At 42.8% G+C, this 72,089-nt stretch overlaps 1 pseudogene; it reads left to right on the top strand.

Annotated features, from left to right (window-relative positions):
- The first annotated feature begins 21,809 nt into the window (after nt 1-21,809).
- LOC132390119 (NACHT, LRR and PYD domains-containing protein 3-like) lies at nt 21,810-47,831 on the top strand (annotated as a pseudogene).
- Nucleotides 47,832-72,089: the final 24,258 nt, after the last annotated feature.

Here is a 72,089-nt window from a genome sequence, read left to right on the forward strand (position 1 = left end):
CCAGGATTATTAATTTATAGTCTGCAGGGTCGAGAGGTATTCTGTTGAAGAATAGACTGTGTATACACCCCGCTAGCAATTCTGTTATAGATTTGGATTCAGAATGAAAACCATGATTAATTGTGTTATACCGCTGAAATTATAAGGGATATCTATTAAGGTGTATTAAAACACAAGCTCTTCCCCCCTCGTGACGTCACAACGGCACTCACACGCGCCTGACGTCATGTACACGGACTCCCATAATCGGGATCTGTTACGTCTGCCGCCGTCACATGCGCCCACACACGCGCTAAGACGGTTTAACTGCTGAGCAAACGATCACCTGACACCCCCGGGGGTCACCAGTGGATTTCGAATCTACGCTATTCCCATTGGCCCGAGGCGATGTCAGTCACTGGTTATATCCAATAGCTGAGCCAGACCAGCCGACAGGGCGTTATCTCCGTTGATGTTTCTTCTGCCCTTGAGCTGAACGCTCCACAAACCCGAACAAATCCCAAGGTAAATGTCTGATTTATTTCCATTTTCCTGTGAGGAAAGTTGGGGGCGTTTGAGAAGTGTCTCCTGTGATCAAATTCTGATGTATCACAGAGAGGTGGGACAGACCGCTCGGCCCATCGGCTTGATTCTGGATTCCCGGGGACGGAGGGATCCCGGCAGACGAAAGAGTTAAAGGGGGGGGGGGGATTTTATTGAAAGCACAAAGATGGCATGAGAGGGGGCGGACAGAATGTGTGTCCCGGTCGGGACAGGAGGGTCTCATCTGTGAAAATGTCTAAGCCAACGGTGATGGCAAGCAGAGGGATTTACCACATTGTGGGGCAAACACCGGCAGACTGTTGACCTGCTACAATGGTCATGGCAAAGTGGGGATAAGAGGGGTGTTGGGGGTCAACGATGGACAGGCCTGGATCCTTATTGAATGACAGGACGGGCTGGAGGGGCCCAGTGGCCTGTTCTTGTTCCTGGTGTCTGTGTGTTTACCGAGAAGGGATAACCAGATCCTTCCCAGGCCTGCACGATGACCAATTCGGTGTTGTCAGGACCGGGGCTTGGAGCCCACTGTTTCCCAAACTGAATCAACCATTTGGCTGAAATACAGAGAAACATAGAAAATCTACAGTACAATACAGGCCCTTCAGCCCACAAAGTTGTGCCAAACATGTCCCTACCTTAGAAATTACCTAACTTTACCCAGCATTACCCATGGGCCTCTATTATTCTAAGCTCTATATACCTATCCTGGAGTCTCTTAAAAGACCCTATTGTATTCTCCTCCACCATTGTTGCTGAAAGACCATTCCACGCACTCAGCACTCTCTCCATAAAAAACCTTACCCCTGACATCTCCTCTGTACCAGTACATTTCTGAGTCTGTTGTTGACAGACAATTTATATTTATATGGCAAAATGATGGAAAATTCATTTTTTTTTTCATTTTGTGTATCACAGATCTGTACAATTTATCTGGTCTACATTTAAAAGTACAAGTTCAAAGTAAATTTATTATCAGAGTACGTATACGCTGCCTTATACAAAGCTGAAATTCATCGTCTTGCGGGCATGCGCAGTCAATCCAAGAGACACAATGGAAAGCCAACACACAACGGACTGACACGATGTAAAAGAGAGAACACACTGTGCAAATAAAAAAAAATAATTATCGTATATGAATAATGCAGCAAAAATGCCAGAAATGTCAGGTGAAAGGTCTTTGAAGGTGGCTCCATGGATTGTGGAAACGGGTCAGTGATGGGGTGAGTGAAGTTATCTCCTTTGCTTCAAGTGTCCGATGGTTTGGGGGCAATAACAAGTCTGTGGTGCTGCTGCAAGTGAGTGTTTCACTGTGCCTGTGCCACCCTGTACTTGTGCACTTGGCAATTAAACTCACCTGAAAGTGAGAAAACCCCCTGAGGTTTGAGTAGTGATTATATCGTCAAGAGGCTTCAGGGTGACAAAGGGAAACGGAGTGAATGGGGACAGGTCAGCTGGCAAGGAGAGGTCACCTTGCAGGAGGCACAGAAACACTGAGTGTGTTTAAATGGTGAGGGACTGGTGTGCAGTGGTTGGGAGGGAGGTCAAAGTTATTTACTGGAGGAGTTACTGGGTATACAAGGGGTGATTGATAAGTTTATGGCCTAAGGCAGAAGGAGTCAATTTTTGAAAACCTATTACAATTATTTTTCAACATTGTCCCCAACCTACATTTACACCCTTAGTCCAGTGGTCTTGGAGCATACGGATCTTGGACCTCCAGAAAGTGTCCACAGATGGGTGATTGATAAGTTCATGGCCCAGGGTAGAATGAGAAGAGTTATTAACTTCAAACTCTCTGCCTAACACTCAAGGAGTTGACCTGCATGAGCTTGTAACAAGAGCTATATATCTCCTTCTACCTTAGGCCACAAACTTATCAATCACCCATCTGTGGACACTTTCTGGAGGTCCAAGATCTGTACGCTCCACGACCGCTGGACTAAGTGTGCAAATGTAGGAGGGGACTCTGTTGAAAAATAAATGAGATTGGTTTTCTGAAATTAACTCCTTCTACCTAGGCCACAAACTTATTAATCACCCCTCATAAGTGAAAATATCCTCACATTCTGTGAGCTTTGTTGGGATTGCACCTACAGTACTGTGTAAAATCCTGCTCTCTTTACTCAGAGGTTATTTGTGCAAAGAATGAACTACTGGAGCACCTCAGGCAACACGTGCAAAGCACTGGAGGAAATCAGCAGGGCCAGGCAGAATCTACAGATAAGGATAAGGAGTCAACATTCTGGGCTGAGGCCCTTCATCAGGACTGGACCTCAGTCACAAAGGCAGCATCTAGTGACAGAAATGGCCAGTCCAGGTTTTGGATCGATGACCTCGCTCTGGACTGTAAGCGGAGTGGAGATGACCAGAGAAAAAGGGCTGAGGTTTGGGCATTTGAAATGAACAATAGAGCGATAGCTGGGTCCAGTAGAGGGGAAGTGAGAAGTTGGAAGTAGTGGCAGGGTAATGGAGGTGACACACAGAGTCACACAGGGCTGGCACAGATGGAAATTAATTACACAGTAGTTTAAAAACAGGTTAGATAATATTTGTTATAGAGTGCAGAATGAAGACTCTGCACAGTGATCTCAGAGTGTTGTGGTCATCCCAGATGAAAGATGAAATGTGAGAACTGTTCCTTTTAGAGAATCGAGGACTGAAAGGTGAAAGGATTGAATGCACAACATCATGAATGGTTGAAACAGGAGCCAGAGTCTCAGAAAAAGGGGTGGACTGTTCATGACTGGGAGGAGGAAAAATGTCTTCCGTCAGAGCATAGTGAATCACGAGACTCAAATGGCAGTGAAGACTCAGTCAGCCTCCTCACATTAAGCATAGGTCAGCACATCTGCAGAGTCTGCAGGAAGCACAAAATTGAGGATCAGGCAAAAATCTCACGCTGCATCTGTGGAGCGAAATGAACAGCTGGCATTTCAGGCTGAGACTGAGAGTCAGGGGACGGTGATAAGTACAGTGAGGGGAAGGGGTGGGGGCAAAGCTGGGAAGATTTAGGGAAGTGTGAGATAGATCCGGGTGTGGAGCGTGATGAAAGATGGAGAAGAGAAGGGTGGAGGTAGTGATTGTGTCCGGGAGATCAGTAAACAAATTTACTTTGAAGTATGAAATGAAATGACACACAGGTCACAATATACAACGCTGAGAGTTGTTTCCTTGTGGGCATACACATTAAATTGAAGAGCCAGAATAGAATCAATGAAGGACCGTCCCCAACAAGGTGGAGAAGCAAACACTGTGCTAAAGACAATTGTGCAAATAAAAATGTGAAAATAAAATATTAATAATGATGATAATAATAAAGACAAAAATGAGCAAAAATATCATCAGATAAAGAGTTCTTGAAAGTGAGTCAATAGATTCTGGTAACATTTCAGTGATGGCATGAGTGAAACTCATGAAGTTATCTCCTTTGATTCATTATCCTGATGGGTGAGAGGCAATAACTGTTCCTGAACCTGGTGGTGTGAGTCATGAGGGTCTTGTACCTTTTTCCTGATAGCAGGAGAGAGAGGAGAACACGAGCTGGGTTGTGGGGTCCATGATGTTGGATGCTGCTTTCCTGTGACATCTGTCTGTGTAGAGAGCTCAATAGTGGGGAAGGTTTTACTCGTAATGGACTGGGTTGTATCCACAATTCTTTGTAAGACTTTCCCTTAAAGGGCATTGGTGTTTCCCTCTCAGGCCATGATTCAGCCAGTCTATATACTCTCCACCACACATCTATAGAAATTTGTCAAAGTTTTACATGCCGAAGAATCTTCACAAACACCTCAGGGTGCACTTCTTCATAATTGCACGCACTTGCTGGGCCCATGCCAGGTCCTCTGAAATAATAAGAATTTAAAAGTGCCTGACCCTCTCCACCTCTGATCCCCCGATGAGGACTGGCTCATGGATGTCTGGGTTCCTCCTTCTGAAGTCAATAATCAGCTCCTGGTCTTGCCGACGTTGAGTGAGAAGTTGTTATTGTAGCAACACTTGGACAGGTTTTCAATTTCCTTCCTAAATGCAGATGTGTCACCTACAGCAGTGCTGTTGTCAGCAAACTTGAATATTTAATTGGAGCTCCGCTTAGCCACACAGTTAGAGGTGTAAAGCAGGGGGTTAAACACACAGTCTCATAGTGACCTGTGCTGATGAGGTTGTGGAGGAGATGTTGTTGCCAATCTGAACTGACTGGGAACAAACTTTTGTGGATCTGCACCATAATGAGCGGGTCCCCACCACAAGTAGGAGCAGAGGATTCCAGAGATTCAGGACTCCTTTGAGAGAAGAGACTTCTGCACACCTCGATTTTAACTGATTTGCCCCTTAATTTTAAAATGTCTCTCTCACTACTGAAACCATCTCAGAACATATGTTCTAAAGGACCCCTACATGATCAGTTACTTTTCGATAACTGAAATCGTGCAATGATTAACTAATAGCAATAACAATCGATATAAAACTGACTGGCGTCTGCAACGCAACAGCCGGAGTGTCCAGTTGCTGAAGGGGATATTGAGACCAAGTTTGAAACGTATTGTGGAGTACAAGTCTCTGGAGGCATTCAAGAGAGTTAGATAGAGCTCTTATAGATAGCGGGATCAAGGGATATGGGGAGAGGGCAGGAACGGGGTACTGATTGTGTATGATCAGCCATGATCGCAGTGAATGGCGGTGCTGGCTAGAAGAGCCGAATGGCCTACTCCCGCACCTATTGTCTATTGATTAGGTTTGAGGGGATGGTAGCATTGAATGCTGAGCTGCCGTCGATAAAGAGCATCCTGATGTTTGTACCTTTGCTGTCCAGATGCTCCACGGTTGAGTGAAGAGCCAGTGAAACCGCATCTGTTGCGCCGAGAAGCAGATTATCGCAGGTTTCATGTTGCGCATGCGCTTATCGCCGGTGGGCGGAGTTTCCTTCCGTCCGGAGTTTGGGGAAAGTTTTCACCAGTCGAGAGAGGCTCCCGGCTCACCGGTGAGTATTTGCGACTGTCGCGGAGTGTTGCTGGTCTGATATCGGGCAGTGTCCCCAGTTCAATTCACCGAACGGAAAGAGCACTTTAAAACGGAGAAATTGTACTTTCCGGGCGCAGCTCCACTTGCAGGAGTTTCTGCCTTGGGCCGTTTCGGCAAGGCAATGAGGCACAGATCCGACAGATCTGTGTGGACCGTCCGGTAGGAGGAGAAGCTATTTCCAATCGGCACGAACAGTGGTCTCCCAGTGAGGAAGTCAATCATCCAGTTTCAGAGAGAGGAACAAGAGATCAGGTTTTTGCAGCTTGTCGATTAGAACTGAGTGAATGTTTGTGTTGAACGTGAAGCTGTAATCGTCAAAAAAGCAGTCTGATGTAGGGTTTACTCTTGTAGTTCCGTCTGGCCAACGTCTCCCTCCTCTTCATACAAGGACGTTAATCTCAGATTCACTATCCTCCACTCATTCTGTTTGACTACACATGGACACCCAGGTGTGAACGGTCACATTATATACAGACACACGTAAAATTTACTTCAGAGTACACCGTTTCCAGCCCTTGGAAGACTCAAGCCTGCTGTTGATACGCAATATGCATGTCCCACCAATGCATATGGCATAAAGACTTAATTATTCACAGACGAAACAGAAAATAAACAATTCTCATTAGTATTGAACCTGCAAGTGTTCACATGTCACTTGACAACAATGTCAATCCTTTTCAAAGGGCAGGTTACATTATTCCCCTGTTGTAGAGTGTGGAACTCCGCAGCAACATGAAACCTCTCTTTACCATCACCATCCGTACCCAGTGTACTATTGGTTAGTTAGTTAAAAAGGTAAAGTCTGTCCCGAGCCATTTAGGCTCATCAGGCCGGTGATAATGCCGGTTTCTGTGGCATGAAGTAACTGAGAGTACGTGACTTCCCGCCCGAGAGGACGCCAGTCTACTGCGAGGTTAACCCCAGCATTTTGCTGGTACCCATTTTCAGTTGGCTAGACTGCAGCAAAGTGTGGTTAAGTGCCTTGCTGAAGGAAACAACACACTGCCTCGGCTGGGGATCAAACTCATGACCTTCAGATCACTAGTCCAACGCCTTAGCCATTTGGCCGCATGCCATGCATTATGGGTTAGTGTAAGACTTGTAATGTGACATAAGGGTACCTTGTCTTCAAGCCATTCTTTTATCTGCCTGCCTGTGTTACGTATTCAGGCAACAATAAATATATGAGTTCGACAAGGGTTTCTTATAACAAACAACACGTTTATTAAACACAGAAAACAAACCCCCCAAAAGTAAACAAACACTACCGTAACCGGAAACCGCTGCTGAGCGGCTGTTCAAACAGTTCGTAAAGTGATATTCCAAAACAGTTCTTAAAGTGATATTCCAAAACAGTTCTTAAAGTGATATTGCCAAAAGTTCGATATGCTCACAGTCCATTTAAAAGGAGAGACTTTACAGGACGATTTAAGTTCTCTTTCACGTCGCTTGCTTCGATCCCCGACGTCGAAATTCCCACGAAGAATTTACGAAACAGAACGGCTTAAAGGCACTGACCTTTCCTTCTCCACTACCTTCAATCCTTTCTAGGTAAACCTAGGGATTAACACGAAGATAGTCAACGAAATCCTTCCAAATAAGGATCAAACAAAGGTCGCCCCCGTTTCACCGTAGAAAGCGATTCTCCTCGATCTTTAACTTCCAACCTTGAATCTTCACTCTCCTTTAATTCTCAAACTAACAGAATCATAAAGAACCTGTTGACATTAACCTTTTAAACTTTAGGCATTAAATAAAAACTTCATCCTTCAACTAAACTGCGTCATCACTTCAAACACGCAGTGGCATGAAGTCAACTTGGCAAATCCAGCCACGAACTGCCCCTCCTCACAGGGTGGGGTCTACCTTTTATAATCTGTTAAAAAAAACCCGTCACATGATCTCTACTGGCGGGAAAATGACGTCATTCCACCATCACAAGACCATCACCTCAAGTCCAGTACAGCTTCAACCCCAGTCACATGACAAGGGCTCCACTGTCATGTGTCACGAGTACGTAACACCTCCCTCCAAAAAAACATTTTTGGTCTGACAAGAACAAAAATTTTTAACAATTGCTTACAAGAAAAACAAAGGTATAAATTTTATAACATACACAATACACAACACCATCATATAACAGCTTATAAGTCACAATACAGTAGGAGTGTTACAATTGAAAAAAAAACCACTCCATAAAAAAAATTACAATGTACATTCAACATCGAGATAGACAATCAGCAACCACATTATCTTCACCTTTAATATGAGTTATCACAATATTGTACTCTTGTAACATCAAACTCCAATTTAATAACCTTCTGTTTTTGTTTTTCATCTTACTCAGAAAAACTAACGGATTATGATCAGTGTAAACAATAAGTGGTTTCTGAGTTGTACTAACATATACCTCAAAATATTCCAAAGCTAAAACAAGAGATAACAATTCTTTCTCTATTGTCGAATAATTTCTTTGATGCTTATTAAATTTCTTAGAAAAGTAAGCTACTGGATGATCAAGCTCATTCCCCTCATTCCTTTGCATTAATACTGCTCCTGCAGCCTCATCACTAGCATCCACAGCCAATGAAAAAGGTTTTCCAAAGTCAGGTGCCTTAAGCACAGGTTGTTGACATATCATTGTTTTCAATTTTTCAAATGCTTCTTGACAAGGCACCGTCCATACAAACTTCTCATTCTTCCGCAGAAGGTTAGTTAATGGAAGGGCAACATTAGCAAAATTCTTACAAAATTTCCGATAATATCCTACCATTCCCAAAAACCTTCTGAGAGTCTTTTTCCCCGTTGGAGTGGGAATCTCTAAAATTGCCTGAACTTTTGCCTGAACAGGAGCTACCTTACCTTGACCCACAACATAACCAAGGTAAGTCACAGTGGCATGTCCAAATTCACTCTTAGCTAAATTAATAGTTAAGTTAGCTTTTGAAAGCCTTTCAAACAATTTCTCCATCGCAATAATGTGTGCTTCCCAAGTATCATTTCCTGTCACTAAATCATCAATATAAGCATCAGTATCTTTCAATCCCTGAATCACAAAGTTAATCATCCTCTGGAAAGTACCTGGGGCATTCTTCATCCCAAATGGAAGAACATTATACTCATATAACCCAGATGGAGTTACAAATGCAGAAATCTCTCTACCTCTGTCCGTTAATGGAACACACCAATACCCTTTCAATAAATCAATCTTTGTAAGGAACTTTGCCTTTCCAACTTTATCTACACAATCATCTACTCTGGGAATTGGATATGCATCTGTTTTCGTTACAGCATTCACCTTCCTATAATCCGTACAAAACCTAATACTACCATCTGGCTTTGGCACCATAACACATGGCGAACTCCAATTCGAGTTAGAATGTCTAATGATATTATTCTCTAACATATATTCAATTTCTTTCTCAGCAAGTTCACATTTTTCCATGTTCATCCTATATGGATGTTGTTTAATAGGTTTGGCATCCCCAACATCTACATCATGTGAAGCTATAGAAGTCCTTCTCGGAACATCTGGAAACAACTCCCTATATTTAAAAATCAACTCCTTCATCTGTTGTCTCTGCTCTAACTGTAAATGTGCTAATTTTTCATCAATATTTTCCAGAATGGTTGAATTTGGTAACCTAACAGAAACAATGTTGGATTTAGAATGAAAGTCAGATGAATCATCTATCATGTTCCTAGTTAAATCAAACTCATTCTCACTAACCACAACAGTCACAGTATCAGATTGTTTCTCAAAATATGGTTTCAACATATTTATATGGCAAAGTTGTGTTGACCTTCTACGATCTGGAGTTTTTACCACGTAATCCACATCATTAATTTTAGACACAATTTCATAAGGACCATGAAATCTAGCTTGTAAAGGATTTGTCTGCACTGGGAAAAGAACCAACACCTTATCTCCAGGCTTAAACATCCTCATCCTAGCGTCTTTATCAATTTCACTATCTAGTAAAACCTGCTCTTTTAATTTTATAATCTCAGAATCTCTATTCTGCTCTGCTATCATCTCCTTCCGAGACAAAGATAAATCTTTATAGTCAGACTTACTCCCAGAATCTTGTTCAAACAACGAAGATAAGAAAGTCTCTGACACATCCTCAAAACTCGAATCCTGAGTTGAACAGTCCTGAATAACAACCTCATTCTGCGCATCAATCTTTTTAGCCATAGCTCTAGTCACAACACAGGAAGAATCTGTGTTAGAATTCAACTCTGGTTCCTCTGACTCCATTGTCAAATGCACTTCAGGAAAAACTTGTCCACCTGCCAAGTCATTACCTAACAATAAAGAAATACCCTTCACAGGTAAGCTATGCTGTAATCCTACTTTAACAAATCCAGTAACTAACCCTGATTTTAAATTTACTTTATGTAAATGTACAGGCATAAAATCACTTCCAACACCTCTTATGTAATTTACCTCACCAGTATCAAACTCTTCATTAAACTTCAACACACTGTCTAACATCAGTGACTGAGAAGCACCAGTATCCCTAAGGATTTTTATTGGCACCAGAGTAGATCCTTCCTTCAAGGATACAAACCCTTCAGTTACAAAATGATCATATCCCTTTCTAACTTGGTCAGACTCTAACAAAGCCTCATTTGTTTTTATCAAACCCTGTAACTTTACAGGTTCTTCAGTATGTTGCACACAAGCATCTGGAACTGCTTCCTTCTCTTTCTTTTTCAATTTGAAACAGTTAGCTATTACATGGCCAGGCTTCTTACAATAGTTACAAGTAAGACCAAACTGTCTTTCCTTCACAGGCTTTCCTTTCTCATTAACTTTCTCATTAACCTCCGATTTAATTTCAGATTTACCTGGAGTCTCCATGTTATTTTTCCTCTTAAAAATTCTGCCCTGAGGAAATTTGTTCTTGTGGATCAAAACATACTCATCAGCTAATCTAGCACAGTCCTGCAATTTATCAGTATCCTTCTCATTTAAGTAGATCCTTACTTCAACAGGAATGCTTCTTTTAAATTCCTCCATTAAAATCAGCTCTCTCAATGTATCATAGTCCCCATTTACATTTTTAGAAGAAACCCATCTCTCAAAACACATAGCTTTATCATAGGCAAATTCCACATAAGTTTTTTCCACAGACTTTTTCAAACTTCTGAATCTTTCCCTATATGTTTCTGGGACTAACTCATATGCGTTTAAAATATGACTCTTTACAATATCATAATCAAGAGCTTGTGCAGCTGTTAAAGCTGTGTAAACTTGTTGTGCTTTGCCTTTAATTACACTCTGTAACAACACTGACCATTTATCTTTCGGCCACTCTGACATCAGAGCAATAGTTTCAAAATGTTGAAAATACCTTTCCACTTCTGTTTCACTAAATGGAGGGACCAATTTAATTTCTTGACTAGCAACAAACGTTTTTTTAGAACCAGAAGACTGATTTCCAGTCCTTAATTCCTCCATTGCATATGCAAATTCTCTCTTCTTTTGTTCTGCCTCCAATTTACACCTCTCCAATTTCATTTGTTCGATTTGCAACTGCATCTCCAGATTACTTATTTGAAACGACTCTAAAATCGATTCATCAAAAACACCCGAATCCACATAGTGTGACGCAATTTTCCTCTGTATCACAGCCTTAGAAGTAGTCTGCAAAATACCTTTAAGTCGCAATCTACTAGCTATCTCAAACACCTCAGTTTTTCTCGCCTTCGCCAACACCTCCGCAGCTGGCGAAGCCAGAAACTCATCAATATTCATTGCTGCCGAATACCACAACAAGCCAAACAAAAGAACCGAGTAATCCCCGTTTCCAAAACACCGATTTAAAAGTTAGCAAGCATGTAAACTCAAAAAATTCAATCCCGACGCAGCCCCCATATTTAATGTTACGTATTCAGGCAACAATAAATATATGAGTTCGACAAGGGTTTCTTATAACAAACAACACGTTTATTAAACACAGAAAACAAACCCCCCAAAAGTAAACAAACACTACCGTAACCGGAAACCGCTGCTGAGCGGCTGTTCAAACAGTTCGTAAAGTGATATTCCAAAACAGTTCTTAAAGTGATATTCCAAAACAGTTCTTAAAGTGATATTGCCAAAAGTTCAATATGCTCACAGTCCATTTAAAAGGAGAGACTTTACAGGACGATTTAAGTTCTCTTTCACGTCGCTTGCTTCGATTCCCGACGTCGAAATTCCCACGAAGAATTTACGAAACAGAACGGCTTAAAGGCACTGACCTTTCCTTCTCCACTACCTTCAATCCTTTCTAGGTAAACCTAGGGATTAACACGAAGATAGTCAACGAAATCCTTCCAAATAAGGATCAAACAAAGGTCGCCCCCGTTTCACCGTAGAAAGCGATTCTCCTCGATCTTTAACTTCCAACCTTGAATCTTCACTCTCCTTTAATTCTCAAACTAACAGAATCATAAAGAACCTGTTGACATTAACCTTTTAAACTTTAGGCATTAAATAAAAACTTCATCCTTCAACTAAACTGCGTCATCACTTCAAACACGCAGTGGCATGAAGTCAACTTGGCAAATCCAGCCACGAACTGCCCCTCCTCACAGGGTGGGGTCTACCTTTTATAATCTGTTAAAAAAAACCCGTCACATGATCTCTACTGGCGGGAAAATGACGTCATTCCACCATCACAAGACCATCACCTCAAGTCCAGTACAGCTTCAACCCCAGTCACATGACAAGGGCTCCACTGTCATGTGTCACGAGTACGTAACACCTGATACCCAGTTTGATACTTGATATGGATCAAGTTGTAATAAATCTGCTATTAATCATGCAGACTGTGTGGCAGAAATCTCAGTCTTCTGTGTTTCCTTTATAGTTGAGTCTGTATGGTCAATAATCAGGTATGTTCTAGCTTGAAGGGGCTTCACTGCATCTAGAGTCACCTGGGATACATCACAAAAATTTGATTAATCTGGTAACCTTCTCCAGTAATATCCTGTATTTTCTACTGAACAGACTGTATCTAGCTCTAAAATTCGGCTATACTTAAGGTATTGACAGTGAGTATACCTGAGTGATAACCTGATCCCACTCATTCTAATAGTCCCCGTTTCCTTCTATCTTGGACAGTTTTAAAATCTGTCCTCCTTTGTTGCCTTCCAAGAAGGTGAGTAAATAACTGTCTCATTGTAGGCGAGCACCATTATTTTGGTTTGATTTTAAAACTACCTGTAGGAGCTGGTATCCTGTACCAAAGTGACAAATTAGCTCACATCTTCTAACACTAATCCCAACCCCTCTGTGTTACCCTGGACTCTGGTATCATTTCACTTACCTCAGGGTAACATAGAAACATAGAAAATAGGTGCACGAGTAGGCCATTCGGCCCTTCGAGTCTGCACCGCCATTCAGTATAATCATGGCTGATCATCCAACTCAGAACCCTGTACCTGCTTTCTCTCCATACCCCGATCCCTTTAGCCACAAGGATCATATTTAACACCCTCTTAAATATTGCCAATGAGCTGGCCTCAACAGTTTCCTGTGGCAGAGAATTCCACATATTCACAACTCTCTGTGTGAAGAAGTTTTTCCACATCTCCTCGGTCCTAAAAGGCTTCCCCTTTATCCTTAAACTGTGACTCCTCATTCTGGACTCCCCCAACATTGGAAAGAATCTTCCTGCATCTAGCCTGTCCAATCCCTTTAGAATTTTATACGTTTCAATAAGATCCCCCCTCAATTTTCTAAATTCCAGTGAGTATAAGCCTAGTTGATCCAGTCTTTCTTCATATAAAATTCCTGCCATCCCAGGAATCAATCTGGTGAACCTTCCTTGTACTCCCTCTATGGCAAGAATATAGTTCCTCAGATTAGGGGACCAAAATTGCACACAATACTCCAGCTGTGGTCTCACCAAGGCCCTGTATGCTGGCTTTTGGTATGCTGGCCTTTATAAATCAGAGCATTGAGTATAGGAGTTGGGATGCAATGTTAAAGTTGTACAAGGCATTGGTAAGACCGAATTTAGAGTATTGTGTACAGTTCTGGTCACTGAATTAAAGGACGGATGTCAACAAAATAGAGAGAGTACAGAGAAGATTTACTAGAATGTTACCTGGGTTTCAGCACCTAAGTTACAGGGCAAGATTGAACAAGTTAGATCTTTATTCTTGAGAGCGTAGAAGTTTGAGGGGGTACTTGAGAGAGGTATTTAAAATTTATGAGGGGGATAGATAGAGTTGAAGTGGATAGTCTTTTTCCATTCAGAGTAGGGGAGATTCAAACAAGAGGGCATGAGTTGAGAGTAGGGGCAAAAGTTTAAGGGTAACTCGAGGGGGAATTTCTTTACTCAGAGAGTGGTAGCTGTGTAGAACGAGCTTCCAGTAGAAGTTCAGTATTGTCATTTAAAGTCAAATTGGATAGGTATATGGACAGGAAAGAAATGGAGGGTTATGGGCTGAGTGCGGACCAGTGGGACTCGGTGAGAGTAAGCGTTTGGCACGGGCTAGAAGGGCAGAAATGGTCTGTTTCTGTGCTGTAATTGTTAAATGGTTATATGGTTAAAAATCACTACATCTGAAGTCCTGAGTAACATATTTTATGTTCTGTAAAAAGAAGGCAGTCTTGTGAGTAAAAGCAGCTTTTAAGATTGCTCCCCAAAATTACACTCTTCCCGATTATTTTCTTAAAATTCCTTATTTAACTGTCTACCCATGAGCAATTCCCCTCTGAAATGAGGGCATCTGATATCTGGAATAGAGGTGTATAAATTTCCATTACTTTAACCTGGTTTCCACATGGCCAGTGTGGAATCTGGGTCTCTCTGTGCAACTGTTTCATGGAAAAACGCATAAAGAAACACTGAACAAAAAGAAAGATAGGACAGAACAAAAATCCATGCTTGTAATTTTCTTCTTTCAATACCTTCGTAACTAACTGCAACCATTAGAATGAACAGTTAATTCCCACCGTGGAAAACCTCAACATTTCTTTTGGCACCATGTCGGTGTGTATCGGCATTCCTAGGTCCCTTTGTTCTATCGCAGACCTCAGTCCCCTAACACTCACTGTGTAAGTTTTAGCCTGGCTTGTCTTGTCAAAATGCCGCACCTTGCAATTGTCTATGTGAAACTCCACTAGTTATTTTTATGCCCATTTTCCCAGCTGGTTCAGATCAGTTTACAAGCCTTGGTTGGTTTCTGCACTGTCCACTCCACCCATAATCTTGATGTCATCCGCAGGTTTTTGATTCTGTTTGCCCTGTTACTATTTCATCATTCAAATAGGTGCTAAACAACAACAGACCCAGCACCGATGCCTGCAGAACATGGGACTAATGACTGGCACTATTTGCTGGCTCTTCCCACTAAGCCCACATTGAATCCAGTGGACTGCTTCATCCTGAATGCCAAATAACGTATCCCTTTTGGGCCAACTTCCATGGAGTATTTTGTCGTAGATCATACAGACAACTTTCAGCTTCTCCTTCATCAAACTGCTTGGTAACAGCTTCAAAAACACCTATAAAATTCACTGGATGTGATCTGCTACAGGCAAAGCCATGTTGAGTATCCCCAATTAGTCCCTGTTTCCCCAAACACTTATATATGATGTCCATTATAGTACCTTCCAATAAACAAGAAAAATACTGGATTCCAGTCAGTCTATGTATGTCTATTAAATAGTTCAGTTGATAAATCTGTAGCTTAAAAAAAAACAAATTAAAATGTAGTGAGGCTCAGTGCCATTCGGGAATTGGATAGTAGAAGGGAAGAACATGTACAAACAAGCTGGGTGAACTCAGCAGGTCGGGCAGCATCGATTGAAATGAGCAGTCAACATTTTGGGCCGAGACCCTTCGTCAGGAGGGGGCAGGGGCCCTATAAAGAAGGTGAGGGGAGTATGGGAGGAGCCAGGTGTAAAACCAATCAGAAGAAAGATCGAGGGGGTGGTGGAGGGGATAGGCAGAGGGGAAGAAACTGTTCCTGAATCACTGAATGTGTGCCTTCAGAATCAGTACTTTCTTCCTGATGACAAGAATGTGAAAGAGACAGGTCCTGGGTGACAAGTTTCCTTAATACTATGGAGGCTAGTGCCCATGATAGAGCTGATTAAACTTACAAGTATCTGCAACTTATTTTCATCCTGTGCAGTGTACCCACCCCCCCCCCCCCCCCCCCCATAGCAGCCAGTGGTGCAGCATGCTCTTCACGGTGCATTTGTAGAAGTTTTCGTGTGTTTTGGGTGATAAACCAAATTTCAAGCTCTGAATGAAATATAGCCACTGACTTGCCTTCTCTGTAGCTGCATCGATATGTTGCATCCAGATTCGAATATGTGGTTCTTTTTTAAAGACAGGATACTTACACTGAATGATGTAGACCAAGCTATTTCACTAGGAACAAGGAAACAGAAAAACAATCAACTTGCCTCATCAAAGGGGACTGTGTTGTGGGATGATGCCACTCATGTTCTTTACATTCATTTATCTTGAACAGCAAATACTTGTTCGAATTTTCAGAGTTTATAAAAAATAAACATCTTCAACGAGTTGAGAGATTTGTAAAACAATAACGAAATCTAATGCATCATCAAGGAAAGAACTAGCACTGAGATACACAAACTGAAATGTGAACATTACTCTTGTCAGCTAGAGGACAGATTTAGCCTGTTGTAGAACTGCAGTTGTTACCTTGAAGTTTGTCTCAGGAGAGCAAGTTCATGGGCCTGCTGAACAACATTCCTTAAATGGAATAATCAGGAGCAGACTTGCTTCATCACGTTCTTGTTGCCAAGTTCAGCACAGATACAAAGTAAACATGTACAATCACTATCTGTGGAAAATAACAAGAGAAAAACAATTGAATACTTAGCAAGCAGTGCGTGTTATATTAGTGTCTGGCGGCCAGTGATGTTACAGAAACTCCTGCCCCTATCAACTGGAGTTTGCTGTGGGTAATAAACGAGCTGTGTTGTGTCGTATAATGTGACTGAGGCTTAATATCGTATCGGGCCTGAGCTCGCTGCACTTCCTCTGAAGCACAGATAGAAGGGCCAAGCGAAACATAGTCAGTGTTACTGGACATGGACATAAGAAAAGTGAACACATACAAACTTGCTGGATGAACTCAGCAGGTCGGGCAGTATCCGTTGAAATGAGCAGACAATGTTTCGGGCCGAGACCCTTCGTCAGGACTGAAGAAGGAGGGAGCAGGGGCCCCATAAAGAAGGTGGGAGGAGGGTGGAAAACCAATCAGAGGAAAGATCAAGGGGTGGGGGAGGGGAAGCTGGGAAGGGATCGGATAGGAAATGTTGACAGCTCATTTCAACAGATGCTGCCTGTCCTGCTGAGTTCATCCAACTTGTTTGTACGTGTTGATTTGACCACAGCATCTGCAGTGTACTTTGTGTTTAGAAAAGTGAGTAAATTGCAAAATTTACTTCAAAAGTCCAAGTTGCAGTGAACAGCTTGATTCCAAGCAATCACTGAGCCTAGGAGGTAGATGTGAGCTTGGTTAATGTTTATCAAACGGAACTGAAATTTCCTCAGTGCTTGCTAATTTACCTCTGCAACCATAATGTTGACTTTCTGGGTTCAGAATCAGGAGGGTACACACCAAGTAATATACTGACAGAAGTCATCCACCGTGTTCATCTCAATCACTGTCCACTCACACTATCAAGACACTGAACAGTAATTGAACAATAATGCTCAGAAATTACTAAATTATCAAATGGACAATGGATATGTGACATATTGATTCTTAACTGAATTAGCAGTGTTCTTCCACGATTATAATTAACAAAGCTGCTTAGTATATATTCCTCCCGCACCCACTGCTGTTGGGAAGATTAATGAAATTGTCCCCCTTCCATTGCAGTTCTGAACATTGAGCCAGAGATACAGATTTTTAAGGACAGTGCAGCCCAGACCATCTCCACACACCTGTGCTTCCAGTGGCAGGAGGTTGGTTCACCCCTCTGCACTGATCTCAGTTTCTGAGATTACTGAGACCGGGGCCCAGGAGGGTGGCAGCAGCCGGGAATTTGTTTCATTTATACATTTGTGCAATGTGGCATTGTGTGCAAGATCAGCCTCATTTCCTGTTTCTAAATACCCTTGTATTAAATGTAAAACTAAGCCATTTCTCGGAGGACCATATAAATCATCTCCAATGCCGGGGTTTCTTGATGGATATTTGGAGAGGAGGTTCCCTTCTTGAAAGGACAGCCGCCAGCATATTATTTAATTACTTGTCCTTCATTATCACCAGTATAGGGAGGGTACATGACAATGCTATGTATCGTTACCTGCACTGTGGTCAAGATTAGCTCTGTCAAGGCACATAGTTACTGTTCCATCATAATCCTCATACAGTGAGCATAATATACGTAAGCACAATGATGTGGCCATTTGACCATTTGATGCTCCATTGGAGTATGGTGGGTCTACCTGACTGGCAGATGGCAGTTTCTGCAGCTTGAGAGCTGTGATTCAGACGTGGCTATGAGCAGCACTGTGCCCCACGGGGGACTATATTGGACTATCCTGTTTACCCTGTACCTAGCTCAGACCTTACATACAACACTGAGCCATGTCATCTGCAGACATTCTCTGATGTCTCAGCAATAGGTGGATAAAGGGAAGATGGTAGGATGAGTACAGGGCCCTGGTGGAGGACTTTGTCAAATGGTGCAAGCTGTATCATCAGTAAAACAAAGGAAATGGTGATAGACTTCAGGAAGACTAAGCCTGCACTGCTCCCTGTTACTGTTGGTGGTGAGGACGTGGATGTGGTGAGGATCTACCACTACCTGGGGTGCACCTGAATGACAGACTTGAGTGGATCACCAACACAGAGGCTGAGTACGAGGAGAGCTAGAGACACCTCTCCTTCCTCTGGAGACTGAGGTCCTTTGGAGTGTGCAGGTCCCTCCTTCACATATTCTATCAGTCTGGTGTTGACAGTACAGTTTTCTATGTGGTGATGTGCTGAGGCAATGGCATGAAACAGGCTCAATGAGCTGATTCGAAAGTCTGGCTCTGTTATATGAGTCCAAGTGGACAAACTGGAAGTTGAGATAGGAAGGCAGACTGAAATTCCTCCTGAATTGTGGGGTGATCAACCGAACAGTAACATTTGGGTCCGATTTTTGAATTCCCTAACAAGTCAGAGGACAAGTGTTTCTTTGCCGATAGACACTGCTCCAAGAGGCAATGTTGTCTCCATGGGTCCAGGATAGTGAGCGGCTGCAGGACATTCAGAAGCTGCGATTGCAGTCCAAATGGTTACCTAGGACATAAATGGATAGAGCAGTGAAAACCTGCTGGTGTAACCTAGAGAACACGGAATGATGTTATAAAATGCCAGTTCAAAGTGACTACTCTCTGATTTACCGACCATGTTGTACATGGTTGTGTAGGGAAGTGGGAAGTTGGAGCAGATTACTGAGTGGCTGTAGAATAAGGGTGTTGAGAATTATCTACCACAAACTGCTGTAGAGTTGGAGTCATTGAATAATTTCAAGGTGGAAGGCTTGAAATACCGAAGAATCTGGTGGTGCCGGGGAGAATTATATGTGGTCATCAGTGTTTTGGATTATCATGGATTGTATTGACATCATTGCAGACATGGTGCTCTGCTCCCAAACATGGTTCTGCCTTATGTCTGAGAGTAGCAAATCTAACGACATTCCAATTTAAAAGGTTGGGAATGAGACAATTAACAATATGGTAAAGCAACAGCATGAGAATGCTGTGACACGGACCTGTGAAGGTGAAGCACTCATTGTATTTCCTCACGTTCTCAAAGTGGTGACGTGGACTTCCAGCTGGTAATTGATTCTAACTTCTTCCGGAAATCCATGGGTAGGTTGATGTTTCACCACCGGTTGCTACATTGCTGTTAGGCATTGGTAGTCACGACGAGCTGCTGCAAGGACTGTGGTTTTCTCTGTTGTAATTAAATATAATGGGATGTAATCTGAGTGACTAAAATCTTGACTGACACTGACCTCCCAGTACCTTTGGTGTGATCTTTTCACATTCTTCATTTGGGTTTACACATTCTCCATATGTCTTCCCAAAACATGTTGGTTGTTTAATTTTTCACCACAATTGCTACAGTGCCATTAGGTATTGGGACATCATCTGAGTGAGCAAAATCTTGATTGACAGGAAGACAATTGAGGAACAGAACTTTTGAATGCTTATTGAAATGGCAAAGGACCAGGTAACGATCTTGCCAGAATGGACCTGAGTGTTCCAGTGCACACAACACTTGCAAATACTGCAGGCAATGAGGGTTCAATCATAGAGAGCTTTCAATCAGATCACATCTCAAGTGTGGAGTGAATTCTGATATTATTTTCTCAAAAAGACAATACCCTGCAGATCAGAAGATGATGTAATGAAAAAATTGGAGTTTAATTACCGGAAGTCGCGTCAGTGTATTGTGAGAGATTAAATGGGCTGAATGTTTAGAAGCTGGAAGGGGCCTCATTAAAATGTTTATACATTTTGAAGTCCCGCACTGGAGCACATCTGCTGAATGCTTCGCTGGGCAGTCCAGTTGCAAGTCAGACACTGAACAGCCTGTGAGCGTTTTAGCAACAAAATGAGGAGAAATTTCTTCACTCAGATGATAGAGATACTGTGGAGCTATCTTCCGTGGCAGGTACGCAAAGGCTCAGGCATAGATCTCATTTAAAACAATGACATTTTTTGGGGGAAGTAAAATATCCCAGTTTGTAGCAAGGGTGAGGAAACATAGAGGAAGCCTGACCCAAAAGAAGGGCAGCAGAGACGATTAGCGGTGAATTATAACTTTAATACTAGAGTGTAACATAACAAGCCACACAGCCACAAAACAAGAGGGAACAGAAACTGAACAGAGCAGGCTGCAGGATAAACTTTAGGGAAGGAGAGTGAAAACTCAGGCAGCCAGTTGAGATCGGCTGGATAGATGAGTTGTTAACAATTGTGGGGTTACATAGGCAGAATAACACTATCATCCGGGTTGAGACAGGGACGTGCCTGCACGTCTCCAGAGGAAAGTGTAGACCTGATGGGAAGAAATGGGAAAACAAGTTGTGGAGGGAAATTCCATACAAGCTTTCTGAAGGTTGTGTGGGTGAATGATGCGGATTAACTTACCACTGCCTCAGTGTTTTTACATTTATACTCCAATGCATGACGAGGTGGGGGGAGCGGGGAGGCAATCGCTGAAATAGGTTACATTTTAAAAACAACAAGTATGAAAGGTGATGTATTTGAATTGTTTACATACTATAGGAGCCGTTGAGATCAGGAGCTGGGCCTATGATTCTTTCTGCATGATGTGAGGAGAATATTCCTCTGGAGACTTGCATGGGCTCTGGGATGGGAGGGGTGTGGGTGAGGTCAGACAATCTGTGATCAGCTAGATTGTGATCCAGAAAGGATGGATCCCAGGAGATTGGACAGTGTGTAGCCCACTAGGGCTGTGCTCCAGGGGATTTGAAAGTGTTTGAATGGGCAAAGAGTAGATGAAATGAGCGTAGGAGTTTTCAGGACAATGCTTTTCTTCTCATAATAATTTCCTTATCATCCTCTTAATATTCCATCCATTACAGAGCACCCGGAATTGGAACGCTGATCTCCATCATGGATGATGTTGCAAAGATGAGAGAGGATCTTGAGATATCAACAAGGACGGAGAAGGGTGTGTTACTAATGTTTTGCAAATATTATTGTGCCTCCTGACAACTGAGCAGCATCTGGCTTGCAAAAACGCATTTTTACAGTGAAGATAAATAACCTGAACTGAGGGAAGGGTAGAGCACAATTACAGCTACAGGGGGAACAGGAACATTTGAGTAGTTGTCATTAGCTGGTCTGTCTAATTTTTGAAAAGATATGAGGAGAAGGCAGGAGATTGGAGCTGAGGGAAAATAGATCAGCCATAATGAAATGCCAGAGCAGAGCTGATGGGCCAAATGCTCCAATATCTTATTGTTTTATTAAAACAGGAGACCACTCAGAATGAAATGGCTGTGAATGGCAGGTTAGACACGTTAGTTGGAGCATGAGAGCAATGAGATTAGCTGGAAGAATCGGCCAGTTAGTCTGACGTTAGAGTTTGGGACGATGTTGGAGTTGATTGTTAAGCTTGAGGTCTCAGGGTACTAGGAGGCATATGATAAAATAGGCTGTAGTCAGCCTGGTTTCCTTAAGGGAAAATCGTGACTGGTGGAATTCTTTGAAGTAATAAAAAGCAGGATGGAGAAAGTAGTTGATGTTGTGTTGGATTTTCAGAAGGCCTTTGACAAGGTGCCACAAAAGAGGTTGCTTATAAGCCACGAGCCCATGTTATTGCAGTTAAAGATTCTGGCATGTATAACGCAGTGGCTGATTGTCAGGTGGCAAAATGTTGGATTACAGGGTGGTTTTTCTCGTCTGCTGCCGATGACTAGTGGTGTAACACAGGGTTATGTGTTGGGACTGTTTTTTTGTGTTATATGTCATTGGTTTTGATGATGTGCACTTGCAACACTGTGTGTAAGACAGAGCAATCAGCAGCACTGGGGCTCCACAGTGGACTGTCCTGTCTCCCTTTCTCTTCACCATCTACACCTCGGACTTCAACTACTGCACAGAGTCTTGCCATCTTCTGAAGTTTTCTGATGACTCTGCAGACATTATGAAGATAGGTGGAGGGGTACGCAGTTTTCAGATAGTAGAGAAGCTTCACAACGACAGTCAGATTTGCAGAATGGGCAAAGAAATCACGATGGAATATAGTGTCAGGAAAAGATACAGGGAAAACCCAGGAGTTTGGAACTGAGAGAAATAAACTGGATGAGCCATGAATAGAATGCAGAGGACTCGATGGACATCATTACGCATGATGTAATTTTGCTCCTGTATCTTACGGTCCTATGTCTGCTCCGGGGAGAAATGAAAAGACCAGCAGTTGAAACCAATTCTAAAAATGGAAGCTGGTGGGAAAGTAAGTGTTAGTGTTTAGTGTGAAAAACAACTGAGGTGGAATGTCCTGCTCCTCTGCTCAGTCTATGGACAGAATTATCTATTTTTAAAACAGATATTTAGTTATTCTGATAGATGTGAGTTTCTGAGGAATAGTTATTAATGGTGGTATTGGTAATTGAGCATTGTAAGTACTAAATCTAATTTATCAGATGTCAGTGGCGCAAGTAAGGCAGTTATTGTCTGTGTAATTGTAACATTGATAACTTCTGATCAGATGGTCAGATGTGATCCCGTATCCAAAGGAGGAAGCCCAGTATCCATAGGGACGGGCTTGGAAGGATGAGAAAATGACAGACAGACAGACGTACTTTATTGATCCTGAGGGAAATTTGGTTTTGTTACAATCGCACCAATCAAGAACAGTGTAAAAATATTGCAATTTAAAACCATAAATAATTAAATAATAAGTAAATTATGCCAAGTGGTAATAAGTCCAGGACCAGCCTATTGGCTCAGGGTGTCTGACACTCAGAGGGAGGAGTTGTAAAGTTTGATGGCCACAGGCAGGAATGATTTCCTTTGACGATCAGTGTTGCATCTCGGTGGAATGAGTCTCTTGGCTGAATGTACTCCTGTGCCTAACCAGTGCATTATGGAGTGGATGGGAGACATTGTCCAAGATGGCATGCAACTTGGACAGCATCCTCTTTTCAGACTCCACCGTCAGAGAGTCCAGTTCCACCACCACAACATCACTGGGCTTACGAATAAGTTTGTTGATTCTGTTGATGTCTGCTACACTCAGCCTGCTGCCCCAGCACACAACAGCAAACATGATAGCACTGGCCACCACAGACTCGCAGAACATCCTCAGCATCATCCAGCAGATGTTAAAGGGCCTCAGTCTCCTCAGGAAGTGGAGACGGTTCTGATCCTTCTTGTAGACAGTCTCAGTGTTCTTTGACCAGTCCAGCTTATTGCCAATTCATATCCCCAGGTATTTGTAATCCTCCACCATGTCCACACTGACCCCTTGGATGGAAACAGGGGTCACCGGTACGTTAGCCCTCCTCAGATCCACCACCAGCTCCTTAGTCTTTTTCACATTAAGCTGCAGATGATTCTGCTCACACCATGTGACGAAGTTTCCCACCGTAGCCCTGTACTCAGCCTCATCTCCCTTGCTGATGCATCAAACTATGGCAGAGTCATCAGAAAACTTCTGAAGATGGCAAGACTCTGTGCAGTAGTTGAAGTCCGAGGTGTAGATGGTGAAGAGAAAGGGAGACAGGACAGTCCACTGTGGAGCCCCAGTGCTGCTGATTGCTCTGTCTGACACACAGTGTTGCAAGCATACGTACTGTGGTCTGCCAGTCAGGTAATCCATAATCAATGACACCAGGGAAGTATCCAACTGCATCACTGTCAGCTTCTCACCCAGCACAGCAGAGATGGGGAGGCTGGGCCGGTGATATCGGAGAGTTGGCATGTGAGAACGAGCAATATTGTGTCAGCTCTGAGTCTGGGGTGCAGTGGCATCAATGGAGGGAGAAGTAGAATAATTTATTTGGTCTTTGCTGCATCTTTGGATTCAGAACTAGACTGTGAGCTGAGATTTTGGTGAGCAGTCTCCGGAGTGGCCAATGTTAACGAATGCCAACTGGGCCGGCTATGTGGTGCTCATGTCGAGGGAACAGTCATGGCTCTTGTTTTAATTCACCCTTTGTATTCACAGGTCCTATGACTACAATCTCTAAGCACACCTCACAGTGGAATGAGGAACAACTATTTCACCTGTCAAAATTCTACCGGGAAAGACTGAAACAGGCAATTGAAGAACGTGTGGAAGAACTCACTGAAATGCTGAGACTGGAAGGACACATCAGTGATCAAGAGCAGGAGGTGAGCGGGAAAAATGTGGTGATGTCTGCTGGTTCTAACATCACGGAACTGAAGGTATCCAATGGGAAAAAAAAAACAAATTGTCTCTTCTCCCAGGTCTGCAGCTGTTTGATGTCATATTAACACTGATCTCTGAACATTGTTTTGACAGATCTGGCATCAGCACTGGAAACTTTGAGCTGGGCTGCTGGGAACTGGCTTCTGGCTGATCTTTCATTATCATGTTATAGTCAGGGTTTTATAGCTTTGTTAAATATGCAGAAAAGGGAATCTCAGGTAGTATGTGATGAGATATATGTGCTCTGATTATAAACTTTCCTTTGAACTGTAGAGTTAGGGAAACCCATTCTTTCCAAACATAACATGCTTATCACAGTGGCAAGTGAGCAGTGGGAATGTATTATGCCTGGTGAACAGCTGAGTTAAAAATTAGATCCAATCGTTCTACAAAGCTGCTGTTTAAGTTCAGTCAGTCAACTCAACCTCAATAAAAGATAGACCTTGCAGATGGTGACTCAAGACAGGTTGAATCACGGCCGTCTTTTCCCAGTTAACTAAAATTGACGATCATCCCAGCCCTGACCATCGCCGTATCAGTTCCTCCTGTAGTGTGAGAGGCACGAGCTTCTCCAGATGCTTAATCAGTGATCGTTCTGCCATCAGGGGCTCCAGGTGGGGTGTCTGGGTGGGGGTGATGATGGCTGTCTATTAAACAAAGTTCTGTTTATGACTCGTCTGCACATGTGGCAAGATATAAACAGCCCTCAGCCCGGGCTGTGCGCAAATGCATTGTTAGCGGTGACAATTTGCAATAAACAAGGGTGTGTTCACATTCCCTTGACATGCCATGACCTCAGCTCACCATTAGCACCCTGGAAGACAGAATTTGCAGTTAATAGCACCAGTTTACCTTGTTCACTGTATGAACCCATTCCACCTGATTCCATCTGAAAATTTCAGTGGAATGATCCAACCTCCCCACAACAAAAACCACATCAACCGTAATACCGTAAGCAAAGGATTTAGTTACATCTTTAAAAATACTCAATTAGTATAGTCATACAAAGATAAAGAAGGGAGGAAGAGAAAAGAGAGGAGATTACAGGCCAGTTAGATTTACCTCAGTAGTTGGGAAAGTGTTGGAGTCCATTATTAAGGATGAGGTTTCGAGGGACTTGGAGACAAATGATTAAAAACAAAGTCATATGGTTTCTGTAAAGGACAATTTTGCCTGAAAATTCTTTCAGGATTCTTCAAGGAAGTATGAAGCACCGTGGACAAAGGGGAGGCAGTAGATGTCACTGGCTTAGAGTTTCAGAAGGCATTTGATAAGGTGTTACAAGAAATATACTGGCATGGATAGAGGAATGGCTAACAGCCAGGAGGCAGCAAGTGGAAATGAAAGGGACATTTTCGAGTTGGCTGACAGTGACTAGTGGTGTTCATCGGGGGTCAGTATTGGGACTGCTGCTTTTCACATTGTTTGTCAGTGATTTAGTGGAATTGATGGCTTGTGGCAAAGTTTATGGATGATCTGAAGATACGTGAAGGGGCAGGTAGTGCTGAGGAAGCAATGCATTTACAACAAGACTTAGACAAATTGGAAGAATGGGCAACAAATGGCAGATGGAATACAGTGTTGGAAAATGTATGATCATCTATTTTGGTAAAAGTAACAACAGTTATTATTATCTAAAACGGGAGAAGATTCAAACATGAGAATTACAAAGGGACTTAGGGGCCCTCGTGCAAGACTCCCAGAAGGTTAATTTACAGGTTGAGGCTGTGGTAAAGAAGGCAAATACAATGTTTGCATTTATCTGAAGGGGATTAGAATATAGTAAACAAGGAGAAAATGCTGAATCCTTATAAGACACCAATCAGGCGGCACGGAGTATTGTCAACTGTTTTGAGCCCCTTATCACAGAAGGGATGTATTGCCATTGGAGAGAGGCCAGAGCAGGTTCACGAGGATGATTCCAGGGATAAAGAGGTTAAAGTATCAGGAGAATTTGGCAGCACTGGTCTTGTACTCACTGGAATTTAGAAGAATGCATCGGGATCTCATTGGAACCTACAGAACTTCGGAAGTACTGGATAAAGTGGATGTGGAGAGAATGTTTTCTGTGGTGCAGAATCCAGAACGAGATTTGAGGTGTGACCTGTTAAAACAGAAGTAAGGAGGAATGTTTTTACCCAAAGAGTGCTGCATCTGTGGATTGCTCTGCCAGTGTCTGCGCTGGAGGCCGTCCATGGGTATATTGAAATTGGAAGTTGATAGATTCCTGATTGGTTGGGGCATCGGAGGATCTGGTGGGAAGGCAGGTGTATGGGATTGAGTGGGATCTGGGGTCAGCCATGATGGAATGGTCTAATTCAGCTCCTATGTATTATGGTCTTATGGACAAGTGTAAGCACAACGGGCCCACAGATGCTGGAAATCCAGAGCAACACAAAGAGAATACTGAAGGAAGTCTGGAAGAGAATGCACATTTGTGGCTTTGGGCCGAGATATCATCAGGATGGGAAACAGACGGACATACTTTAGTGATCCTGAGGGAAATGAGGAAAAGGAAGTGTGAAGAAGCCATCAAAAGAAGATTGTGCTGGGGTGAAGTCATAAACTGTGGTGGATGATAGCTGAAACAAGTTTGTGGGGAGGTTGGTGGGGAGGTGATAGGTGGTAAAGACAAATGGCAGAAGATGGAAGCTGATAGGAGAGGGGCCGTGTGAGAAAGGGAAGGACGAGGAGCAGCAGATGGAAGTGATGGACAGTCGAGGAGAAGAGAATAAGTGATTGAGGATCCATAATCAGGACTAATTAAAAAGGAGAAAGGGGGAGGAGAAGAAATTACTGGAGGTTAGAGAAGTGAATTTTCTGCCATCAGGGTAGAGGCTACACAGACAAGATATGAGGTGTTGCTCCCAAAACCTGAGCGTGGCCTCATGGTGGCAGTAGAGGAGGGCTTGGTCCCCAGTTTCTCATGCTGGCTTCTCATCCCTTCCTTTCCAGTCCTGATGAAGGATCTCGGCCCCAAATGTCATTTGTTAATTTCCCTCCGGAGATCCTGCAGTACCTGCTGAGGTCATCCAGCATTTTGCCATGTTGCTCATGAACCAGTTCATGTTGGCTCTACTTGATCACGAACTGTCTTTCCAAATGAAGATTAATCCTGCTTCTCTCATCAGTTTCTAATAATCACCAAGCCAGTGAGATTAGTCAAGAGGCATATAATCACATGTTTTATCTCTGCTCTCCTAGAATAACGTGAAAAAAGGGGTTTTCTGTTTTTCAGTTACATAATGGCTGGCTAATGAAAGTTTCATTCACCAGATATCAGAATCAAATTTCAGGTTTCATATCGGTTTGCACATGTCGTGAAATTTGTTAAATTTACAACAGCAGTACAATGCAATGTTTCTAAACAGTTATTGAACACATACCTCACTGCAATTTTCATATTTTGCACTACCCATTTCAACTTAGTAGTGCAAAGAAAAGAAAAATTGCAGTGAGGTAGTTTACAGGTTCAATATCCATTTAGAAATGAGATGACAGAGGAAAAGAAGCTGTTCCTGAAGTGCTGAATCTGTGCCTTCTGACTTCTGTACCTCCTTCCTGATGGTAGAAATGAGAACAGGTCATACTTTCTGAGTATGGAGTTTAGTAATGATGGATGCTGACTTCTTGAGGCACTGTTGCTTAAAGATGTCTTGGATACTACAGAGGCTAGTGCCCATGATGGAGGTGACTAATTTTACAAGTTTCTGCAACTTACTTCGATCATATGCAATAGCCCACTCACCTCCCCCAGCCCCACATCCGTTGTCTCATTCGAGAGACTGCTGCCGCCAATCAGAATGTTTCATGCTACTTTGTGAAAGTTTTTGAGTATCTTGGAAGATAATGGAGATAATGAAGATAATGGCTGATTAATATCCTTCCTCATGTCAAATAGCAGCCCAGTTTAATTCACATCACTGAGGTACGTCTAATCTGTCCAATTTCGCCTTGTTTGAAGAACCTTCTGAGGCATCCTCCCTCGGTTTTGCAGTGAAGGCCTCGCAGATTAATAATGCATTGCTTCCATCTTGCATTCCCCACAATTATCAAGCTTGAAGCTTCTTTATTGATAAATCTGTATAAAGTTGGATATTGAATGACACAGGAACTGATCACATTAAATCTGCATAGATCATTCCCCACTCTGCTACAACTAGTGAATTCAGAGTTTTATTAATTTTCATTTCCTGTTTTACTGCTGACCACTTGATCCAAGGATCGCAGAACGAGAGACGAGCCCGTCTAGTGACTGTACCTTGGCTGCCGAGACATCCCATAACTGGGCAGTGACCTTCCTCGTGTGCTTCGTCAGTACGCTCCTCAATATATTTGTTTTTGTTAATTATAGAAAGTTTCTGAACTTGTGGGGAAGCGAACCCGGCCGGAGGCTTCGAAGGTATTCTTCAGCCTGGTGATGGGGAAAGGCTCCCGAGCCCGGAGGGTGATGTGGGAAGCATTTGTGAAAATGCGAAATGAATTACCGAAGTTGGACAGAATATTGAAGGAAATCCAGGAGCTCGGTACAGTAAAACAACACATTGAACTCAAAATTGACAATAAAAAACATTGTAGCTGGAGCAATATAATTCAATTTTAATTTATTGATTTAAACAGGGGCTGACATACCGGAATACATGAACATCAGTCAAGGGTTAACCGAACTCCCACCTCAGTTAAAAGGTAAGAGATTTCACTTTCTGACACCGCTCACTTGCCAGAATCAATGTGAGCCTCAGATGCTTGTTCCGAGGGTTGAACCGTCTGGGAGACAGAGAGAAAATAAATTGTTTGATTCAGAAGGAATGATTGCGGAATTCAACACCAGTCACTCAGCTGTTTGCAGTTTAAATTTTTAATTATCGATTCTCTGCCAAATATTGAAAATGTTACGATGAATTATGTTGACCGATCCATCTGTTTAGCGCTGACGGGCCCTGAACACCTTGCACATTCTGTGACAACCATAGACCAGTGTTCAGATCCTGATGAGCCGCTGAGCCTCATTAACTCCTACAATGGTTCTGATGTACTGCGAAACTCCCACACACGTTACACACGTGACACCATCGTGATTGAGCTCAGGAGCAATGAGATGCCGTAATATTGGGGCTGTTTAAAACTCTGGTAGGGCCACACATAGAAGGTTGTGTTCAATTCTGGTTGACTCCTTATTGGGTAGATGCAGAAACTTTAAAGAAAATTCAAAGGAGATTTGCCAGGATACTGCCCATATTAGATTACATATCCTGGAGCTATCTAGGACTTCCCTCCTTTGTGTGAAGGAGGATGAGAGGCAACTTCATACAGGTGATAAAAGGCAGAGTTAGAACCTACAGCCATCACCCTTTCTCCCCAGGTGGCAATGGCTAATACCAGAGAACATACATTTATTGTGATTGGAGGAATGTGTAACGAGGAATATGTTTTGCCGAAGCAGATTTCCGGATTCGGCAAGAATGTAGGTGTAGCATTCTTCACCAGTGACAGCACGTAGGTTGAACTTCTCTGTGAGCAGGTATTCAAAGGTCATCCTCCTGCAAGGCAACAATTCATATGGACATAATTACGATCAATATTCAGATCAGGGCTCAATCTGTGTGCTTGAGCATGGTGGCATCTTGTTAGCTAGTGTCTCCATAACAAAGGCCAGGACAGGGTGGCTGTATCACACCGGGGAAAAGGTCTTGCGATGCAGAGTAGAGGCCTTCTACCACTGCTTGCCAGCTGGCCATCTGGTTCAACAGGTTGCTGCCTAGATTACTTGGAATGAACTCTAGGGAGAGTTCAGATAAACGTGGCTCGTTTTCTCTGGATTGGTGTGGTCAGAGGGCGGAACTGATAGAGGTTTATAAGACACTGATAGCTAGAGTTGACAGCTAGTATCTTGTTCCACAGGTTTGAGATGATTAGTGCCGGGAGGCATGTGTTTAAGGTGAGAGGGGGATGCTCTGAAGGAGATGTGTCGGGACACAGAGTGATCGGAACCTGGAGTGTCTAGCCAGGGTTGGTGATGGAGAAGTGGTGGACAGGAACACTTAACGGACTGTTAGACACGTAAAAAATGAAAGGAGGGGAGGATATGGATGGAACAGGCAGAAGGGACAGAGTTTAATTTAGCATTGTGGCTGCCCATTCTTTATAAACCTCATTTTCCTCTGCAATTGAAGATATTCAGATTTTCTAAGGGCTTCATTAGGACAGTGATCTGAAAGGCTAATACTGCTGTCTTCTACACATGTGGTGACTGTTTTGATAAGTTCTTCCAGTAAATATTTTAACTTGACAAAACGTCGCCTGTCAATATGAAGATATTATAGATTCCGGCATTGCTCACGTGTCCAGGCAGCATCTACAGAGGGAAGTGAACAGTCGACATTTCAGACTGAGACCCTTAATCATGTGGATTTTCAAACATTATCCTAAAAATAAAGTACTTGGAGATTAAAGGATCTTGAGTTGGTCAATGCAGGCAGTTGCAGTGGAGTAGTAGAGGCATGTTCACCTTCACAGCAGACTGTGCTGTGAAGATTCAATTTTTAAAAATAGTTTTGCATATTGGCTACAGGCCAAACAGCTGTGTGTTGGTGGAACTTCACTTTGAGCAGTAACAAACATGACAATTTTGAGTTAACTGTTGACTTTCTAGTGATTTGAATTTTGCATGTATCCCTATTAAGTTGAGAATTTAACTGTGTCAGTTTTCTTTCTGTTCACATGGAAGATGTTCATGAGAAACATAAGAAAACACTGCAGGAAGAAACTGAAGAGCTCAGAGTGAACACGATTTTGTTGAGGGAGAAGGTGAAGGTTTCCAAGCTTGTTGATCGATACGCTGAGCTGACGGTCATTTCTTCTGTTCGAGAACGGAGGTTTGTGGAACACGAGCTGCTGGCAAGAGGCCGAGACCATGAGGAGTGGAGAGAGAAACACCTTCGGGGAGAGTTGGAAAAAATCCGTTCCGATCAGTTGCTTCAAAGCAGCTTTTCCCATAGCGTGACTTACTGGCAGCAATTAAAGAGATTCTTCGGATTTGACTCCATGACTCCGACATCAGTGAACAGAGTAAAACCTGGGAATTCAGCAGCAGTGGCCGGTGTCCCGGGGATCGGAAAAACAACAATGATTCAGAAGATTGTTTATGACTGGGCCAACGGGAATATATACCAACACTTCCATTTTGTGTTCAGTTTCAAATTCAGGGATTTAAACACCATTCACTGTAAAATAAGCCTGAGGGAACTGATTCTGAAACAGTATCCTTACTTTGAGAATGTTCTGGGAGAAGTATGGAAGAACCCAGAGGGATTGCTGTTTATATTTGATGGTTTGGATGAACTAAAGGATGCAATTGATTTTACTGAGAGTCAAAGAGACGCAGACTCTCAACGACGCGGTGCAGACCCAGAATTCCGGTGCCATGTGTCGGACATCGTGTACAATTTAATCCAGCACAAGCTGCTCCCAGGGTGTTCAGTGCTGGTGACCACCCGCCCCACTGCATTACATTTATTAGAAAAGGCAGAGATTAGTGTCTGGGCGGAAATCCTGGGATTTGTTGGTGAGGAACGGAAAGAATATTTCATCAGACATTTTGATGATCAGGCGGTGGCAGAAGCCGTTTTCAAACACGTGAAGGAGAACGAGATCCTGTACACAATGAGCTACAACCCCTCCTACTGCTGGATCCTCGCTCTGGCACTAGGCCCCTTCTTCACGCAAAGAGACAGGGACCCTCAGCAAGTTCCCAAGACAATCACCCAACTGTACTCCTACTATATTTACAATATCCTGAAAAACCATGGTCGTGAGATTGAGAACGTTCATGATGTGTTACTCAGGGTTGGTCAGATGGCCTTCGTGGGAGTGTCTGAGAGGAAGATTGTTTTTACAGATGAAGATTTGAATAAGTACAATCTGCAGCCTTCTCAGTTCCTGTCCGGGTTCCTGATGGAGCTTTTGGAGAGAGAGGATTCTGCCCACAGCGTGGTGTACACATTCCCACACCTCACCGTCCAAGAGTTTCTAGCTGCAGTCGCACAATTCCTGGAACTACATCCCGGGGATATCCTGACATTCCCCACTGAAGCCCACAAAATGACAGATGGGCGGTTTGATGTATTTCTCCGTTTTGTTGCTGGTCTCTCCTCCGGGTCAGCCTGGCGCTGGAAGGAGTTTCTGGGTCCTTTTCCTGCCGATACAGCCCGTCGGGTAATTGACTTTGTGAAGAGGGAGATCAAACGTCTGAGTGGCAACACAAAGAGTGAAGATGGTAAAAGGAGCCTCCTGAACACATTGCACTATCTGTTTGAGTCTCAGAATCGTGTACTGGCTCAGGACTCACTGGGATCTGTGGAAAAACTTTCACTCAGTGGACTGCGACTGACACCGATTGACTGCGCCGTCCTGTCTCATGTCATTGGGTTCTGTGATACAGTAAAGCACCTCGACCTAGATCACTGCTATATTCAGTGTGAAGGACTCCAAAGACTGGCACCCTATCTTCACAGATGCCAAGAGCTGGGGTAATTCTAAATATTTAGATTTTCTAACAGTGAAAATTAAAGATTTAATGTTAAAAATCTTTAGACAAATAGTAAGCCCTGTGTCATTGTTTGATCGGTTTGCCGGTGACTAAATGTCTAAAGTTTGTCATTAGCAAAGACTAACAGTAACTGATCTCTTCTCCCAGACAACGGCAGTGACTATCACCATGTGCTGCACAGGGAGCAACCACATCTCCATTCACTGCCAAAGATCAGAGCACAGCTTTGTTGTCAGTGGGCGATCTGAGCTTCTTCAGGTGGCCAGATGTTAGCTTAACTTAATAATGACACAGTCCTTTGCACTTCTCAACCACCTGCATCCCTTCACCCATTTCTAACCTTCTGCCTCTCTGGGCCGGGCAGTCCAAGTGCAGGCACAACACCCACAATCTTCATTGTCCAGTCGGTGATACCCTGAAGTTTATAGCAGCCAGCAAATAGTTCCAATATACCGGCTGCAGCAATTATCCTGAGAATAGAGACATAATCGGACCAATTTTCTGGCTACCCTCACACCACACATTAACTGCGAAGTTGTAAAGTGGTATGATCTGTTTGCTGATTATTGCTCTGCTTGAGACAGGGGCTACAGAAGTTCCTCAAGAATATTTGGGTTTGAAATGAAAGGCATTAATAAAGGGCATTGATACTTTGAAAAATTGCATCTCCAGAACTTCTGCCTGTCCAGAAAAATGCCTGGAAGGGTTTCCCAGCTGCTTTTCATTCTTATCGAGATCATACTGGAATATTGCGCATGGCAGATCGAGATTATATTTAATTTTATGGAATGTGGACCTTCCTCTGTGAAATTTGGGATTTCATGCGCATTGTAAACTATGCAGGATCACAAATATGAACTACATTATAACATCAAAATAATTCACAAAGCAAAACTGGACAGAGATAAGTTTAGATAGAGTAACTAAAGACACCTTGAAAACAACTGGGATAAAACATATTGGGATTTATTCTTAGAGCAAGAACAGATTGGCTGAGAACTTCTTCACTACTTTGAAATGTTTATTCGAAATGTCAGAATGGCAAAATGGCAGAATGGCATTCCAGGTCAGGCCTGATTCAGTTTGAGACTCGCAGCTCTCTCTCTCCCTTCAGATTGGCAAACAATGAATTGGGTGAGGGTGATTCAGCGGTGAAACTGATCTCTGTAGTTCTGACTGACCAGGGCTGTAAAATACAAAAACTGCGTTAAGTGCCATGCTATGAAAGTCTGATTCTCTGATTATATATTGAACAGAACAGAATTAACATAACTACTGGTAAAATCTGGTGATCTATATTGAGTCGTTTCCTCTGAGGTCTCAGTCTCCCTTTCATCTTTTCATTACCGACGCTAGATTGGGCAATAACGGTATCACAGACTCTCAGACAGCAATCCTCACCTCTGCTCTCGTTAAAAACAGCTCACTGATGGACCTCGATATGAAAGACAATAGACTGGGAAATACAGGTGTAAAACAGCTGTTAAGAGTTCTGAATAACTCGGAATGTAAAATACAGAAACTCGGGTAAGTAGTGGAGAATGGTAGATACTGTTTCTAATTGTTGTTGTATGACATTAACTTTATTATCAGGAACACAGATTGAATGGTGTACTGATGTTCTCTCTGTCTCTCCCCAACTCTCCCCATCTCCCACCCCACTCTCTCTCTCGCCCCACCCCTCAATCCTCCGCTCTATTATACTCATTCGTTTCTGCTCTCACTCCGATTCTCCTGGTTACAAGGCTGAAGAACAATAGTTTCACAGCCTCCTGTGCCAAGAATCTTGCCTGCATTCTCAGAGCAAATCAATCTTTGATCAAACTGGAACTGGATAACAATAAGCTGGAGGATTCAGGAGTCAAACTGCTGTCTGAGGCTCTGCGGAACCATAACTGTAAAATATAGGAACTGCGGTAAGTACGAGACTGAGAATTTGTATTCACAACTTGAAGCCTAATGTAGAATGTATCTGTTTACAATTTGACTTCAGATTGAATGATGTTGACAAATATGCATTGGGTTGCACTTGCTCTTTTTGAACTGCAGGCTATGTAGAAACGGTCTCACAGCAACTGGTGCAGACTATCTCGCCTCCGTTCTAGTTACTAGCCCATCACTGACAGATCTTGCCCTGGACTATAATAATTTGGGTGATTCAGGGGTGAAGCTGATATTTGGACCTCTGATCAGCCCAGAGTGTAAAATACAGAAACTACGGTAAGTATCGTCGAAGGAGAGGTCATATTTTACATTTACAATGTGTCTGAAATTTAATAACATTCAATAGAGTGGATCAGTGTTACTATCAATAATATGCAGTCTACAATAAGATATGGAGTGTATTGGAAGTGAAATTAAAACCTTCTTACATACTGAAATGTATTCATTTCCATCTTTGTCTCTGGCCCTCAGATTATGGGATGTTTCTCTCACAGATTCGTTCTGTGAGGACCTCGCTATCGCTCTCAAAACAAACTGCTCCCTGAAGCTTCTGTCACTGGGTGATAACAATATCGGAGATTCAGGGGTGACACGTCTGTCTAAGGAGCTGGTGAAGCTCTAATGTCAACTGCAGGAACTAGAGTAAGTCGTAATGTGAAAAGATTTGTTCCTAACTTTTAATGCGCAGTGAATAACATTCTCAATGTGGTAAAAATGGCACATAGACGACTGGACATTATTCGAGACATTGATTATAATGACCCAACTAATGAGAAGTTTATCTTCAACTTCTTCAAATATTGTTCAGATCCCAGCTGGAGCTCATGCAGTTCTGGTCATCGTGTGAAAGGGAGAAAGTCTGAGCACTGGAGATGGTGCAGGGAAACTTGATGGGATGCTGGTCCGTATTTAGTGTGCCAATCAGAAATGGCAACTATGCCACCACAGACTATGCATGGCCATCTCAGGCCTCCAGTTGTTCGTGGTGTTCTCCATATTCCAGTATCTACAGGAAAGTGCCCTTGCTGGTGTGATGCCTGGAGTAAAAGCCTCGGGAATCTCAATGAGTTTTCCATGGAACAGAAGAGGTACAGAGTGGCTAATTGGATATTGAAAAGTAAGGTCTAGATAAATACTGCAAGACAGTTCTTCCTACATAAAATGGCAGAGTTTCCTGGAAATAGTTATAGATTTTCAAGCTATTACGTACCCCGTAACTGAGTGTCTTACCGGCAAAGTTAGAAGTATCCGTTGGAGTCTGGTACTATTTTCAAAATAGTGTTTATTAGTAAAATATATGAATCAATATCAGCAATGCAAATATACAGATAATACACTTTAGCAATAATTCAACCTAAATGTGTGGATATAATAATAATCAATAATAAACAAGCTCTATCGATGTCTAGGGGATAATGAATTGTCATATGCGAATATAAAGTTCAGTTCAGTTCATACGTGCTGAGGTAGTTCTTGGTCGATGAGTTGAAATTGTTGGAGAGAGAGAGAGAGAGAGAGAGAGAGAGAGAGAGAGAGAGAGAGCGCGAGAGAACAAACTATGACAACCAGTCAAACCTTCCTTTACGTTCTTGATCCGTCGATGTGTTGTAGTGGCCATTCAGGTATGAGCCCTCTGTCCTTCAGCTAGACCGTTCTTCTCTGGTGGACTCGTCACCCAGGCAAGGGTGGACACACACACAAGCCCCCACCGGCCTCACTATAAACACTGTGAGTTATAATTGACCGATCCTTCGTTCATTCTCCGATACCCCAAACTTTTCTCGTGGGTTCCAACACATAAGCAGTGCTCACTAGTGTGTCTCTTGGTGCGTCTCCTGGTGTGTCTTAGGGGTGTCTCCCCAGGTCTCACTTTTATCCCTACTCATGGGGTCTCAGGTGTCAATCAGTTTTGAATGGCTTAGTCCATCAAACCAGCCCACTCCGGCTGTCCACTTTGGAATTTTAATGAAAAGAATAATACCAAGTAAACAGCCCTCTCCGGAGCCATAAGTCTTACAGGAGTCCTAATATGGTCTCTCTCCCCCCGTGTTATCTCGCCCTTGTCTGAAGCAAATGTTCCAGTCCCAATATGTTTTTGTTCCATCTCTTTCTCTCTCATTAGCAGCCTGGCAACAGTAACGGTTTGTAATTCTCCCAGGGCAGGGGGACATGGGCAACCCTGCACCCTTCTGCCCATTAGAGCTGTTCATCCTTCGTAACACCCCCATCCTTCTAGGAATTTTCACCAAATGGGAAAATAACTAGTACAGCGTTTTGCAGGATTACAGAGTTTAGCAAAAATACAGAAGTGTTCTTAACTATAAAGCAATACAGATATACCTTCAACTTAGCATCTAGATAACCAGTTTGAGATTACATTGTCACTTCCTTTAATATATTGTATCTTAAAAACTTAATAAATTCCTGTAGCATCACACTCCAATTTAATAACCAAATATTTTATTCCTTTTTGTCAGTAAAAAAAACTAAAGGGTTGCGATCTTAGCTTAAGTGTATATTACAAAATGTGAAATAATACATGTGTGATTATTCTGTAGTGCATTATAAAAGTTTATGCAAATACTAATCTATATTTTACTTTTAAACTTAACAGTCAATCTTCCATGATATTTTAATCTTTCACATGCTTTGTCAAAATCCCTCAAAACCAGATCCTGTTATTCAAAGTGGCGTTTTTGTCAACCTTTGCCCCTTTTCCACTTAACTTTCACATGGTTAGCTTGCTCACCAGTGTGGAATAGACCTTCACATATACTGTTCATAGGAGTTATCTTATCACCAATGTTTTCCAAACTTAGCCCATTTTCTGAACTTCCACACAATTCTTTATTTTTGAGCAACTCATTAATTCTATCATCAGGACCCTTCATTCTGTTAGTTTTCAGTTTAACATCTGCAAGTTATTTACCTTTAAATTCCAAAACAATCTATAATTGATTCACAGGCACCTTGTTAACAAGCCATTGTTCCTTCAACCTGGTTGCTGCTTCTAAAACCAATTCAGACTTTAAATTTTCTTTATTCAATTTGGGAAGAACACCTTTCCCTTCTCCTTCAATAATATTCACATCACCACCTTTCATTTCCTCACTAACTTTTAACACAAACAACTGAGAATTCTCACTCTCCACTGGTACCAAGGTTAACACTTTCTTCACTGATCCAAGTCCATCTGACCCAACAGGACTGCAATCCTTTTTAACTAAATTAGATATCTCAGACTATTCCTGAGTTTCAATACTACGTTCAGTACCATGTGACTCCACACCCTTCACACCCTGAACACACTCAAATGGGAATCTGTCTTTTCCAGGCTTTCCATACCAGTCCCTTTTTCAAATTCTGAGTCCCCCTGATCCTCCCAGTTACTCTCTGGGCAACTCCCATCCGGAGTAAACTCAACCCTACGGGTTAAAGAAGCTTCATCTGCTAACCCAGCAGACTCCATCAAGGTAATGGCATCCTTTTCATCTAGGACTGCTCTTATATCGTTATTGAGAACACATTTAAATTCTTCAACTTCAAACTGCTCTGTCAAGCCAGACAGATCATCCATGTCCAACACTGGACCTTCGAACTGCCTTATCTGTTTCTCATCCTTACTCTTTTTCATCTCCCTGTTCTCCGCTTCACCATCCCCTAACTCCTCTTGGTACAGGGTCGGTAAAATCGTCTCAGCCAAATCAACACTGGACTCATTTAAACTGTCCTCTTTCTCAACCGCCTTTCTGGGCATGCTGCGAGTGATTACGCATGCGGGATAGATCTTAGAATCCAGCGGCGGATCCTCAGCACACACAGGCTTGCTCGTCAATTTCACTGCTGCACACACGTCACCACTTGCTAAATCATTACCAAAAAGGACGTCCACACTGTCTGTTGGCAATTCTGACCGCACCCCTACTTCGACTGGTCCAGATACCAGGTCAAAATTTATAATGATCCCATGCAAAGGCACAGCTTCTGTCCCTTTTCCTGTCTCCTTCTTCAGAGCAAAGCACTTAGATGCAATATGACCAACCTTTCCACAATTATAACAGGTCAAGCCAGGAACCTTCCTGCCAGCCTACTTGTCCTCCCCCTTACCTTTTCCACTAACCCCTGGCGTATTCTCGACCTTAGCCGGTGGACTTTCTCTTCCGTCCCTACTGCCTTTCTGATAACTCTTATTCGAGGAAAACCTTGACAGGTGGGTTAGGGCACATTCATTCTGAACCTGGCAAATTCCAATATAGACTTATTCGGCTTCTCGTTCAGATACATCCTGATATTATCCGAAACACAACCTTTAAATTCTTCAATCAGAATTAACTCTCTGAAACGATGGAAATCTTCCTCCACCTTTTCTGCAGCACACCAACGATCCAAGAGCACACCCTTTTCATAGGCAAACTCTGCATACGTCTGATTCCACAGTTTCTTTAAACCTCTGAACTTTTGTCTATATGCCTCAGGTACCAACTAATAGGCCCGAAGGAGAGCCTGTTTTATTTCCTCAGATCGTCCATGGACAATGCTGCATATGCCCGTTGAGCCTTCCCTTTTAACGCACTTTGTAACAATGCCACCCATTGATCTCTGGGCCACTTCTGATTCACTGCCACCTTTTCAAAATGCAAGAAGTAACTATCAACATCTGTCTCCTCGAACAGAGGTACTAACCTAAACTCTCTACTAAATTAAACTTCTCCTGTTGGTCTGCCCTGCTACCCACATGTTGCCATTTCCTCCTATCGAACTGCCGTTGTTTTTCAGCTTCCTCCATTCTCCTTTCAGCTTCCAGCTGTTTTAACATAAGCTCATGCTCACTCTGCTTCTCCTTCTCAACCAACTCAGCTCTTTCTTTCTCCCTTTTCGCCCCCAACTCCTTTAGCAGGATCTCATACTCCCTTTTCTTCTGTTCCACGTCCAACCTTAATTTTTCCAACTCTAACTGAATCACCCCAACAACTGATTTCTTTTCAGGGATAAGTTCCAATTCCCCCGGCGTCAACACATCATCGGATATATAATACTGGCCTATGGCCCTCTGTATCTCGCACTTTTTCATTGAAGACTTCACCTCTGCGAGATTTAATCCTTTCGCAATATTCATCGTCCATCTTTTTGCACTCCCTAGCGCCTTCAAATTCGGGTTTTCTATTAATTCGTCTACATCCATCTTTGATGCATTCCTGTCTGGCTACCCACGTAACCAGAACAATTAATAGACTCATAGCCCGATTCACTGGCCTCCCAATTTATGATCAAATCCCGGACGAGCCCCCAATTTGTACGTACCCCGTAACTGGGTGTCTTACCAGCAAAGTTAGAAGTATCCGTTGGAGTCTGGTACTATTTTAAAAACAGAGCTTATTAGTAAATATACGAATCAATATCAACAATGCAAATATACAGACAATGCACGTTAGCAATAACTAAACCTAAAAGTGTGGATATAAAAATAATCATTAAGAAACAGGCTCTATCGTGTCTAGGGGATAATGAAGCATCATGGGAAAGTAAAAAGTTCAGTTCATACAGGCTGAGGTAGTTATTGGTCGATGTGTTGAAATTGTTAGAGAGAGAGAGAGAGATATCAAATAGTGAGAGCCAGTCAAACCTTCCTTTACGTCCTTGATCCGTCGATGTGTTGTTGTGGCCATTCAGGTATGACCCCTCTGAACTTTAGCTATACCGTTCTTCTATGGTGAACTCGACACCCAGGCAAGCGTGGACACACACACAAACCCCCACCGGCCTCGCTATAAACCCTGTGAGTTAAAATTGACCGATCCTTCGTTCAGTCTCCGATGCCCCAAACTTTTCTCGTGGTTTCCAACACATAAGCAGTGCTCACTAGTGTCTCTCTTGGTGCGTCTCCTGGTGTGTCTGAGGGGTGACCCCCAGGTCTCACTTTTATCCCTACTCATGGGGTCTCAGGTGTCAATCAGTTTTGAATGGCTTAGTCCATCAAACCAGCCCACTCCAGCTGTCCACTGAAGAATTTTAATGAACAGAATGGTACCAAGTAAACAGCCCTTCCGGAGCCGTGAGTCTTCTTTCTTTCTTTTTCAATCTTTTTATTATTATTATTAATATCAACAAAATAAAATTGATACATAGGTAATGGGATTACATACATACACTTTTCAACTGAACATGAAAGACTACCTAAGCAATGGTTACAGTATAAATGAGTATTCCCAAATCATGGACGATACAAGTAACAAATAAACAAGGCAAGCCTAGGTATATCATAACATATATTAAAAAAAACAGGAAAAAGAAAACATAAATTATGCAAAGAAAATCTAATAATCTAATAACTAATAAGGAAAATAAAATTAAAAAGGAAAAACGAGAAAAAGAAAAAGGGCTGTTTATACTATCTCATGAAAATACAAAATCATCAGTGTTGTCAACTCCGATCCTCTCAACATATATAAAATGGAAACTGGAAAAACAAATAGGCTTGGATCAGGTTCATAATACATCATATGAAAATATTGAATTAATGGTCTCCATTTCTTTTCAAATTTAATAGAAGTATCAAATACAACACTTCTAATTTTTTCTGAATTTAGACGTAAAATAGCTTGAGAAAACCAATGAAATAAGGTAGGAGGACTAATTTCTTTCCCATTCAACAAAATGGATCTTCTAGCCATTAATGTAAGAAATGCAATTATTCGACAAGCAGAAGAGGATAAATGGAGTGAGTCCATCACTGGCATACCAAAATTTGCAGTAATAGGATGAGGTTGTCAATCAGTGTTCAGTACCGTAGAAATAATATCAAAAATGTATTTACAATATTTTTTCAAAAGCGGACACGACCAGAACATTTTAGCTAAAGACGAGATCTCAGAATGACATCTGTCACAAATAGGATTTATATAGGAATAAAAATGAGGCAATTTATCCTTGGACATATGAGCCCTATGCAAAACCTTAAACTGTATGAATGAATATTTAGCACATATAGATGACATATTAACTAATTGAAGAATTTTATCCCAATTCTCAATAGGGATAGTAAGGTTATGTTCTCTTTCCCAATCATTTTTAATCTTATAGAAGGGATCCGAACGTATCTTCATAATTATATTGTAAAGTTTTGATATTAGCCCTTTCTGAGGAGGATTTAATTCAAACAATTTCTCCAAAATACCGGAAGTCACAAAATTTGGAAAAGTAAGAAGTACAGTATTTAAGAAATTCCTGATATGTAAATATCTAAAAAAATGAAATCTAGGAAAATTTTATTTATTAGATAATTTTTCAAAAGACATAAAACAATTATCCAAAAATAAATCGGAAAGACGTAGTAATCCTTTAATCTTCCAAGCTGAATAAGCTTGGTCTGTAATAGAAGGATAAAAAAAGCAATTGGATACAATAGGAATATTTAAGACAAACTGAGTCAACACAAAAAATTTCCGAAATTGAAACCATATCCGTAAAGTATGTTTAACTATCGGGTTGTCAGTTCATTTCGGCAATTTAGAAAGAGCAAAGGGAAGAGAAGTCCCTAAAATAGAACCCAATGAAAATCCTTGTACAGATTTAATTTCCAGGTTCACCCAATGAGGGCTAAAAGATATATCCCAATCTTTTAACCAACTTATCAAATATCGGATCTTAACTGCCCAATAATAAAATCTAAAATTAGGCAATGCCAATCCACCTTCCTTCCTTGCCTTCTGTAAATATGTTTTACCTAAACTAGGATTATTATTCTGCCATTATATATGTGGAAATTTTTGAATCAACATTAGCAAAAAAAGATTTCGGAATTAAAATTGGTACCGCTTGAAATATATATAAAAACTTGGGTAAAATATCCATATTAATAGCATTAATCCGAACTATCAGAGATACTGGTGAACATTTAGTAAACAAACATTTAATCTGATCGATTAGGGGTAAAAAAATTAACCTTAAATAAGTCCTTATAGTTTTTTGTGATTTTAATCCCTAAGTAAGTAAAAGAGTCATTAACTAATTTAAAAGGTAAATTTTCATAAATTGGAAACTGTCTATTTAAAGGAAACAATTCACTCTTATACCCAGAAATATTACTAAATTGAGCCAACAATGATATAACTGCAGGATTGGATTTCTCAGGATCAGAAATAAATAGTAATAAATCATCTGCATATAATGATAGCTTATACATATATCTGTCCCACGATTAATGCCAAAAATGGTCTGTGATTCTCTGATAGCAATTGCCAAGGGTTCTAAAGCAATATCAAATAATAATGGACTAAGATGACAGCCTTGTCTAGTAACCCGAAATAAACGAAAAAAGGGAGATCTTTGATTGTTAATAAGCACCGACGCTACTGGAGTATGATATAACAGTTTAATCCAGGAAATCAATGTCGGACTAAAATTAAACTTCTCAAGTACAGTAAATAAGTATGGCCATTCAACTCTATCGAATGCTTTCTCCGCATCTAATGGAATGACACAATCTGAAGTGCTATGTGAAGGAGTATAAACAATATCAATTAATTTCCTAACATTGAAAAAAGAATAGCGAATTTTAATAAAACCAGTTTGATCTTCCTAAATAATCTGGGGTAATACCTTCTCCAGCCTGGATGCCAGTAACTTGGAAAAAATCTTGAAATCTACATTCCATAAAGATATTGGTCTATAGGATGCACAGTCAGTAGGGTCCTTATCTTTCTTCAATATTAAAGAAATGGAAGCTCTATAAAAAGATTGTGGCAGATTACCCAATCTAATTGCTTCTTCAAAAACCCTGCATAACCAAGGAGAAAGAGTAGCGGATAAACATTTAAAAATATCTACTGTATACCCATCTGGACATGGTGCTTTCCCAGAATTCATAGAGGAAATAACCCCTTTAATTTCTGCATCTGTAATAGGAGTTTCTAATATTGAAAGATTATCTGATGATAATTTTGGAAAATTCAATTACCCTAGAAAAAACACTCATGGTATTATGATAAAGAGGGATTTCGGAATGATGCAGGGAGGTATAAGAATCTTGAAATGATTTGTTTATCTCATCATGGTTAACTGTCAGATCCCCATTCTGCTGATCAATCTTATTAATTTGACGCTTAACCAAAGCATTCTTCAATTGACTAGCTAACAGTTTACCCGATTTATCACTATGTATATAAATATCAGATCTGGTTTTTATTAAGTGATTTTCAATCGAAGATGTAAGTAATGAACTATGTTCCGTTTGAAGTTCAACCCTTTGTAAAGCTCCTTACTAGGAGTAGTCGAATCTTTCTTGTCAATCTCTTTAATTTTATCAGCCAATAAAAGAGTTTCCTGCTTAATGCGTTTTTTCAAGACCAACAGAGTAGGAGATAATCTGTCCACGTATGTATGCTTTAAAAGTGTCCCAAAGTGTTCCGCAAGAAATATCATCCATGGAATTAGTTGAAAAGAAGAAATCGATCTGTTCCTACATAAATTTAATAAAATCCGGATCTTGCAATAAGGTAGAATCAAATCGCTATTGTCTAGCACTAGAAGCTGTATCTGTAAATGTAATAGAAAGTTTTCATGGAGCATGGTCAGAGCTGGCTATAATATCATAAGTACAATCAATTACCGATGTAATAAAACAAGAGTCAATAAAAAATAATCAATTCTCGAGTAAGAATGATAAACCTGTCTGAAAAATGAAAACTCTTTGTCCTTAGAATGCCGAAATCTCCAAATATCAAAAATTCCATTATCAGTCAAAAAAGAGTTAATATAAGTGGCCACCGTATTAGGTAAAGTCTGAGTAAATATAGATTTATCCAACAAAGGATTTAAACAACAATTAAAGTCACCACCCATTATTAACTTATATTCATTTAGATTAGGTAGAGAAGTAAATAGGGACTTCAAAAAATCGGGACAATCCACATTTGGAGCATAAAGATTAACCATAGCAAACTTTTTGTTAAAATTATCAAAAATCTACCATTCGGATCCAAAAAGATATCGTGTTGGACAAATGCAATAGAGGAGTCAATAAAAATTGAAACTCCCTTTACTTTAGCACTCGAATTCGAATGGTACTGTTGATCTCACCAAAACCAAAAAAAGTGATAAATGCCCTCTTTCCTCACATGAGTTTCTTGTACAAATATAATATGAGCATTAAGTCTTTGGAATACTTTGATAATCTTTTTCCGTTTAATCAGATGGTTTGAGCCATTAGTATTCCAAGAGACAAAATTAATGGTCTGAGCCATATTTCTGAAATGAACCCTGTGGTATATAAAGAGTTAACCAATTTATGAACTAATGCACCAGAAGAGGAACAAAAATAAGGGGAGGACCCGGAAGTGACTACATCCCGGACATTTTAGTAGTTTAAAATCAGCCCAATTGAAGAAACTAATAAAAACTGATGTAAAAAAACATAAGATTTAGAAAGAAAAAACACCCCCCACCCAAGAGGAAAAGGCTGGGAAAAAGAAGAAATGAAACTAAATCTACCCCATATCAGCTGAAGACAACTCCGTATATAAAGGATAAAAAAGATCCACCCAAACTCTAAAGAAATAATAATCACTATACTGAAAACAAACTTCGTAATATAATTGGTAGTAAAAAAAACAACAAAAAGAATATGATCACTAGTAACTTATAAATCGGGTTAAAACCCAAACAAACCAAAAAAAAAAATAACTGTGATAAGAAATGCATTATAGGAAGAAGACGAGAGAAAAAAAAGGGGAAATCAAATAAAAAGCCAAAAATATTTTAGAGAAGAAACCCCCATCTTAGTAAAACAAAAATTCGCCTTCGAAGGATTAATAATAATGACCAAAGATAAAGTACAGTAGTTGAAGTAAGTAAAATAAAAATATTAGTATGTCGAAAAAAAACTTTAATTAGAGTATAAAATATAGAGTAAACCTACACCAATAGCCAGAAACAAAATCTGGTTTTGGAAACAAAAGCCATCTTGCACGATCAAAATCACTCATTTATTGGAGATGAGAATCCGTAGCAGGAGGGAAGTTATTCAGAAAGCTTCTCACTTCAGATGTAGAAAAGAAAACACGCCATTGTACATTCGGAGGCAAGATTCTGAGCTTCGCAGGGTATAAGAGCGCAGGTTTTAGATTTTTCTCATAACATTGGGACATCAGAGGTTTAAAAAGAAGCCTTGCCTTCATAACTTCTGGACTAAAATCTTCCACTAATTGAAAATTGAATTCTTGAAATTTGACCAACCCTACACGCCGAGCCACACGAATAAGTTGCTCTTTAACATGCACATAATGAGATCGGACAATTACAACCGGTGGTTTAGCTGAAGCACTTGGTGATCGACGCATAATTCTGTGAGCGCGATCAAGTAACGGAGGACTGTCTGGGAATACAGAAGGGAACGCATCCTTTAAAAGTTTGAGCAAAGTACTTTGAGGGGACCCCTTTTTCAATACCTTCTGGGAGACCAAGTATGCGTAAGTTTTGCCTTCTGGACCGATTCTCAAAATTGACACTCTTGGCTTTTAAGTGTTTCCATCTGTTTAATCATCGAAAGTAATTTCTGCTCCAGTTTTTCAATTATCAAGTCTCGCTTCCGAGCGTCCTCTTGCAAAGTTGCGATTATAACTTGCTGCTGGTTAACTACTGAATCCGTCTTATCCATATAATTTTGAAATGCCTTTATAACTTGTTTGAAAATTTGTCGTTGTTCTTCAAATTTTTCATTTAAAACCTCCAATAATATTTCATGTCCATATTTCAGTGCGCTTAGGATCAGTCTTTTTCTTCTTCCCGTTCCCGTTAGCATCCTTTCCAGGTTCTCGCCTTTTAGATCTAAGAGCCACTTCTGTATTCATTTCTTCAAAAATTCACAATAAACTCTTAAAGATAAGTCCAAAAATGGAGCAAGAATCTATTGGTGTAGGTAAAAGTAAGTTAGATAAGGGTGATCATAGGTTAAAAAAAGTAAAGGTTATGGAGCGATTCTGAAACAGTGCTCACTCCATGAGCGTCTCCTGCTGACTCCTAGAGCAATGAATCTTATAGGAGTCATAATATGGTCTCTCTCCCCCGGTGTTATCTCGCCCTTGTCTAAAGCAAATGTTCCAGTCCCAACATGTTTTTGTTCCATCTCTTTCTCTCTCATTAGCAGCCTGGCAACAGTAACGGTTTGTAATTCTCCCAGGGGAGGGGGACATGGGCAACCTTGCACCCTTCTGCCCATCAGAGCTGTTCATCCTTCGTAACAAAGCTGAGAATGGTGCTTACCAGCAAGACACTGCTCGGGGGAGTTTTGGAAAAGGTCTTGACAAAGTGAGAAGACACGGAGTTGTGGAAAGAATGGTCTGTTTCACTTTTTGTGGTGCCATGACCCAAGACTCACTAACTCTATCATACATATTAGTTTCAGTGTGAATATATATAAAAGCACACACACGGTTAATCTGACTCTTCTTCTTAATCTCTCTGATCCCCAGTCTGTACAATAACGGTTTGAGTGATTCCTGCACGGAGTCCCTGTGCTTCGTTCTCAACAAAATGAGTTCACTGAAAATTTTGGACCTTGGAGGAAACTCCTTCACAGACAAATCCACCGACTCCTTCCGCAAGCTGATACTACGACGCAAGAGTTTGAGGCACATCACGTGAGTATCAATATTAATGTTTAATGTCATAGAAATTCACTGGGTTTCCTGGCGATATTTCATGTTGTTATTGACACTGTATTACATCCTCTGTATTTTTACATCTGTTTCAGGCTGAGGGGGAATCGATTCACTGCAGATGGGCAGAATCATCTGTTGTCATTACGGGGAAGCAGACGTGGTCTTAATGTTACTGTGTGAGTCATTCAAATGTAGAATTTTATCTCCTGGACAGAATAGCATTCGTCGATTTCACTGTGGCACTAGATTTAAAACCTAAACATCTACAGTTCTAGATGAGTGTGTGCCTCCACACACCATCAGTGGCCCCAGTGCAGTTTTGGGTGTCATAGCTGCAGGGTCGCTTGCCCGATCTCTCAGTGTCTGACATCTGAGCTCTATGGAAATGCCCAGACAAAAGTGACCAAACACGAAGAAATCTGCAAATGCTGGAAATTCAAGCAACACACACCAAACAATGCTGGAAGAATGCAGCAGGCCGGGCAGCATCTATAGGAAGACGTACAGTCAAGATAATAAGAGATTACAATTTTTTTTCAGTTAGTCCTGATGAAGGGTCTCAGTACAAAGCATCAACTGTACTTCTTCCTATAGATGCTGCCCGGAGTGCTGCGTTCCACCAGCATTTTTGGAAATGGCCAAAGATGGGCTCCAGCTATACTGCAAAGCGATAGGAGGAATCCAAGTCGTTCAAGCTAGATTTAAATTCATCTGGGTATTACTTTGTTTTATTGTGTTGTGGATTTTCTGAGAAGAAAGCACGACATCGCCCCCACTTCCTCAGGATCCTGCAGAGGATGGATCATGGATCATGCCATTGAAAATCTTGACAAGCCTCAATAGATGGATCATGAAAAGTGTGCTGACTGCCTGCATTCCAGCCTGGTATGGAAACTCCGCCTTTCAGTGGGAAATCCTGCAAAATGTACTGGATTTGGCCCAGTATATCACAGGTGAAACCCTCTCAAGCATTGAGCACATCGACATGAATCATTGCAGTGGAAAAGCAGCATCCATCATCAAAGATCCTCACCACCCAGGTCATGGTCTTTTCTTGCTGCTGCCATCACGCATACGGTACCAGAGCCTCAGGACTCGCACCACCGGGTCTAAGAACAGTTACTACCCATCAATCATCGGGAACTTGAGGAAAAGGGAATTGCTACTCTCATTTAAGGACTCTGTTGTATTGTTACTTTAAACTTGTTATTTATTGCTCTTTATTTATAACTGCAGATGTACAGTTTGTTAACTGTTCCTAATGATTGCAGTTTATCGTTACTTGCAAAGTATGCCCACTGGAAAAAAAAAGTCAGGGTTGTATGTGGTGATATGTTTGTATTCTGATAATAAATTTTACTTTGAATTTTGAACTTCCGAACTTTGTAGATTTTAGCTTCGATAGAAAATTATCAGTATGGCAAAGGCAGTGAAAGTAGTCAAAATCCCAGCTGCAGTGAGGCACAGTTAGTCAGGACGCTCGCTTGGTGCCAGGTCACAAATGTATTATGAATTTTGGGCACTTCTCTATATACCTTGCACATTCTCACTATGACCACAAGGATTCCTTCACTTTTTTTTCCTGTATCAAAAAGGCACGAAGGTCAGTTGTATTAATTGCCAGCTGTCCGTTTTCTCCAGTGTGTCAATGTTTAATGTGCGAGGCACAGTCATTGTGTGAATTAATTCAATTTTCCCTTTGCCACCCCCCAAAAAAATCAGTGTACCCAAGAAAGTGAGGGCAAGAGGAGAAAATGGAAATAGATGCATTAATTCACTACACCCTAAACCATTATGATAAGTGCAGAGAGGTAAGAGTGTGCAGGGTGGGGAGAGAAGAAGGGCAAGATGTGTGTGTGTGTGTGTGTGTGTGTGTGTGTGTGTGTGTGTGTGTGTGTGTGTGTGATGTTAACAGATGGTTGGTCTATCAGGGACCAATCACATGATAAATTGACAGCGTTCCTCTAACTCTGAAACATTTGAGAAGTTTTACTGCTATTCTGCTCTTCACAAATTCCATCCATCCCGTACAGAGGCAGGTGGCGGGTGCTTTGGGTGGCTGGAGGATGCAGAAAGAACTTAAGCAGCTTGTCGACACTGACTGCACCGGCGGCGTTCAGTTTTTAATACGCCACACGACAGTGCCAGCTGATGCTATAAGTTATAACAGGGTCAGCATCCGAGAAATACTAATTGTATAAATTGATCCGTGATCTGACCAGTAACACCAAAGATAACAGACATACCGCAGCATAAGTTATTTACCTATAGTGCTTTATGCCATGGATCTGTTGTAATGTGGAAAGGTTTACACACATTGCAAGCTTGATCGGGGTATGTGCCATTTTTATGTGGAATTGGATTCACTGTGTGAAGGAAATAGAACACATTTCACAGAAAATCTGTATGTGACACTCTCTTTCATGCTTCCCGCCAGACTGTAATGGTGTAGACAAATGTCCACTTTACAAATCAATCACATCAGGGAAATTAACCAAATATTGCATAATATCATGTTATAGTCATTTGATTTATAATCAAAAGGTAAATTTTTGTTTCAGTGCATTGGGACACCAATAAAGAAATGGTTCTGCTTAGTTTGAGTGTTGGCTCTTATTAGTCAATGCTTGAAAATACCAGGCTTTGCTTCAAACCGAGCCCCTCTTTGTCACTTTGTAGATATCTCGTGTCTCCTTGTCTGAGAGGAGCAACTTTTGGATTGTCAGATGCTCGTTTTGAAACTGTGATAAAACATTACTGCTCACAGCTTCACTCTAACAGAACAGGACTTGGGCCTGAATTTCCATAACTTCAAACACCAGGGCGACCACCCTGCCATCGCAGGTGACGTCTTGTTTCCAATGTTATTGCCCTATCAGTCCTGATACTGACTATCCGATCTCCGTGAAGTCCTCACTGAACTGTTAATGTGATGATGCAATCCTATTGTTCGCGATGATTGCCACACTTTAAAACACAATATCCGTTTACCTGTCTGACGTGAGTCAAATATCTTGCTGGTCGTGACATCGGGGTGTCGCGTCTCTGCTGTGCCCCCAATAGAACATGAACACTTTGTTCAAACATTGACGAGATAATTGTGAACTAACATTGGAAGTGATGTCACTCATGTACTGTTCCGACCGGTGATACAACAGTGAGACTGGGGAATAATGCTGCTTATCATTGTCTACACCGATTGCCAAAGACGATTCACTGGCTCTAATCTAAGTACTGCAGCTGTACATTGAGTCCCTCCCAAGCTGCAGGATGACAGAGAATTCTCTGTTTAAGTTTACAACATTCCTAAATGGAAGGGTGAATAGACAGTGATTATGATCCACATTGGAACCAATGCCATTGGCAGGAAAAGTGGCGTGAACCCGGCACCCAAGAGGACATAGGGTGCTTTCTGGTTTGTTTTTCGCTCAGGTAAGTCAACTGATGACACCACGGCCTCTGCCCTTCACTTCGTCCTGCACCGCCTGGAAAATGGTATCTCATATGACAGGATGTTATTTATCGACTTTCTCTCAGCATTATCTCACAATAATCTCTGAGGCTGATATCCTCGTTGGTTCCTAACACTCCTCCCTGTAACTGCAGTTTGGAGTTTTAAAAACAAAGTCCACAGTCATCACTTGTGACAAAAACATCCCTAACTTCATCAGGGTGAGCGCTGGCCTTCCCAGGGTTGTGTGCTCAGCCCACGGCTGATGCACGACTCTACTGCTCGATCCAGTTCAAACCAAATCACCAGGCTCCCCGATGACACAACAGTGGATTGACTCATCAGCAATGAAAATGCGATGATGCACAGAGAGGAGAGAGAGCGGATGGTAGAATAGTGCGATCACAGCTCCTTGAGCCGCAATGTTCAAACTGACTGCTACTTGCAGCACATGAGCGGCTCATCAGCCAAGACAGGGGACTACGTTTCTGAGCGTGAAGGTAACAGACAATTTCTCCTGGTCTCTCAATCCCACCTCTTTTATCAGGATATCATAACTTCTCCATTTGCTGAGTAGAGGCAAGCAGGGAGGGCTCTCTTCCCCACCCCTCTCCACCCCGCACCACCAATCTAAATAATTTTACTTGAGTACCATCAAGAGTGGCCTGACAAGTTGCATCACCATCTGGTACAGGAATTGCAAGGTGTCTGACTGAAAGACCTAACGAAGGATTGATGTGATCAGCTGGACCTCCCTTCCACTCGACTGAGATCCGTATTAGGTGTGGAGGGAATGCAGGCCCTTCGCATCGTCAATGACCCTTCCTGTCTGTCCAACAATCTCTATGACCCCTTAACATTAGACAGGATTTACCGTAGCAATGAGAAAAACCGTGAGAATGGGAAACAGTTTCTTCCCCAGGCAATGAGAATATTGTACCCCATGCCACCAGTCGCTTACCCTTTAACTTGTGTCGTAAGTTAGAAAGTTTATACCGGAAGACCATAAAATATCGGATCAGAATAGGTCATTTTGTCTATTGATTCTGTGCTGCAATTCATCATATTTGATCCATCTATCCTCTCAGCCTGCCTTCTGCCCGTATCCCTTCATGTTCCGACCACTCAAGAATATATCAATCGCTGCTTTAGATATACAGAAAGATTTGACCTCCAAAGCTGCTTGTGGCAAGAATTGCACGGAATTATTCCTCTCTGGATAGAGAAATTCCTCCTCATTTCTGTACAAAAATGGTGCCGCTGTATTCTGAAGCTATGACCTCTGTTCCGAGACTCTGCACAACAGCGAACACCTCCTCTGTGTCCGCTCTATCACGACCTTTCATCATTTGATAGGTATATATTCTCATTCTTCCAAATTCTAGTGAATACAGTCCCAGTGCCACCAGGCGCTCTTCATGTAACAAGACATTCAATAATGTTTTCGTGAGCCTACTTTGAACCTTCTCCCGTTTCAACACATCCTCTAACGATTAACGGCCCAAACCTACTCGCAATACTCCACGTGAGTCCACTTCAGTGCTTTATAGAGTCTCAGCATTACTTCATTGCACTTATATCCCAGTTGTCTTGAAATGAATGCTAGCGTTGCATTTGCCTCTCGTGGCATAGATTAAAGCGGCAAATTAACTTTTAGAGAATCCTGCACAAGGTCTTTCATCCAGTTTCACTACTTTTTTTTGTATTTTCTCTCCATTTCGAGAGCAGTCGACTCTTTCATTTCCTCTACCAAAGTGCAGGACCATACGCTTCCTGGCACTGTATTCACTCTGCCATTTAGTTTACCCATTCACCTAATCTGTGCGACCTTCTGTAGCCACTCTACTTCCTCAAAACAACCTGCTCCTCCTTCAGGTTTTATACTGCCTGCAAACTTTGCAACAAAGACATCAATTCCGTCATCAAACTCATTGACATATATCCTTAAAAGAATCGGTCTCAACACAGGCTCTATGGAGTACCTCCTGTCACCGGCGGCCAAACAGAAAATGCTCCCTTTTCGGCACTCTTCGACTCCTGTCAATCAGCCGTTGCGTTATCCATGCTGTCATCTTTCCTATAGTACCATGGGCTCATAGCTTGTTAAGCAGTCTTATTTGGCACAACTTGCCAAATGCCTTCTAAAAAATCAAGTACGGTCATCAACAGATTCTCCTTTATCTATCCTACTTGTTATTTCTTGAATGATTTCTTCAACGATTGTAAAGGCAAGATTTTCCCTTGCAGAAACCATGCGGAGTATGGCCTGTTATTTTTTCATGTTCCTCCAAGTCCCATGAGACTTCATCCTTATTATTCGACTACAACATCTGTTCAATCACTGATACCAAACTATCTGGCCCGTACTTTCTGGCTCTCTCCCTTCCTGAAGAGTGGAGTGACTTTTGCAATTTTCCAGTCTTCCAGAACCAGTCCGGAACCTAGTGCTACTTAGAAGATCATCGCCAATGCCTCCACGATCTCCCCCACAGTTTCCGAAGAACATTCTCTCTAGTTATGGTACCTTTACAAACTCCATGACCCCTGACACCTTCAACTGCCGCTATACAGTTCCTGTCTTCCTCCGTGAAGACTCAGGAAAAATATTATTTAGCTCGTCTCGTCTTCAGCTTCTTTTTCCAGCAGTCTGACAGTCACTCTCGCCCTTTTTCAGATTCTATGTATCTGAAGAGACGTTTGGAATCCTCCTTAATCGCATTGGCTGGTTTAGTTTTGTATTAAATCTTTACTTTCTTAATGATTTAGTTGCTGCCTGTTGATTTTTTAAAAGCTTCCCAATCCTCTAACCTCCCACTAATATTCGCTCCATTGCATGCCTCCTCTTTGGCTTTTATGTTCTCTTTGACTTCCCTTATTAGCCACCGTTGTGTCATCTTTCCTTCAGAATTCTTCTTCCTCTTTGGGATGTATATAGCCTCTGCCTTCCAGCTTACTTCCAGAAATTACAGCCATTGATACCCTTCTTTTCCAATTAATTCTGGCCAACTTCACTCACATGACTCTGTAGTTCCCTTGACTCCACTGAAATTCTGAAACGTCCGATTCTAGCTTCTCCGTTTTAAAGTTCGGTGCGAGTTCCTTGATACTGTGATCACTTGCCTCTAAGGGATCTTTTACCTGAAGCTGTCTAATCAATTATGGTCCATTGCTCAACACCCAATCTGGAATATCTGAATCCATAGCGGCTCTAAACAGCTACTTCATAGGGACTTTGGAAATTTCCCCTCGTGGAATCAAGCACCAAACTGATTTTTCCATTCTAACTGCATATTACAATGGCCACTGTAATCTTACCCATTTGGCAAGCATTTTCCATCTCCCGTTGAAGTTTGGAGGCCAAACCCGTACTACTGTTTTAGAGCTTGTATACAACTCCCATCAGTGTCATTTTACCCTTGAAGTTCCTCACCTTTATCAGCATCTTCCAGTCCCATGTCTCCACTTCTGAATAATTTGATTTTTTTTTTTTACCAGCAGATCAACGCCACCCACTCTACCTTGCTGCCTGGCTTTTCGATACACCGTGTATCCTTGGATACGAAGCTCCAGGCTGTTTATTTTTTCTTTCAGCCACTATTCATTTCTGCCCTGAACCCCACCCCCCACCCCGCGCCTATATTTTTCAGAAATGCCTATAACATCATTCTGATTTGCAATTGTGCTGCAGGTTCATCTGTCTCAGTCTGTATACTGCCCCATTCAAATATAACATCTTCAGTTCTGTATGCACCCTTTTCGATATTGTCCACCATTTATATTGCATCTTGTTGACTTTAATTTTGCCCCATCGACAGCCCCTCCTCACTACATTTTGTCCCAGTCTACCAACCAGCTCCCTCATCTTCAGCTCGTTTATCCAACTTTCCTACCATATTTCTTCTATTGAAATACATGCAGCTCGGGTCAGTAGTCACACCATGTTCAACCTGAGATTCCTAGATACGTCTGTAGTCTTTCCAGCATCTCCTTCCACAACTCAACATTAACTGTTCTGGCATTCTGGTTTCCATGTCCCTGTAAAATAATGCAGTGTATTGTGGCTAAGGATATCTTGGATAAGTCGCTCATCTGGGTCTTCCACTGGATACAATTCAGTTGCACCGGCGCTGCATCTAGAAAGGGGGCCCTGTCACAACCATGGATTCGACAGGCAGCAGAGACGGCAATCACGCTCATGAAGATGTACGTTATTATTATTTCCTTGTTATAATATTTAACTCTGTTCTTTCTGTCGTAGACTTGAACCCAGTACAAAAATGCCTCGCTCCCTGATTGGTTTCGGCTTAGCCTGGGAAATTGGGCTGTTCACGAAAACTGACTCCGTGTATACATTTTATATTTAGTTACTACTTTCAGCCGCAGTGTCGGCTTCATTTTCCATTTGAGAGTTTTATTTAATGGCCCTGTTTGGCTTAGTGCTTATTTTCTTTTCTCTCTAACTCTGTTCGCATAGTCCGTGGACTATCGACTAGCTTCAGTGTCTCTCCCTCTGCACTCGGGCCACATCTGAACCTTGTGACAAGTGTCGACCACACAAAGATGGACCCATCAGAGCGAGCGAGCGAGAGAGAGAGAGAGAGAGAGAGAGAGAGAGAGAGAGAGAGCAGCTGAGCATAGCCTGGGATTCATTGGTCAGGTAAGATACAAACTACAGTCAATGGAATCTGTTCTGAGTGAAGTTACTGAGGCGATGGGGCAGATAATCTCCTGCCGACACGCCCCGTCTCATCTGGAAGAACAGGTATCGACCCCAGCCGCAATAGTTGAACAGCTCACGGCTGTCAGTCGGACTCAGATGTCAACGATCAGGCTCTCACAGCCGCCATCGACGAATTTACTGTAGACAGCCAGCATCAGCTGACAGCCATTAACTTTATCTCCAATGCAATTCAGAAACCTCTGGCTGTCTCAGTCCCACTCCTAGCATCTAATAAGCCCTTCTTTTCGGCTGCTCCGACAATCTCCGCTCACACGCCCGGACCTGAACTGACTCTGGCCTTCGGACCTCCACAGACACCCGCGTCCTTTCCAGATTAATCTGGCTATTCCAGTTGACGACCGGGTAAACGACTGGCTCCTCTCTCGTCACACAGCATCAGGTCCACGGAGGTGCAGCTGCAGTTAGGGCGCATGCTCCTGTCTCAAGAGGAACGAGAGTGGCGCAGGTAGACAGGTTCCCGACTCTATTGTGGTGATCAGGACACTTCTGGGCGGCAAGTTCCAAGCGTCCCGTAAAAGAGAATACCCGTCAGCAGGGAGGGGAATCCCGACGGATTGATTCTCTCAGCAGTCAGCTTTCTGGTAGTGGAGGTGTCAGACCCGCCGACTGTGGTGCAGCTGGGAATCTCATGGACACCTCTCCAGCTCAAAGATGGGAAGTTCCGATTCAGGAATGAAGAGAAAAAAATCAACGTCAAGGCGCTGCACGTTTGATCTCTGTGCACCGGCCATATCAAACTTTCCCCCAATCCCTCCAACGGAGAGGTAAATCACAAACACGACAATGTCTGCAGATGCTGGAAACCCAGAGCAACACGCATGAAATGCTGAAGGAACTAAGCAGGCCTGGCAGCTTCTATCGAAAAGAGTCGACAGTGGACGTTTCCAGTTGAACCCTCCTTCAGGACTGAGATGGAATGGGGGAAATATCTGAAAATAATCGGGGCGGGCGTGGAAATGAGTTGATGGGTGAAGCCAGGTAGGTGGGAAAGCTCAAGAGCAGAAGAAAATAGAATCTAATAGGAGAGGAGAGTGGAGAATCGGAGCAGTGGGCCCAGAGAGACGTGATAAGCACGTGAGAGGACGTGAATTGTCAGAGCGGAAGAGAGGGAGTGGGAGGGAGGGGCGAAGGGAAAATATGTTAATCGGAAGGAGAAATCGATATTCATGCCATCAGGTTGCGGGGGGGGGGGGGGGGGCTACCCAGACGGAATATAAGGCGCTGATCCAGGACACTTCTGGGCGGCAAGATGAGGGTGGCCTCATCTTGGCACAAGAGGGGGCGATGGGTTGACACGTCGGATCGGGAATGGGAATCGGAATGAAAATGTTTGGACACCGGGAGGTCCCGCTGGGAGCTGATAGTTCAAAGGTCAGTTTATTATCAAAGCAGGTATCCATAAACAACTCTTGCGTTCTATTTTTCTCCAGAGAACCACAAAACATAGAAAGAGCATTAAAGTCGTTCAGAGAGAAAAATCAAACTCCCACCCCCTGCATAGAAAAGGAAAGACATCCCGATCATCAACCCCCAAAACCCACCCCTCCCACACAAAAGGGAACGATAACATCGATCCGCCCCCCAAAAAAACAACCCTGCCCTGCACAACTGCGGAGGAGCTGGTGTCGTCAGTGTAGAAGCAGCCGCGTCGGGGCAGCGGACAAAATAGGCGACCCCGGAAGATTCACAGGTGAAGTGTCGCCTCACCTGGAAGTATATCTGGACAACGGAGAGAGTCCGGCTGCCCGGCCCTTTCACTGTGAAACCCCGAACTCCAGATCAAATCCGTTCAAACGAATCTGGGCGAACTTTAATGACCAATAATTATAATTCCTCTCAGCGATCAGCTGTCTGAGTGATTCCCTGTCTCTGAGAGGAAGGGGTGTCTATGGTCCACATTGTCAGGGACGGGAGGTTTTCTGTTGTGATAATACACCGTGTGTGTACCCCGCTGGCAATTCTGGTGTTGTGACCCGAATCGAGACAAACACCAAGCAGCCGACTCCACGAACATCACGGCACAGCTGGACACATAACCGGGGACTTAACATCTCACAACACCGGATTCAGTGATGAAACCCGTGATAAATACGAGCGCTGTCCCACAGGTGACGTCACGCAGACCCCCCCCCCCCACCCCCGAGCTATTAAACCTGATTCTGATATAGATATGGGAGACCCAGTACTGGTCACATGATCCCAATTACCGCAAATCGTAGTGCGAGATTGAAGCCTTTCTATTTATTTGTGTTCCTCAGAAAAGACAACAGTTCAGTTAAGTTTCCTTATGAGGTTCCGAATCAGAAGCGCAGTCTGTCTAATATTTACACAGTAAAAGCGGGAATTTGTTTATTCTTATCACGTACTGAGATACAGTGAAAATCTTGCGTGACGTACCATCCACAGAGATCAATACATTACGACAGTACATTGAGTTGATATACGACAAAACAATAACTGTAACAAAGCATTATGGCTGCAGAAAAAATGCAGTGCAGATAGACATATGGTGCAGGGTCATGTTGGGTTACATTGTGAGGTCGAGCCATTTTATCGTTTAGTTGGCTGATAACCACAGACAGGAAGCTGTCCTTGAGCCGGGTGTTACGCGCTTTAAGGCTTTTGTGTCTCTTCCCCGATGGGGGAGCGGGTTTGCAGCAAGAATGTCCAGGTTGTGAGGATCTTTGAGTTCATATCCTGCTTTTCCGAGGCAGGGGAAGTGTAGGAAGAGTCCATGGAGGGGAGGCATGTTTTCTCTGATGTTCTCTGTTCTCCGAAGTTCTCTGCCGTTCCTTGCAGTCATGGGCAGAGCATTAGTTAGAGGAAGGCGTGAAGTATCGACAAGAAGCTCAGAGACTTCGGCCTTCACCCTGCCTTGCGTAGCTGAATCCTGGACTTTCTGTCAGATTGCCGGCAGGTGATAAGAGTGGGCTGCCTCACCTCTGTCGCTCTGACCCTCAGCATACGTGCCCCTCAGGGTTGTCTCCTTAGCCCCTCCTTTACTATCTGTGCACCCATGATAGTGTCACCACCCTAAACACTAGAACACTACAGCACAGTGCAGGCCCTTCGGCTCTCGATGTTGTGCCGACGCATATATTCATTAAAGAAAAGTACCAAACCTACGCTACCCCGTAACCCATTATTTTTCTTTCAACCACGTGTCTGTCCAAGGGGCTCTTAAATACCCCAAATGTTTTAGCCTTCACCACTATCCCTGGCAAGTCATTCCAGGCACCCACAACCCTCTCTGTAAAAAGCTTACCCCTGATGTCTCCCCTAAACTTCCCTCCCTTAATATTGTACATACGCCCTCTGGTGTTTGTTATTGGTGCCCTGGGAAACAGGTACTGGCTATCCACCCTATCCATGCCTCTCATAATGTTGTAGACCTCTATCAAGTCCCCTCTCATCCTTCGACACTCTAAAGAGAAAAGTCCCATCTCTGCTAACCTTGCTTCATAAGACTTGTATTCCAATCAAGACAACATCCTGGTAAATTTCCTCTGAACCCTCTCCATAGCTTCCACATACTTTCCATAATGAGGTGACCAGAACTGAACACAATACTCTAAGTGTGGTCCCACCAGAGATTTGTAGAGTTGCAACATGACCTCTTTACTCTTGAACTCAATCCCCTACTAATGGTCTAGCATCCCATAGGCCTTCTTAACTATCCTATCAACCTGTGCAGCAACCTTGAAGGATGAATGGATTTGAATCTTAAGTTCCCTCTGTTCATCCACACTCTTAAGTAACGAAAATTAACTCTGTACTCAGCCCTCTGGTTTGTCCTTTCAAAATACAACACCTCACACTCATCCAGATTTAACTCCATCTGACACTTTTCTGCCCAACTCCGCATCCTGTCTATATCCTCTTGTAACCTTCGACAACTTACAGCTCCATGAACAGCTCCTCCAATCTTCGTGTCATCCACAAACTTACTCACCCATCCTTCCACCTCTACATCCAGGTCAATTATAAAAATCACAAAGAACAGGGGTCCCAGGCCAGATCTTTGCAGCACTCCACTAGTCACCGACCGCCAGGCAGAATACTTTCCTTCCACTACTACCCTCTGCTTTCTTCCTTTAAGCCAGTTTTTTTGTCCAAACAGCCAAGGTTCCACTGAATCCTGGAGGGCCCTGTCAAATGCCTTGCTAAAACCTTTGTAGACCACATCTTCCGCCCTACCCTCATCAATTTCTTTTGTTATCTCTTCAAAAACTCAATTATGCTCGTGAGGCACGACCTTCCTTTTACAAAACCATGTTGACAATACTTGAGTAGACTGTACCTTTCCAAATGCTCGTACATCCTATTCTTATGAATCCTTTCCAGTAGTTTGCATACAACCGACCTAAGACTCACCAGTCTATAGTTCCCAGGATTCTCCCCATTACCCTTTTTAAACAAGGCAAATGCATTTGCCATTCTCCAATACTCCGGCACATCCCCTGCAGCCAAAGAGGATTCAAAGATCATAGCTACTGCTCCAGTATTCTTTTCTCTCACTTCCCACAGCAACCTGGGGTATGTCACGTCCGGCCCTGGGGATTTATAAATCTTGATGTTTTTAAGAAGGTTCAACACTACTTCTTCCTTAATCTTCACATTGACCAGCATATAGGCCTGTTCTATTTCGACCTCACCCTAATCAATTTCCTTTTGTCTTGTGAATACTGAAGCAAAGTATTCATTTAGGACCTCCGGAACCTTTTCCGCCTCTAGGCATATGCTGCATTCTTTATCCTTTAGTGGCCCCACCTTCATTCTTATCATCCTTCTGTTCGTCACATACGCATAGAACGCCTTGGGGTTCTCATTAATCCTACATGCCACCGCCTTCTACTGCCCCCTTCGAGCCCTCCTGTCGGTTCTTTAGCTCCTTCCTGGCTACCCAATATTTCTCATGAGGCCGTCCTACTTCCTGCTTCTTATATCTTCCATATGCTTCCTCTTTCCTCTTGACGAGTTGCCTCAGGTTTTTCATCAACCCTGGTACTCTTTTCCTACCAGTTTTTCCCTTGTCTCAGTGGGACAAACCTATCCTGAACCCAGCACAAGTGCTCCCTAAACTTCCTCCACATTACTTCTGTGCTTCCACCCTTGAGCATCTGTTTCCAGTTTACTCTCGCTAGTTCCTGCCTCATCCCTTCAGTTAACTCTTCCCCAGTTAAGCACGTTCCCATTTTGTCTGTTTTTTTTTATCTTTTTCCATAGCTATGCTGAAGCTAAGAGAGTTGTGGTCACTCTCACCAAAATGTTCCACCAGCAAGAGGTCTGTCATCTGACCAGTTTCATTACCCATAACTAGATCCAGTATGGCCTCTCCTCTCGTCGGACGGTCCTCATGATTTGTTGGGAATCCTTATTGAACACACCTGGCAAATTTAGCCTCATCTGTTCCCCTTGCAGTCAGGAGGTGCCAGTCAATTTGAGGGAAGTTGAAATCACCCATAACTTCAAACCTGTATTTCCTGCAGCATTCTAAATTCTGCCTGCTTATACTTATATTGCCCCCTGCTTGTCCCTCCGAACCAACTGAGAACACATAATATCATGTCCTGGTCCTTCTACCCTAATCTCTGCACACACATTATGATTCCCACCCCGCTGCCAAACGAGTTTAAACCCTCCCCAACAGCTCTAGCAAAGCTGCCCGCCAGGATATTTGTCCCTTTCCAGTTCAGGTGCAGCCCGTCCTTTTTGTACAGGTCAGAGCTTCCCCAGAAGGGTACCCAATGATCCAGAAAATCTGAACCCCTGCACCAACCCTTCAGCCAGACATTTAGCTGTCATAACTTTCTGTTCCTGCCCTCTCTGTCTCGTGACATAGGCAGCAATCCCGAGATTACCACCCTTGAGTTCCTGCTTTTTAAATATTTTCTTAACTGCCTATATTCCTTCTTCAGGACGTCATCCCTACTCTTCTCTATGTCATTGGTCCCCACTTGGACCACGACATCTGGCTTCTCATCCTCCCTCTTGGGAACACTGAGAACTCGATCCGAGATATCACAGACCCTGGCTCCAGGGAGGCAACAGACCATCCTGGATTCTTGATCTTACCCACAGAACCTCTTATGTGTCCCCCTAACTATCCAATCCCCAATCACTGCTGCTCTTCACTTTTCCTTCCTTCCTTTCTGAGCTGACGGTCCAGTCTCGCTACCAGAGACGCGACCAATACAACTTGTCCACGGTAGGTCTGCCCCACCAACAGTATCCAAAATGGTATACTTATTGTTGATGGGAACAGCCACATAGGTGCTCTGCTCTTTCCGTCTATTTCCATTCCCATCCTGACAGTCACCCAGCTACCTGTCTCCAGACTTTTAGGGGTGACTGTCTCCCTGAAACTAAGATCTATTACTGCCTCTGCCTGCCGAATGATCACCCACAACTCCAAACAGCTAATTGAATTTGCTGAGGACTCCACACAGACTGGCCTAATCTCAAATAATAACGAAGCAGCCTATAGAGAAGAAGTCATCACCCTGACACAGTGGTGTCAAGAAAACAACCTCTCCGTTGATGTGACATAAACAAAGGAACTGGCTGTGGACAAAAGGAGAAATAAAGACGACGGATCCGGGGTTGACAGGGTGAACAGCTTTAAGTTCCCATCATGCACAACACCGCGGATCAGAGGCACTGCAGAGCCTCTTTCACCTCAGACCATTGGGGATCCGAGTCACCCCAAGCATAAACTGTTCCAACGGTACCGCAGCATAAAAGCCAGGACCAACAGGCTCCGGGACAGCCTCTTCCACCAGGCCATCAGACTGATTAATTCATGGTGACAAAATAGCATTTCTATGTTATATTTATGGTGACAAAATAGCATTTCTATGTTATATTTTGTACATACTATTTATTATAAATTACTATAAATTGCACGTTGAATATTTAGAAGGAAACGTAAAGTAAGATGTTTTACTCCTCATGTATATGAAGGATGTAAGTAATAAAGTCAATTCAATTCCCTACCCATCTGGGACAATCACTATCCCACCACCTCAATGATATATATCAATCATCTTGTTCAACCTCTGCCCTGTCTATATCCCAAAACCTCAATGACACAATCTTGTACACCCTCAGTCCAGTCTGTATCCCACCAGCTCAATTATATATATATCAACCATCTTGTTCAACCTCTACCCAGTCTGTATCCCACCACCTCAGTGATATATATCAACCATCTTGCTCAACCTCTGTCCAGCCTGTATCCCACCACCTCAATGATATATATCAATCATCTTGTTCATCCTCTGTCCTGTCTATATCCCCTCAATGAAATGTATCAACCATCTTGTACACCCTCTGTATTACCTGTATCCCGTCTATGTTTATACATCAACGATTTCTCTACTACTGTTGTCTTCTTTGTGACGGATTTGGTCTCATTGAGTTACTTCTGAAATCGGTGTTTGTTACCTGGAACTACCGGAGGGTTTGTTGTACACATCAGGAGCCACTACAATTTTAGCTTCAACGTTACCAAATGTTGGAAGCAGAGATTACAGATTGCTAGCAGGATGGGGAGGAAGTTGTTTGCATTGACTGCATTATCCCTGTATTAGATTGAACAGAAAGCTAGTGAATGTGGGACTTACATTTGCGCAACTTTGTTCAGGCCGTCACAAACATCTTGTAATCAGTCAATAGTTGTGCATCATTTAAAGTAAAAAGAGAAAATGCTGGAAACGTTCAGCAGCTCGGGCAGCATCTTGGACAGTCCCATTTCTGATACTGGGTCTTCCACAGTTTCTTTTTACGCACATCCAATCAGATGTAATGAGTTTCCAGCACATTACTTTTAATTTTATGTTAAAAGCGTTTTATTCCTGTTAGCCTATAGGAAATGCGATGGCCAGTTGTGTTGGGCAAGAATTAATTTCGCTGGCGGAGACAATGTGAAACCTTTACGCGCCTGCGGGTGTCCCGCGCCCTGGTTTTCCAGCCTGATCTCTAGCCCAGTCAGAGGATCATCAGGTTCCCATTCTGACACAGGGTGATGGAGTGTTAGATTTTGAACTCTGAACGTCCGAGACACTGCAGCATACTTCTGGCAACAAGGAGTCCTGGGCGTTTCTGCTTGAGCTGTAATTCTGGGCATATCGAGCTGTCGGTATCTGGAATTTGGCCCAGGTCAGTACTTCCACTGATGGGGGTTGGATGTTCCTCCGTTCACAATGAATCCAAAGGCTTGGGGTGCTGGGCACTGGTTGTGTGGAAATTTCTGATCGCACCATTCGCTGTGACATGTGGGAACGGTGTGTAAGGATTCGGGGGTCGGTGGGTGGCAGATTCAGCAGCGTGACAATATGAGGTTTGGTCCTGGATTATCAGAGTTTCAGATCCATGTACAATGGAACCGGGGTTCACGCTGCCCAAGTTTATGAGGTGTTGAGCCAGTATTTCTGGTCTGGGATCAGATGTTTGTTTCTGCAGTTCCTTTGGAAGCAATGACTGCGATACTCAGGAGACGATGAGTTATCATCCCATCCCTCACAGTGAGAAGCTGTGCGTAAATGGGCTGTTCCGTGTTTGCAACAGAAATAGAACAGTGAGTTTGGTCTTCAAACTCTGTTTACAAATCCCCCCTCACAGTCACCTGTCTCTCTGTCGGTGGAAATCAGGCAGAATCTAAAGATGCTGGAAATATGCACTAAAAACGGGAAATAGTTGAAACCATTTTGTCGAACGGTTGTGAACCCAAATCGCTAACTTTGTTCCACTGGAAATGGACCTGAGCACAGACGCTTGTTTTGTGATACTTAGTGGAACAGTAAAGAAAACACAGTTTTCCCCTGTGAATTATGCTGTTGCCATATTCCCTGTTATTCCTGGATGTGTTCAGTACAACTGTTGCTAAGATTGTTCACAAGCGTAATACCAGGAATGAGAGAGTTTATGTATGACAATCATTTGATGACTCTGGGCCTGTACTTTGTGCGGTTCAGAACTAAAGAGGCGGATGGAATGTTATTTAAACCCACAGAATGCTTCCATTCTGAGAGGATGTTTCCATCTGATGGAGAGCCTGTTATCTGAGAGGATAGCTTCAGAATGAAGAAGTTTCCCTTCAAACCTGAGATGAGACAACTTCGTCAGTTAAAGACTTTTCGACCTGTGGAGTGTTGCAACAGATGGTGGTTGAGGCTGTCATTTGGTATCTTTATAGCAGAGTTTAATATATTATTGATTGCTAGCGTAAGAATCATTTTTTGTTCGCCAGAACTACTGGACGATTAATTGAATGTATGGCTAAAAGCAGCCTTTACAATTTTAGATTCATCATTTCAAAATAGCTGCAGTGTTAACATTTGTCACAATGTAACTCATAGGGTATGACGTTGAGTTTGTTATTTCCTTTTTCAGTTATCTTTGTTGAGACATTTCCTCCGTTTCCATGGTAACAAACCACGACAACTGCAAAAAGTGTTGCATAATTTTATCATTCGGTGTTCACTTCCTGTCAGGGTAGAGACAGTAGCCTCGGGAGAAAATGCAGCAGAATGACAGTGGATGCCGTCAGATTGACTGTAGAAACATAGAAAACCTCCAGCATCATACACAGGTCCTTCGGCCAACAGCGCTGTCTGAAACATGTACTTACTGTAGGAATTTCCTAGTGTTACCGGTAGACCTCTATATTTCTCAGCTCCATTAGCCGTATCCATGTACTTATCCATTAGCCTCGTAAAAGAGCCTACTCTGTCCGCCTCTTGCACCGACGCCGGCAGCCCATTCCGGGTACACACCTCTGTCTGCGTAAAAGAAAAAAAAAATGCCCTTGACACTGCCTCTGTACCTACTTCAAAGGGCATAAAGATTCTGCCCGCTCATGTTATCCATTTCAGCCCTGAGAAAAAGCTTCTGACTATCCATGCGATCAAAGTTTATCATCGTCTTCTACACTTCCGTCAGGTCACCTCTCCCTCTCATTCTCCATCGCTCCAAGGAGAAAAGGCCAGGTTCGCTCAAACTAATCCCACAAGGCATGCTCCCCAATCCAGAAAACACTTTTCTAAATTTCTTCTGCACACTTTCTATAGTTTCTACATCCTTCGGGTGGTGAGGTGACCACAACTGAATACAGTTCTCCAAGTGGGACTCAGTCCCACGGTTAATGAAGGTCAATGCACTGTATGCCTTCTGAACCACATAGCAGGTTTAAGTCTCCTGTGGACTCGGACCCCAATATCACTCTGATCCTCTACTCTTCCAGGAGTCTGATCATTAATACTATATTCTACCATCATATTTGAGCCCAGGTTTACATCCAATCGATATCCAGGTGTAACCTCTGACAGTTTTCCGCACTATCCACAATACCCTCAACCTAGGTGTCATAAGCAAATTTACTCATCCATCCCTCCACTTCCTCATCCAGGTCTTTTATAAACATTGCGAAGGGACGGGATAACAGAACAGATTCATGAGGGACAGCACTGGTCAGAGACCTCCATGGAGAATACGATCTGTCTACAACCTACTTTGCCTTCTGTGGACAAGCCGATTCGGAATCCAAAAAGAATGGATGTCTTGGAATCTATGGCTCCTTGCTTTCTCAATAAGCCTTGTATGGGATACCTTATCAAATGCCTTGCTGAAATCCATATACACTCCATCTACTGCTCTACTTTCATCAATGTGCTTAGTCATATCCTTTAAAAAATTCAATCAAGCTCGTAAGGCACGACCTGCCTTTCACAAACCCATGTGGACTATTGGTAATCATATTATGCCTCTGCAAGTGTTCATAAATCCTGCCTCTCAGGATCCTCTCCATAAATTTACCAACCATTAATGTAAGTCGCATTGGTGTGACTTAGTCATAACAGGGTCGTCGTCGTGTTAGATTTTAATTTGCCAGGTATTGATTGGCAACTCCATAGAGTAAGAAGTTTAAATTATTGTTAGGTGTGTTCCGGCAGGTTTCTTGAAACTATATGTAGATAAGCCTACAAGAGGAGAGAGTGTACCTGATCTGTTTTTGAGAAATAAACCTGGTCAGGGTTCAGATTGCTCAGTGGCAGAGCATTTTAGAGAAAGTGATCACAATTCTATCTGCTTTACTATAGTATTGGGCAGGAATAGGAAAATATAAGTTAGAAAAGCATTTAAATGCAGTTAGGCGAAATATGACTGTATCAGGCGGAAACTTGGAAGCATAAATTTGGAACAGATGTTCTCATGGAAATGTACAGAGGCAATGTGGCAATTGCTGAGGGGGTATCTGCATGGGGTTCTGCATAGTTACGTTCCAACGAGACACGAAACAATGGTAAGGTACAGGAACCGTGCTGTAGAAATGTTGCTGAAAATCTAGTCAAGAAGAAAAGAAAAGCTTAGGAAAGGTTCAAAAACTTAGTAATGATAGGGAACCAGAAGATTATAAGGATAGCAGTAAAGAGCTGAAGAATGAAATTAGGACAGCCAGAAGGAGCCATTTGAAGGTGTTGACGGGCAGGATTAAGTATATGAAGAGCAAAAGCATAAAACGTGAGAGAATAGGAACAATGAAGTGTGAAAGTGCAAAACAAATGAATCTGGAACCGTAGGAGATAGCAGAGATACTTAATGAATCCTTTCCTTCAGTATTCACGACAGGAAAGTATCTTGGCGATTGTAAGGATGATTTACAGCTGACTGAAAATCTTGTGCATATAGCTATTAGGAAAGAGGATGTGCTGGAGCTTTTGGAAAGCATCATTTGGATAAGACACCGAAGCCGGGGAGATGTACCAAGGATCCTGTGGGAGGCGAGGAAGGAGATTGCTGACCCTCTGACGATGTTCATTGCATCATCAGTGGGGCGGGAGAGGTTCCGGAGGATGCAAGGTTTGCGGACGTCGTTTTTATTCAAGAACGGTCGGAGAGTTAGCCCAGGAAAAATATAGACTAGTGAGCCTTTCTTCAGTGGTTGGTAAGTTGATGGAAAACATCCTGAGAGGCAGGATTTCGGAAGATTTGTAGAAGCATAATACGTTTAGGAATATTCAACATGGCTTTGTCAAAGGCAGGTCGTGCCTTACGAGCCCGATTAAATTGTTTGACGATGTACTAAACACACTGTTGAAAGTAGAGCAGTAGATGTCGTGCATACGGATTTCAGCAAGGCATTTATAAGGTACCCCATGCAAGGGTTATTGAGAAACTATGAAGGCATGTGATCCAAGGGCCTACTGTTTTGTAGATCCAAAAACTCGCTTGCTTAAAAAGAAGACAGAGAGTGGTTCTAGAATGGTCATGTTCTGTTTGAAGTTCGCTGGCCAGTGCTATGTCTCAGTGATCTGTTCTGGGACCCTTTCTCTTCGTGATTATTATACATGACCTGGGTGAGGAAGTGGAAGCTTGTGTTAGTAAATCTGCTGATGACTCAAATGTTGGGGGTGTTGTGGATAGTGTGGAGGGATGTCAGACGTTACCGCCGGACATCGATAGGATGTAAATCCGTGCTGAGAGGAGACACATGGACTTCAACCCAGATAAATGTGAGATGGTTCATTTTCGTAGGGCAAATATAATGGCAGAAGACAGTATTAATGATAAGACTCTTGGCAGTGTGGAGGATCAGAGGGATCGCGATGTCCGAGTCCATAGGCTATTTAAACCTGCTACACAGCTGCTCAAAGCTTTTCTCTGTGGTTAAGCAGGCTTACAGTGCATTGGCCTTCAACAGCCGTGGAATTGAGTTTCGGAGCAGACAAGTAACGTTGCAGCTATGTAGGACCCTGGTCAGAACCCGCTTGGAGTACTGTGCTCAGTTCTGATCGCATCACTGCAGGAAGGACGAGGAAACCATGGAAAGGGCGCAGAGGAGATCAACAAGGATGTTGCCTGGATTGGGGTGCATACCTCATGGAAAATTGTTAAGTGACCCGGCCTTCTCTCCTTGGAGCAATGGAGAATGAGAGGTGACTTGATAGAGGTGTATAGGATGATGAGAGATGTTGATTGTGTGACCGAAGCAAACTTCTTAAAGGTTGAAATCGTCCCTGCCACTTGCTCTGGCAGCTCGTTGCACAATTTCCCCGGCTCTGAATGACGACGTTCCCCCATAATTTTCTCTTAAAGTAATGAGTAATGATCTATCACGAATCACCAGATTTCGGAGCGGTTCTGGTTGACTAGAAAGTTGCAAATTTCACCTCTCTCTATAAGAACAGAGAGAGCCAGAAGAAAGGAAATTATAGGACAGTTAGCCTGACCTCGGTGGTCAGGAAGAGGTTAGAATGTATTGAGGGTGATTTATTGGGGTACAGTAATTGGGGACGAATGATGAAGAAGGTCGACGTCAGCAGGATTCCTTTGGAAGAAATCGTGTCTGACAATCTTTTGGAATACTTTGAGGAAATAATAGGTGGGATATATAAAGCAGAGGCAATGGATGTTGTTTGTTTGAATTTTCAGATGATCTTTAACAAGGTACCCCATGCAAGACTTATTGAGAAAGTAAGAAGGCATGGGATCCAAGGGGACATTGTTTTGCGGATCCAGAACTGGCTCGCCCACTGAAGGCAAAGAGTGGTTGTAGACGGGTTATATTCTGCATGAATGTCGGTCACCAGTGGTGTGCCTCAGGGATCTCTTCTGGGACCCCTACTCTTATTGATTTTTATAGATGTCCTGAATGTGGAAGTGGAGGGATGGGTAGGTAAAGTTGCTGATGACACAAGGGTTAGGGATGCTGTGGAGAATTTGGAAGGCTGTTAGAGGTCACAACGGGACATTGATAGGATGCAAAATTGGGCTAAGAAGTGGCAGATGGATTTCGATCCAGGTAAGTGTGAGGTGATTCATTTTGGTAGGTGAAATGATGGCAGAATATAGTATTAATCTTAAGACTCTTGGTAGTGTGGAGGATTACAGGGATCTTGCGGTCCGAGTCCATAGGACTCTCAAATCTTAACTCTCTGTTTAAGAAGGCATACGGTGCATGGGACTTCACCGATCTTGGAATTGAATTTAGGAGCTGGGAGGTAACGTTGCAGTTGTGTGGGACCCTGGATAGACCCCACGGAGTACTGTGCTCAGTTCTGGTCGCCTCACTACAGGAAGGATGTGTAATTCATAGAAAGGGAGCAGAGGAGATTTACAAAGATGTTGCCTGGATTGGGGAGCATTCCTTATGGGAATAGGTTCACTATGAGAATAGTGAACTCGGTCTTTTCTTCCTGGAGTTACGGAGGATGAGAGGTGACCTCATAGAGGCGTACAAGATGATGAGAGGCATTGGTCGTGTAGATAGACAGAGGCATTTCTCCAGGATTGAAATGGCTATCACGAGAGGTCATAGTTTTGAGGTGCTTTGGAGTAGGTACAGAGGAGATATCGGGGTACGTTTTTTTTACGCAGTGGTGAGTGCGTGGTATGGTCTTCCGGCGGTGGTGGTATTGGAAAAATAGGTCTTTTCAAGACTCTTGGGTGTCCACATGAAGCTTAGAAAAATAGAGTGCTATGTGAAAAGACGAGGTAGTTCTAAGTTAGGGACATGTTCGGCACAGCTCAGTGGGCCCAAAAGGCCTGTATGTTTCAATGTTTCTGTGGGAATCGAACCCGCACTCTGAGAACCGAGGGCATGGAGCGAAGGGGACTGCGAAGATTCCGAGGGAAGAATTAAAAATGCAGCTGGTGTAAAATGCTGTGTGTTGGTCCGGCAGTGTGTGAGAGGTGAGGAGCAGAATCACCAGTTCAGGTGCGAGACCCTCCACACGTCATGTGATCGAGTTTCTCGCTCCCATTTCAAACGCAGATAAACAGCACACGCGGTTTCCGCTTTCGAGGCCCCGCTCCCGTTCTCACGGTTCCCGGATGGGCGGTGGTTTTCTCTCCGTTCTCTGTTGAAGGAGACCGTCGGCTGGGAGCCGGTGGACCGATCGCTGTCTGCGGGACTGATTGATCAAGTTCTCATTGGTCAGTATTGAGGCCGGTCACTAGGGGTGAAGGCGACCAACAATTTCCTATTGGTGAGTACTGAAGCCGATCCCGGGGGTGGTTGTTGGGAACCTGATGTTGGGCAGAGAGTCCCGTCAACTTCCTCGAACTGGCGGCCTCGTCCCGCTTCCTGGACACAACCTGTCGTGGTCGGTCCGGGTTATGGGACCTTCACACTGAAACGCCTGAGATGAGCCGCCGCTCAGCCCCTGGTGTTCTGGTCCCAGGAGCGGGATGAGGTGGTGATGCCGAAACTGAACCCATCCATTAAGATGTACCTGGTGAACTTTACCTCCATCACCTGGCCCGGTATCGGATCCAAGCGACAGCTAGTTCGACGCCTGGGGTCGATAATTGTTTTACATATTTCCAGCACACTGGAAGCGGCCGTTGGTCTCGTTGTGTTCTTGCAGACAGCAAGGGTTAAACAGAGTAATCGCACCCTCGGAAGACTGCTCCACATGTATGAGTAGTTTCATCTTTCCCCCGTTCAGACAGGAGAGTGAGATCCAGATCTCAGAGGACTGGGAAGTTTATTTCCAGCATGACATGCAGTCAATGTTTCCCAATATGTGGCCCTATTAATGGGAGAATTCAGTATCTTTCATGTATCTGGGATTCTCGGCGATGTGTACACTCCCTCCAGAATTTCCAAAGGAGCAACTCAGACCGTCTAATATTTCCTCACGGTTAAAATGGAGAATCCCTATTTTTTCATGTAAGGATGTGCAGTGAAATGATGCCTTTGGTGTCATCCACACAGATCAATACATTACAACAATACATTGAGGTGATATAAGGTAAAAGAAACCCAGAAGGTATCAACTCATTATGGTTACAGAGAAACTACAGTGCAGGTAGATATGTGATGCAAGTTCACATCTTGTTAGATTGTGAGGCCAAGGGTCCATCTCATCACACTGGGGCACATTCAATTTGCTTCTAACAGCAAAATAGAAACTGTCCTTGAGCCTGGTGGCATGTTTCTGTTTTATTTGATCTTCGACCCAAGAGGAGGGTGAGAAGAGAGAATGTCCAAGACTGTGGGGATCTTTCCTTATGTTGGCTGCTTTACGAGTCAGCGTGAAGTGTAGACAGAATCCATGGAGAGGAAGTTAGTTTCTATGATGTACTCAGCTGTGTTCACAGTTCTCTGCTATTTCATTCAGTTAAAGGAAGAGCAGTAACCGTATGAAGATATGAAGCATCGGGATGGGATACTTTCTGCGGTGCATTGATAAAGCGTGTGGAGTAGAAAGGGGCATTTTCTAGAGTTCTTATTGCTTCGACTGTCTTTGTGGTATTGTAATCTGT

The sequence above is a fragment of the Hypanus sabinus genome, unplaced genomic scaffold, assembly GCF_030144855.1.
Source record: "Hypanus sabinus isolate sHypSab1 unplaced genomic scaffold, sHypSab1.hap1 scaffold_775, whole genome shotgun sequence".
Lineage (NCBI taxonomy): Eukaryota > Metazoa > Chordata > Chondrichthyes > Myliobatiformes > Dasyatidae > Hypanus > Hypanus sabinus.